This window comes from Nomascus leucogenys, chromosome 22a, assembly GCF_006542625.1.
Source record: "Nomascus leucogenys isolate Asia chromosome 22a, Asia_NLE_v1, whole genome shotgun sequence".
Taxonomy (NCBI): Eukaryota; Metazoa; Chordata; class Mammalia; order Primates; family Hylobatidae; genus Nomascus; species Nomascus leucogenys.
In genome coordinates, this window is record NC_044402.1 from 28,611,549 (window position 1) to 28,682,635 (window position 71,087).

The 71,087-nt window shown below is 51.8% G+C and overlaps 1 pseudogene; it reads right to left on the reverse strand.

Annotated features, from left to right (window-relative positions):
- Positions 1–11,954: 11,954 nt before the first annotated feature.
- LOC115832271 lies at positions 11,955–46,569 on the reverse strand (annotated as a pseudogene).
- Between the last annotated feature and the right edge of the window lie 24,518 nt (positions 46,570–71,087).

Below are 71,087 nucleotides of genomic sequence, written 5' to 3' on the forward strand. Positions count from 1 at the left end.
TGGGGCTGTAGAAGGTCAAAAGAGCTCTTCCAGTAAGCACAAAATAACATTTCTAAGGTTAATTGGCTGAGTTTTTGTCTCAGTGTTATCTAAAATAATAGTGTGGATGCTCAATAGTGTCTTAGATTTGATGAAATAGATTGCAACCAGTTATCCTTCAAAACTGAGCTTACACCACTACTCCTGAGTACTTTTCCTCTGTATCACTCACACAATCAGTAACATGGGTTTGGGGGGTCACTGTTGGTCCATATCTCTCTGAGTGCCTTGCAAGTGGACTCCCCTCTGTGTCTATCATGTATTCATATCTGTATCCTCAATGTGAGGTGCAGTTAGGCACTCAATAAGGATTTGTGGAATAAATGGCTGGATTAATTTAATCTTCTCAACAAGCCTGCAAGCACAGATGACGCTTTCTACTTTACGGGTGGAGGAACTGAGGCTCCTAGAGCCAAAGTTTGTTCAATATCACTCCACCAGTAAATGGTAGACTCCGGATGCAAACCCAGGTGTGTCAGATTCCTATGTCTGTGCAAAGTGTGTCAGTGGAGGAAATGATTTTCATGAAGAATTGAATTTTTATTCCCATGATGAGCTTGGTTCCCAGAGTGTATAAATTGCTAGAAATTGGGGCAGCACAAATAAGGCCGGGTGCGTTGGCTCATGCCTGTAATCCCAGCACTTTGGGAGACTGAGGCGGGTGGATCACTTGAGGTCAGGAGTTTGAGACCAGCCTGACCAACATGGTGAAACCTCGTCTCTACTAAATACAAAAAATTAGGCGGGCATGGTGGCGCATGCCTGTAATCCCAGCTACTCAGGAGGCTGAGGCAGCAGCATCGCTTGAACCTGGGAGGTGGAGGTTGCAGTGAGCCGAGATCACGTCATTGCACACCAGCCTGGGCAACAAGAGCAAAACTCCTTCTAAAAAAAAAAAAGATGCAAGAAAGGACACAGAAGAGGGGCTGGTGCTGCAAAACCAGTTTCCACAGGTGGCCACTGTCACTCAGCTCATACTGCCACTAGGTTGGCCTGGGCTGCCCTGCCCCGCTATGGGAGGGCCAGGCCAGGCAGGGGCATGGGTAAAGGGCAAGCAACCTGGCTGGGCCTGCCTGACCCCAGGCATGGGCCTTGGCCCCTTGTGCTGCCTGACTAGCCCTGGCCTGTGAAGGGAACTTCCACACAGACAGCGCTTTTCTTGAGGACTTCACCATCCCCGCCTCGCTGCCCCTGCACATGCCCAGCAGCGGGGCAGACTGCTGGTTACAACTTCTGCTTTGCAGATATGGAAACTGAGTCTCAGAGGGCGTAAGTACTCACTAGAGGGTACAGCCCTTGGTTTCTCCATCTGTAGGTTGGGAAGGTTGGACTTGGTGATGGCACAGGTTTCTCTAGCTCTGCAGGTAATGGTTCCAGGACCAGTGGCCACCTCCTCTGTGTCTCTCTCCAACTCAACCTCAGGGCTTTCCTAACCACTTCCCAGGGGAAAGGGTGCTTCCCAATGCTTCCCATTGAACAGACTGAATCAAAACACAATCGTCATTTACATTTCAAAAGCCCTGCTCAGTCACCCTAATCCAGACAGGACTCACCGGTCCACCTGGTCTATGAACGTCCAATCTTGACCTGGGTGGGCTTTCATGAGATGAGGAGAGCGCTTTTGGAAATAATTTGGGAGGCATTAAGAAGATCATCTCGATTTCTTGATCATATGCTAAATAAGGGGTGGATAGTTCATGAGTGGGGATTTCCTGGGACTGAGGGTCCCTCCCCTGTTTAGACCATACAGGGTAACTTCCTGACATTGCCATGGCATTTGTAAACTGTTACAGGACTGGTGGAAGTGTCTTTTAGCATGCTAACACATTATAATTAGTGTATAATGAGCAGTGAGGATGGCCAGAGGTCACTTTGGTCACCATCTTGGTTTTGGTGAGTTTTAGCCAGCTTCTTTGCCACATCGGGTTTTATCAGGAGGGTCTTTGTGAACTGTTTCTTGTTCTGACCTCCTATCTCATCCTGTGACTAAGAATGCCTAACCTGGGCCGGACGTGGTGGCTCATGCCTGTAATCCCAGCACTTTGGGAGGCTGAGGCGTTGGATCACCTGAGGTCAGCCTGACCAACATGGTGAAACCCCGTCTCTACTAAATACAAAACATTAGCCGGGTGTGGTGGCACATGCCTGTAATCCCAGCTATTTGGGAGGCCGAGGCAGGAGAATCGCTTGAACCCAGGAGGCAGAGGTTGCAGTGAGCCAACATTGCACCATTGCACTCCAGCCTGGGTGACAAGAGTGAAACGCCATCTCAGAAAAGGAAGGAAGGAAAGAAAAGAAAAGAAAAGAAAAAAGAAAGAAAGAAAGAGAGAGAAAGAAAGAAAGAAAGAAAGAGAGAGAAAGAAAGAAAAGAAAGAAAGAAAGAGAGAGAGAGAGAAAGAAAGAAAAGAAAGAAAGAAAGATGGGATGGCTTTAGGCCAGGCATGTTGGCTCATGGCTGTAATCCCAGCAATTTGGGAGGCAGAGGTGGGAGGATCACTTGAGGCCAGGAGTTTGAGACCACCTTGGGCAACATAGGGAGAGCTCGTCTCTACAAAAAAATAGATAAAACAAAACAAAACAAAACAAAAAAACTAGCTGTGGCAGCATGTGCCCCTAGTCCCAGCTACTCGGGAGGCTGAAGAAGGAGGATTGCTTAAGCCTGGGAGGTCGAGGCTGCAGTGAACCATGATTGTGCCATTGCACTCCAGCCTGAGCAACAGAGTGAGACCTCGTTTCAAAAAAAAACAAAAACAAACAAAAAAAACAGATGGCTTCAGAGGAAGCTGATCATTACCAGACACTGAATCTGCCAACATCTTGACTGTGGACTTCCCGGAACCATGAGAAATCTATTTCTGTTGTTTATAAGCCAGCCATTTTATAAAATACCATTTTATGGTATTTTATTATAGCAGCCCAAATGAACTAAGACCGGGCATCATTATCACCTGGCCATCTATCTCTTATTGGGATGGAGACACCAGTAGCATTGTCCAGTGCTACTCAGTGGAGAGTGATAGTTTGCTTTCCTTCCATGTGTCCTGTCTACACATCCACAGGAGGTGTGGCTGCTAGAGTGGTGAGGGTGAGCTGAGGGGCTGAGGCTGGCTCCTAGCAGGAAAGGGCTGACCTGCTTGTTGAGTCTGAGCCTCTGACATCAGAGCCCTGCCTCCCTCCCACCTCCATCCACACGACTTACACAAGCTCCTCTCCCTGGGCCACCCCAGACCTAAGCTCAGTGTGATGACGACGCAGTCATGGGTTTGCCTCTGAAATTCCCCTCCAGGAGAGCAGTGGCGGGCCGCTGCATGGCCCACCCCTTACATGGCTGCTGATGGAGGAAGCTGATGAGGGTGGGGAGCGGACGGGCAGTGAAGGAAGGGGGAGGTTCTAGGAGAAAGAGAAAGAGGAAGAGGAGGAGGAGGCGTGGGCTGGTGGAGATAGGGTAGGGTGGTTGAACTGGATACACTGTCTGTGGGAGTCCAGATTTGGGCTCAGCCTTCAGGCAGGACTGGGGTGTTGGCACTGGCTAAGGGAGATTAGAACTCAGGCCTCCAGCCATGTGTGATCCAAAAGGACACCCCCCTCCAGGTTCCCTCCTCTCCAAACATCACTCTAGGATCCAGGCTCCTTGTGACACTCCTATTTGGGGTCAGGGACCTCTTCCAGGAATTTATAAGAGTTGGGGCCCCCATCCTAGGAAAATCTTCCTCCACACAATCTTGAGCTACTACTACCCAGGCCATCTGTGGACCCTCCTAGAACTCTCATCAGGAACCTCAAAGCAAAGGGGGAAACTGTATTTCCCCAAGAGCTGGCAAGGATGCTTGCAAAAATAGACTCCCAGGCCTGACCTCAGCTATACTGAGGCAGACCCTGAAGGAGTGGTCTGGGGCCTACATTTTTTTTTTTTTTTGAGATGGAGTCTTGCTCTGTTGCCCAGGCTGGAGTGCAGTGTCACGATCTCGGCTCACTGCAACCTCTGCCTCCCGGGTTCAAGCGATTCTCCTGCTTCAGCCTCCTGAGTAGCTGGGACTACCAGTGCATGCCACCACGCTCAGCTAAGTTTTGTATTTTTAGTAGAGATGGAGTTTTGCATTGTTGGCCAAGCTGGTCTCAAACTCCTGACCTCAAGTGATCCACCTGCCTCGGCCTCCCAAAGTGCTGGGATTACAGGTGTGAGCCACTGTGCCCAGCCTGGGACCTACATTTTAAACAGGACACCAGATAAGTCTGGGAAGCTGGCTGAAGGTAGTTGTAGAGAGGGTTAGAGGAGAGGATATTAGATAAAAAGGTAGATTCCTGGCTCCGTCTCCAGAGATTTGGATTTGGAAGGGTAGGCTGGGTTCAGGAATCTGCATTTTAATCAAACAGCCCAGTGATTTTGATGCTGAGAGACCTTGATGGAGGCCTGGGAGAGCTGAGAGCCAGCCCTAAGTGATCAGACTAGGTGGGGGCACAGGAAGGCCTGCGATGGATTCATGTGGTTTTCCAGAAAACCGCTCTAGCAACAGATGTGCCAGGCCAGGAAGCTGGCTCTCCCCAGCGTTCCCGGTGAAAGGCTCTAAGGTGGGCTGGCCCAGGAGATCTTCTTTCCAGTTAGGCAGCAGGGTGTGAGTCCCAATTTTGTATTCACCACCTGTGGGGCCTTGGCCAAGTCTCCTGGGGCCTCAGTTTCTCTGCCAGTGAAATGAGAGGCCTTTCCAACTCCAACAGTCTGTGACCATGTCATGGTGGCCCTGGCCACATGTCAGGGCAGCGTGCAATCTTCATCCAGCCAGCCCTCCCCACTGGCACCCTGCCCCTCCCTGGGAGAGGGCCTGGGCCCAAGAGGCTATCAGCTCAAGTCCTTCTCCACACTAGCTTTCCTTGAGGTGGGCAGCTGGAAGGGCCACTCTCTCATCTGGAGTTGTCCCCATCCCCTGGGGCACCACGAGTGTTTGGCCTGAGTGGTTGCTGGTGTGTGTGGGAGGTGGGAGGAGCAGGGCTGGGCTGGAGACTGGAGATCAGGTGTGTGGGAATGTCAGGCCCCTGAGGCTGACACCAGCATGGCCCTATCCTCCTGCCTTCTCTGGGGGAAGCGTTTCCAGGCCTGAGTAGACATATCTAGGGTCCCGCCTGGGTATAGTACACAGAAGGGCAATGCCTTGGGCCTCTCCACCAAGGCTCTGGAGAGAAGATTCCTGGGAACGCGGTAACCGTGCAGGTGGCTTCCCCAGCCTACCGCTTTCTCTCTGGGCAGATCATGTACCTTTCAGCCACTGTGCGCTCCTGCATGCTCCTCCCTTCTCTGCTTGCTTCTCTCCCCACCCCAGCTTTCTGATTTGGAAGGACGGCTGTGGACAGCTGGCTACAACAACCCTCGCTCCCCCAGCTCATATATCCAGATTCCAAAATCCTTAGGAAGTAGAGTTGGAGGGAGGATGAGAGAGGGAACCCAAACTAAACATTTGGCTTCCTCCCTACTCAAAGTTCTCAGCACCACTGTTTTGTATAAGAAACCCACAGACTGAGAAAACCATAAGGGTGTCCAGGCGCAGTGGCTCACGCCTGTAATCCCAGCACTTTGGGAGGCCAAGGCGGGTGGGTCACGAGGTCAAGAGATCGAGACCATCCTGGCCAACATGGTGAAACTTGTATTTCTACTAAATATACACAAAATTTAGTAGAAATTTTGTATTTCTACTAAAAATACAAAAAAAAAAAATTAGCTGGGCATTGTGGCGTGCACCTGTAGTCCCAGTTACTCGGAAGGCTAAGGCAGGAGAATCGCTTGAGCCTGGGAGGCGGAGGTTGCAGTGAGCTGAGATTGTGCCACTGCACTCCAGCCTGGTGACAGAGCGAGACTCCATTTCAAAAAAAAAAAAAAAAAAAAAAAGAAAAAGAAAACCATAAGAGCTATAAGAGAGGAAAAGCTCATTCAGTCCATTCATTCAACGGGTATTTATTGAGCATCTACTATGTGCCAGGCTCCAGGGAGACAACAGTGAGCAGATGACATAGTGTTTGCTCTCATGGAGGCACCAACTTGAGGGGAGTGGAGGCCCTCTCTGGGGGCCTTTTATGGCTTCCTGCCTTGGTTGGTGGTGAACAGTTGTCCCTGGTCCCAGTCTTCCGTACCGGGGAATAGAGCAGAATCCAGCAGCTGTTCTGAACCTTTGCTTTCCATGGAGCCACTACTCCCTGAGGCCTCGCTTTCCACTTGTCCCCAAGCCTCTGGGCATTTACCCCCGGGGAAGCTGTCCCTCCCCATTCCTTCTTGCCTCCCTCTCTCTCTCCCCTGATTTTGGCCCTGGCTGGTGGTTCTCAGTCCTGGCCCATCAAGCCCATCAGCATCCCTGTTGGAGCTTTCACTGAGCAAGGCCCTGCCCCAGGATGGTCTCCCTCTGGAGGTGCAGGGGCGGGACCTGGACTCTGGATATTTTAAAGCTCTCCAGGTCTTTCTGAGACAATTACAGATTGAGAGCTTGACCCCAAAGGCCTAAGGAAAAAGCCCGTGGGCATTTCCCCCTGGTATGACCTGAAGCTGTGACATACAGAGGGGTGGGCCCAACAGGTTCAGAGGTGGACCAGCTGTGGGGCTGATCTCACTCAGGTGGGGCAGTGAGAGGCAGGGACCCTCTGCCTGCTCCTCAAGCCACTCCTACAGCCCTTTGTTCCCTGAAGGCTGCAGAGGGATCTGGGGCAGAGCCTGGCCCCCTGAGTTCAAGGAGGAGAAGGTGGAAGAGAATAGACATAGAGCAGCCCTTGGCTTCTTTCTCTCCTTTCCCTCTTTAGTCTTCCTTATCTTTCAGGGCACTGTTCAAATTTCATCTCCTCCAGGAAGCCTTCCCTGATTGCCCAGATCAAAACCAACCAGTCAGTTCCTCATAGGGCTTCCACGAGTATTTCCTTTTAATTCACTATTTTTTTTTTTTTTTGAGACAGAGTCTCACTCTGTCGCCGAGGCTGGAGTTCAGTGCCGCGATCTAAGTTTACTGCAACCTCCACCTCCTAGGTTCAAGTGATTCTCCTGCCTCAGCCTCCCGAGTAGCTGGGATTACAGGCGTCCACAACCGCGCCTGGCTAATTTTTATATTTTTAGTAGCGACGCGGTTTCACCATGTTGGCCAGGCTGGTCTTGAACTCCTGACCTCAGGTGATCCACCCGCCTTGGCCTCCCAAAGTGCTGGTATTACAGGCGTGAGCCACTGCGCCTGGCCTCATTTTGTATACTTGATTCATTAAATTTGGATTCGGAAATGACTTTGAAGTTGATCGACTCTCATTCTGCTTCAGGCAGGCCCATAGTACATGCCATAGATGTGCACACCTCACCCCAAAGCCAGAGCCCCAGGTACCTGAGGCCACCTACAGCTGGCCTAGAGCTCCTGAAGGACTGGGATCTTGGCAGCTCTCTTGAACCCCTCTGACTGCAGCCCAGTGCCAGGGCTCCGGCTGCTGAAGCCTTTCACCTGTGGGAACCAGGCGACGCATTGCCTCATCCCTCCTTTAGAAGCTGCAGCCAGAAAACCTGCAGCAAGATTCTAGGCAAAGAGCCCTTCCTAGGCCAGGAACAGTGGCTCACGCCTGTAATCCCAGCACTTTGGGAGGCCGAGGTGGGGGTGGATCACCTGAGGTCAAGAGTTCAAGACCAGCCTGACCAACATGGTGGAACCCTGTCTCTACTAAAAATAAAAAAATAAAAAAAAAAAATAGCCAGGTGTAGTGGTGGGTGCCTGTAATCTCAGCTACTTGGGAGGCTGAGGCAGGAGAATTGCCTGAACCTGGGGGGCGGAGCTTGCAGTGAGCCGAGATCATGCCACTGCACTCCAGCCTGGGCGACAGAGTGAGACTCCGCCTCAAAAAAAAAAAAAAAAAAAAGCCCTTCCTGTAGATGTGCAGGGCCAGATCAGGGCCCCGCCTGGAAAAAATTATGAAGCCCCTCCCCTCAAATGTAATACAAGAAAAACCATATCAAAAAATAAAAAGCCCAGGCTGGGCATGGTGGCTCACGCCTGTAATTCCAGCACTTTGGGAGGCCGAGGCGGGCGGATCACCAGAGGTCAGGAGTCCGAGACCAGCCTGGCCAATATAGTGAAAACTCTACCTCTACTAAAAGTATAAAAATTAGCTGGGCTTGGTGGTGGGCACCTGTAATCCCAGCTACTCGGGAGGCTGAGGCAGGAGAATTGCTTGAACCCAGGAGATGGAGGCTGTAGTGAGCTGATACGGTGCCATTGGACTCCAGCCTGGGAGACAGAGTGAGACTCCGTCTCAAAAAAAATAAATAAATAAAATAAACACAATAATAAATAAAATAAAAAGCCCAATAAAGAATGTGATTTTCAGCCGGGCACAGTGGCTCACACCTGTAATCCCAACATTTGGGAGGCTGAGGCAGGTGGATCACTTGAAGTCAGCAGTTTGAGACCAGCCTGGCCAACATGGTGAAACCCCATCTACTGAAAATACAAAAATTAGCTAGGCATGGTGGCGTGTGCCTGTAATCCCAGCTACTTGAGAGGCTAAGGCAGGAGAATCACTTGAACACGGGAGGCAGAGGTTGCAGTGAGCCGAGATCACGCCACTGCACTCCAGCCTGGGCAACAGAGTGAGACTCTGTCTCAAAAAAAAAAATGTTATTTTCTCCATGATGACTTTTTTGTTTCTTTTTTTTGAGACGGAGTCTTGCTCTGTCGCCCAGGCTGGAGTGCAGTGGCGTGATCTCTGCTCACTGCAATCTCTGCCTCCTGGGTTCATGCCACTCTCCTGCCTTAGCCTCCCGAGTAGCTGGGACTACAGGCGCCCACCACGCCTGGCTAATTTTTTGTATTTTTAGTAGAGACGGGGTTTCACTGCGTTAGCCAGGATGGTCTCGATCTCCTGACCTTGTGACCCGCCCACCTCGGCCTCCCAAAGTGCTGGGATTACAGGCGTGAGCCACCGCGCCTGGCCTTTTTGTTTCTTAAATATCATGTTCTAAAAACTTTTTCTTTGTTTTATTTTTTTCCTTTTTGTGGAGAACGGGGTCTCGCTATATCGCCCAGGCAGATCTTGAACTCCTGGGATCAAGCTATCTTCCTGCCTCTGCCTCCCTCAAAGCTGGGATTACAGGCATGAGCCACCGTGTCCGGCTCTCAAAATTTTTTCTCACTTTCTTTATTGTCCTGCTTTGCTGGTGACCTCAGCATGTATTACTCTGTGTATTGGGAAGTCCAGATTTCCATGTGTGTATGTGTCTATGTGCACAGATACATGCTGCATGCAAGTATCACCCATACCTAGAAATGTACACACACACACACACACACACACTCCATATTGACTAGTGGTTCTCGATTATGGCTGCATATTGGGAATACCTGGGGAGTAAAAAAAATCCCAGTGCTCGCGCTGCACCCTAATTAAAATAAATCAGTAGCCTTGGTGCGGTGGCTCATGCCTGTAATCCTAGCACTTTGGGAAGCTCAGGCGGGTAGATCACTTGAGTTCAGGAGTTCGAGACCGGCCTGCCCAGCCAGGCCAACATGGTGAAACCCTGTCTCTACTAAAAATACAAAAACTTAGCCAGGTGTGATGGCAGGCGCCTGTAATCCCAGCTACTCGGGAGGCTGAGGCAGGAGAATCGCTTGAACCCGGGAGGCGGAGGTTGCAGTGAGCCAAGATGGCACCATTGCACTCCAGCCTGGGCAACAAGAATGAAACTCCAAAAACAAACAAACAAACAAAAAATAAATCAGAACCGCTAGGAGCAGGACCCAGGTGTCAGTAGCTTGTAAATCTCCCCAGGTGATTTCAATGTGTCATCAAGGCTGAGAACCACTGATGTAAACTGCAGCTTTTCTGATAGAATTCCTTTACTGAGCAGTTAACAAGAGTTGCATTCACACTTAGAAACTGTTAAGAGACTGCACTTGGAGAGTAGCGGGCAGTAAAATGAAAAAACGCTTGGCCTGGATGCAATGTTCTCACCTGCAAAGTGAGGCTCTTGGACTCTTAGACCATCTGTGGAGTCCCACCCGACTCTTAGAAAATGCTTTGATTGCAGTGTGTCCAGGAAGGAGAGAAAGAAATACACTGTTCAGGCAGAGGCCAGGCCCCTCTCTAGAGGCTGACGTGTGCTGGAGTTCTGAGCATCTACAGCACCGTAGCTGCTTCTCTTTTTATCATGGGCATAAACAAAGGGCACCCTTGCCCACCTCCTCACTGGACAAACAGCAGCCAATCTGAGCTGCTGGGAACCAGCGATTAGGGAGGGATTATTGAGTGTGGTTCACAGGGGACCTGGAGTCTTGCAGCCAGCTCAAGAGTCTGAAGTCCAGAACCGGCGCAGTGGCTCACGCCTGCAATCCCAACACTTGGGAGGCTGACGGGGGCGGATCACCTGAGGTCAGGAGTTTGAGACCAGCCTGGCCAACATGGTGAAACCCTGTCTCCATTAAAAATACAAAAATTAGCCAGCTGTGGTGATGGGCGTCTGTAATCCCAGCTACTCGGGAGGCTGAGACATGAGAATTGCTTGAACCTGGGGGCAGAGGTTGAGCTGAGATCGCGCCACTGCACTCCAGCCTGGGCAACAGAGCGAGACTTTGTCTTAAAAAAATAAAAGAGTCTGAAGTCCAAACACAATGAAGGGTAGAAGGAGCAGACAAGACTGTGCATGGAAGGGAGCATGAGCTGAGGGAACAGGGACAGTGGGCCTTTTGGCTGCTTGGACTGTGAAAAGTTTATTTGTTCATTACAGCTTGAGTATTCCTTATCTGAAATGTGTGAAAGCAGGTTGAATTTCAAAATATTTGCATATACATAATGAGAGATCTTGGGAATGCAACCGAAGTCTAGCCATGAAATTCACTTAGGTTTCATATACACATAGTCTGAAGGTGATTTTATACAATGTTTTAAATAATTTTGTACATGAAACAAAGTTTTTGACTGCATTTTGACTTCAACCCATCACATGCAGCCAGCTGTGGAATTTTCCACTTGTGGCATCATGTCGCCATTCTCGCCACTCAAAATCTTTTGCAATTTAGGCTGGGTGCAGTGGCTCACACCTGTAATCCCAGCATTTTGGGAGGCCGAGGTGGGTGGATTACCTGAGGTCGGGAGTTCGAGACCAGTCTGGCCAATATGGCGAAACCTCTTCACTAATAAAAAATATATATAAGGCTGGGTGCGGTGGCTCATGCCTGTAATCCCAGCACTTTGGGAGGCCGAGGTGGGCGGATCACGAGGTCAGGAGATCGAGACCATCCTGGCTAACACAGTGAAACCCCATCTCTACTAAAAATACAAAAAATTAGCCGGGCGTCATGCGGGCGCCTGTAGTCCCAGCTACTCAGGAGGCTGAGGCAGGAGAATGGCGTGAACCTGGGAGGCGGAGCTTGCAGTGAGCCGAGATTGCGCCACTGCACTCCAGTCTGGGTGACAGAGCAAGACTCCATCTCAAAAAAAAAAAAAAATCTGTTGTATTTTAGAATTTTTTTTTTTAGATTTTTTTTTTAAATGTAGAGACAGGGTTTCTCCATGTTGGTCAGGCTGGTCTCAAACTCCTGACCTCAGGTGATCTGCCCACCTTGGCCTCCCAAAGTGCTGGGATTACAGGCGTGAGCCACCATGCCTGGCAAAAGTAAGGTCTTCTTAAAGTAAAAATTTGAACAATATTGATGTATGCAGATAATAAATGAAAATTCTCCCTCTCACCAGGTCCTCCCTAATTCTACTTCCCTCTGTCACCATTTTGGTGTTTATCCTTTCAGGCAATTTTCTTTCTTTCCCTTTTTTTTTTAAGTTCAGCTTTTTTTTTTTGTTGTTTAAGTAGCTGGGATTACAGGCATGGGCCACCATGCCTGGCTAATTTTTTAATTTTTAGTAGAGACATCGTTTCACCACTAAATTCAGCTTTTTATCGAACATATTATAAAAGAGGTTTAGTCAAAAAGACCAAAGCCCATGTCATCATCAGAGTCCTCAAATTCTTCTTTCTTTGCTTCCACTTTCTTCTCCTCAGCTGGAGCAGCAGCAGTGGAGGGGGCAGGACCTCATGCTGGTGCAGCACCAGCTGCTGGAGCACGTCCACCAGCCCCTACATTGCAGATGAGGCTCCTAATGTTGACGTTGGCTGGGGCCTTTGCAAACAAGCCAGGCCAAAAAGGTTCAACATTTACACCAGCTGCTTTAATGAGGGCCTTGATCTTACACTCCGTGACAGTCACCTCAATGTCACGCAGAATGAAGGCCGAGTAGATGCAGGCAAGCTTGGAGATGGAGGCCACGGTGCGGGCGAGTGTGGGACTGGCACTGCCGGACGCGGTGCTAGTCACTGGATGAAGTGAGGGCCTCACCTCAACGTGTCCTTAGCTTCCTTGGAAGGACCGAACACCTTGGCAGCAGCTGAGGAAAGCTCAGGCAAAACTTGGGTCGTATTCTACAAATTATTCTGCAAATTGTTTTATCAACAGTGTACCATGATCTCCTCTGTGCCTGTTCCTAAGTCAGAGTTACTTTTGTTTTTGAGTCAGGGTCTCACTCGGTCGCCCAGGCTGGAGTGCAGTGATGCTATCATAGCTCACTGTAACCTCAAACTCCTGGGCTCAAGTGATCCTCCCACCTCAGCCTCCCAAGTAGCTGGGACTATAGGCACACACCACACTTGGCTAATTTTTAAATTTTCTTTGCACAGACAGGTTCTCAATATGTTGCCCAGACTGGTCTCGAACTCCTAGCCTCAAGCAATTCTCCCGCCTTGGCCTTCCAAAGCTCTGGGATTACAAGTATGAGCCGCCACGCCTGGCCCAGAACTACTTTTTTCCTTCATGGCAGCTGTTGGAGTTCCATGGCCTCTGACCATCTACAGGAATGCTGTAGCCAGGGAACTTGTTGAGCTATTTCTGTAGAATACTTTCCTAAAAGTGGAATGGTTAGTTCTGGATTGTGGTCAGAGGTGGGCAACCAAGGCAGAAATGGGCGTGAGCACGGAGGAAGAATGGAAAGAGTATGTGCATTCTTGGCTGACCACGGTGGCTCATGCCTATTATCCCAGCACTTAGGGAGGTTGATGCGGGTGGATCACCTGAGGTCAGGAGTTTGAGACCAGGCTGGACAACATAATGAAACCCCATCTCTACTAAACATACAAAAATTAGCCGGGCGTGGTGGCATGTGCCTGTAATCACAGCTACTCGGGAGGCTGGGGCACAAGAATTGCTTGAACCTGGGAGGCTGAGGTTGCAGTGAGCCAAGATCCTCACCACTGCACTCCAGCCTGGGTGAAAGAGAGAAACTCATCTCAAAAAAAAAGAGTCTTACTGTATCCCCCAGGCTGGAGTGCAGTGGCACGATCTCCGTTCACTGCAACCTCCGCCTCCCGGGTTCAAGCGATTCTCATGCCTCAGCCTCCTGAGTAGCTGGGATTACAGGCGCCCGCCACCACACCCAACTAATTTTTGTGTTTTTAGTAGAGATGGGGTTTTGTCATGTTGGCCAGGCTGGTTTCCAACTCCTGACCTCAAGCAATCCGTCTGCCTCAGCCTCACAAAGTGCTGGGATTACAGGCATGAGCCACCGCGCCCGGCAATGGGATGGATTTTATCTGAATGTCTCCCCAAAAGCACTGCAGTCCCACCTGCGTACCCTCTGCCTTAGAACCTCATCAATGCTGGGGATACTGACCCTTTATATTTTTCCCAATCTGAATGGAGAATGTGAACAGGGCTTAAAGAAAATGTAAACAGTACCTAAAATGCAACCCTGGGGGGCTCTGAGTTGGCCGGCAGGGTCCTGTTTTCCCAGGTGGGATGAAGTGGGGAGTGAAAGCGGAGTGATTCTGGTCCTCAACATGCCAAGTAGGAGGAAAAGGAAACACTGGCAGGGGCTCCAGGTGATTGTATGTTGGCGGGTGGGGTGGGGGGGAGTTCCGTGACAAGAGGGGCATGAAGGGATTATCCATGCCAGCCCAAGGCCTGGGACCCAGCAGCCCACTGAGGGAGCCAGAGAGGCAGGAGAATGCAGTGGGAAGGACGAGGCCACCTGAAGCTAGACTGTCTCAGTTCAAATCCCAGTGTCACCACTCACTTGCAGCATAATTTTGAGCAGGTGATGCAACCCCTATATCTTCCATTTCCTCATCTCTTTTTTTTTGTTTGTTTTTGGTTTTTTTTTTGAGACTATGTCTCTCTCTGTCACCCAGGCTGGAGTACAATGGTGCAATCTCACTGCACTCTCTGCCTCCTGGGCTCTAGCGATAAGCGATTCTCCTGTCTCAGCCTCCCGAGTAGCTGGGACTTGGGACTACAGGCGCACACCACCATGCCTAGCTAATTTTTCTTTCTTTCTTTCTTTCTTTCTTTCTTTCTTTCTTTCTTTCTTTCTTTCTTTCTTTTTCTTTTCTTTCTTTCTTTTTTTTTTTTTTGAGACAGAGTCTTGCTCTGTCGCCCAGGCTGGAGTGCAGTGGTGTGATCTCGGCTCACTGCAAGCTCCGCCTCCCGGGTTCACGCCATTCTCCTGCCTCAGCCTCCCGAGTAGCTGGGACTACAGGTGTGCGCCACCGAGCCCGGCTAATTTTTTGTATTTTTAGTAGAGACGAGGTTTCACTGTGTTAGTCAGGATGGTCTTGATCTCCTGACCTCGTGATCTGCCCACCTCGGCCTCTCAAAGTGCTGGGATTACAGGCGTGAGCCACCGCACCTGGCCTAATTTTTTTGTATTTTTAGTAGAGAGGATTTCTCTATGTTGGTCAGGCTGGTCTTGAACTCCCGACCTCAGGTGATGCGCCTGCCTCGGCCTCCCAAAGTGCTGGGATTACAGGCATGAGCCACTGCGCCCGGCCAGAACCATGTAAATCTTACATGTATTGACTGATGTATTATATCTCCCTAAAATGTGTAAAAGCAAGCTGTACCTTGACCACCTTGGGCACCTGTCTTCAGGACCCCCTAAGGCTTTGTCACCTGGCGTGTCCTTAACCTTAGCAAAAATAAACTTTCTAAAGGGACTGAGCCTGTCTCAGATATTTGGGGCTCACAGCTCTCCATCACCCTCAGGACAAAATCCAAATGGCTGAGCAGACTTTCAAGGTCCTTTTGGGCCTGGCTTCTTTCCACCTTTGGGGACCCGAGCTCCCTGCACTCCCTCTCACCCTGTAAGCTCCAGCCAGCCTCACCCAAATGGCACCACTCACAGGCTGTTCGCTTGGCCTGGAAAATCTCTTCCTTGCTCATGGCTGACTCCAAGTCATCTTTCAGGCCTGGATCCAGCTTCTCTCCCTCCAGGGAACCCTCCCTGGCTCCCCAGGGCTGGCTTAGCTGTGCCTCTCTGTGGGCTTGTCAAGAACCATGTGTTCAACGGCAGAGCCTTCATCCGTGTGTTTTATCACTTGATTGCATCTCTGTATCCCAGGGTTCTAGAAGCTCTGTATGAGCAGGAACCTTGCCTGTCTTGCACTGCATTCCTAGAACCTGGAACAGAATGCATTTGATAAATATTTTTGACTATTGATGAATCGATACTTTTGACGAATCGGGTGCAGCCCAGGACTTTGGCAATAGCCCCTGCCTTAAGAAAGAACCAGGGCTCAAGCTCTAGGGTGAGAAGCTGAAGCTGACAGAGAAGTGAGAGTGACTAGAAAGTGAAAGTAAAGCTGAACAGGGAGGAAAGAACCCCACGGTGTGAAGTCTCTGGGGGAGGGACAGGGCCAAGAGTTCATTCAACACAGTTGAGTGAGGCTCCTGAGGAAGCCGACGGGTGCCGGGATAGGCGGGGGGATGTGTGGGCGGGACAGTGAGCTTGACGAAAATGAGAGAAAATGTGTTTTGTAATTAGTCATTGCCCCCTGGGGTGAGGTTGGGAGTTTTCACCGGAGGTGGGTTGACCAGATTTGCAAAATGACAAACAGGGGCTAACCGCGGGCTGGGGCCGCAGCGGGGCTTCCGGCCCCGGAGGCATAAGTCGAGCTTTCTAGTTTTTTCTCTGTCCCGCTCCCCTACATTCAAGGTTCCGCCAAATAGTGGAAACTGGGAGGAGAAAGGCTCTCAGGAGACTGCCCAGGGGCCAAACTGCCCTTTCTGACGCCGGCTCCTGCGCTCTGCGTGGTCTCCTGGCCAGGGGAAAGGGGACAGGGTGGCCCTTGCTACTTGTAAGGGTCCATCCAAGGACTTTGACTGACTTACCCTGTGGAGGTTCTGGGGAAAGGTGAAAACATTCTGGAGATGGAGAATCTGGATGAAAGCTACCATCCCTCTTTTCCTGCTAATGAAAATAACAGGCTGGGTGAGGTGGCTCACGCCTGTAATCCCAGCACTTTGGGAGGCTGAAGTGGGCAGGTCACCTAAGGTCAGGAGTTCGAGACCAGCCTGGCCAACATGGTGAAACCCCGTTTCTACTAAAAATACAAAAATTAGCCAGGCATGGTGATGCGTGCCTGTAGTCCCAGCTACTCAGGAAGCTGAGGCAGGAGAATCGCTCGAACCCAGGAGGCAGAGGTTGTAGTGAGCCGAGATTGTGCCACTGCACTCCAGCCTGGGCAACAGAGCTAGTCTCAAAAAGAAAAAGAAAAAGAAAATAGCAAAGGGAATGGAGCACATTTCGGTGGGAAGGTGTGAAGCGTATGGGAAAGTGGATGTCAGTGGTTCCCCCACAGACACTCCTGGGGTGCTGCAACCAAACGCTAGGACAAAGAGACCCCCATCCCCACCCCACTGCCGACACATACACAAAGGGCACACTTTGGTCTCCACTCCTCTATTTTCCAGGGCAGTGGCTTTCCAACATTTAAAATAAAGACCTGCACTAAGAAATGCGTTCCTATCTCAACCCATTACTCAGACAAGCATACTACCCTGAGGCAAAAACTTTACGAAGTTAAACGTTCCTTTTAACCCGCACTTCTGTTCTTACATTCTATTTCCTTTTTTTAAAAAAAATTCTGGCTGGGTGCGGTGGCTCACGCCTGTAATTCCAGCACTTTGGGAGGCCAAGGCAGGCGGATCACTTGAGGCCAGGAGTTCAAGACCAGCCTGGCCAACATGGCAAAACCCCATCTCTACTAAAAATACAAAAAATTAGCCAGATGTGGTGGCAGGTGCCTGTAACGCCAGCTACTTGAGAGGCTGAGGCTGGAGAATCACTTGAACCCAGGAGGTGGAGGTCACAGTAAGCCGAGATTGTGCCACTGCACTCTAGCCTGGGCAGAGTAGCAGAATGAGACTGTCTCAAAAACAAACAAAAAAATTCTGAGTATGACTATGATCCCTTAACTTGATTTCATGACCCACGAATGGATCTCAACCTAGAATTGGAAAAACCCACTGCTCTGGAGGAGTTGACTCCATACTCTGCTGGATCTTCAATCCCTGACCACTGGAGATTGGCTGCAATTTTCCTGGTGAGTTCCTCCCTCCAGGTTCTCCTCACTAATACACCCTACACCAGACCTCCGGTCCTGAAAGCCACCACCTGCTTCAGGTCACCACACCTGTGCCAATCAGATTTCCTCTGTTTCCTCTTGGACCTTCAGGGACCTCCAGGATAAATTCAAGGATTCCGGTTACTGACAGACTGAGATAAGGATGACAGCCCCAAAAGGCCACGAGGTTCCTATCTGTCCATATTTGGTGGACTGCTTTTGTCTGCAAGAACAAAATACAAGCCAGGTGAGGTGGCTCGCATCTGTAATGCCAATACTTTGGGAGGCCGAGGCAGGCGAATCACCTGATGTCAGCAGTTTGAGACCAGCCTGACCAACATGGCGAAACCCCATCTCTACTAAAAATACAAAATTAGCCAGGAGTAGTGGTGCATGCCGGTAATCCCAGCTACTTGAGAGGCTGAGGCAGGAGAATCACTTGAACCCGGGAGGCGGAGGTTGCAGTGAGCCAGGATCGCACCACTGCACTCCAGCCTGGGCGACAGAGAGAGACTCCGTCTCCAAAAAAAAAAAAAAAAAAAAAAAAGAACAAAATACATAACTCAAGCAATTTAAACAGTGAGGGGTAAAACTGAAATCACACACCAGGAAGCCCAGAGGTCTGCGGTTCCAGGGTTGGTAAATGAAGTGACCACTCTATGTCTATCTCTCTGTTGTCATTGACACCCTTTGGGAGTGTCTTTTTCTACCTTAGTCTCAGTATGACAAGAGTGCTATGTCAGGGGGCTTCTGTGGGTAGCAGAAGGGAAAGGCGGGGCCAGGGTTCCAGCTGGCTGGGCAAGTGGATGAGTCACTAAGTGGCTGGGCCCCTTTAGCCCCATGTAAGGACAGGCTGCAGCCACCCACTGCCCGCCCCAACTGTGTCTGGACAGAAATGGACATGTCTGCTTTGCAGCAGCCACGCCTCATGCTGGGATAAACCTATGAATCAGGAAGGCCACAGATGCTATCACCCCTTTCTCTCCACCAGTCACAGGCCCTGAAAGCAGATATGGCTGTGGCCTCCCCTTACGAATCCTGAATGGCGAACCCAGCATCCTGTCTCTAGCTGAGTGCTGGATTCCCTGGAGCAGGAATGCCAAATGTGGCAGTGAGGGAAACTCTTTGGTTCTCCCTTCCACTTTGGGCTCATTCTAAGTCCATTCTCTAGGCACCCAGACCCCTCATGTTGATTTCTTCTGCCCACATGGGCCCGTTGTCTGTCGGTTTTCCCAGGGAGAGCAGGGAACTTGAGGGTTGGGGTGGGTGGGTATAATGGTGGCAGAGTCTCCCCTGGTTTCTGTGTCTATGGTAGTACCTGATAGCACAGACCTTGCCTTAACCTAGGTCTAGTAGCATGTGGGACTGTGTGTGAGCTGGAAGGAACTTGAGTGCCGCCTCCCTTACTATGTAGATGTGGAGCCCCAGGCTCAGAAGGGGATAGTGACTTGCCCAAGGCCACACAGCTCCTTAGCAGCAGAGGCATACACTGCGGTTTCCTGGACTTCAAGCCTCCACTCTTTTGCCACTCCCACCTGTGGGGATCCCTGGTTTACCCCCTAATTGGCTCCACCCCCCAAAGTTATCATAAATGGCCCAGGTGAGACTGGTGCCCTGTTGCTAGGGGCTACCGGGTCCAGGCAGTAACTCAGATGCCTACCCCAGGAAACTCTGACAGTGAAGGAAACACCTGTGTTTCTGTCCCAAGCTGGTTTGCCTCGCTCCTGCTGAACACAGTGAAAAGAAGGGAGTGAGAATCCACACTGCAGGCCCCGAGACAACAAATGCTCACCCTTCTGAGGAAAGCTGCCTTTAACAAAGAGGAGTAGGGCTTCGCTGGCCCTGGAAAAAATTTGCTACAGGTGCTGATGTTAGGGAGGGTATAGTACCAGCCAGTGTGTAGGAGTTCTGCTCATGGGAGGGTGTACCGGGTGTGTGCTGATTCCTCTGTGTGTGCCCAGGAAGACAGCAGCTAGTGTTGACAACCAGGGAGTGCCTGACTGGCAGCTGGAATGCCAGGGTTCTCTCGGCCACCTGTCAGTCCTGACCTTGGGACTTAACCACCCAGAGTCTCAGTTTTTCTCAGCTGCAAAATGGGGATGCTAAGAATCTCCTTCGCAAGATTGTTGAAGAGGTAAAACGAGTGGATGTGCATATTCTCCCAGAGGCTAGACAAAGTGGCTTATGCCTATAATTCCAGGACTTCAGTAGGCAGATGCAGGAGGACCACTTGAACCCAGGAGTTCAAGACCAGCCTGGGCAACATAGCAAGACCCTGTCCCTTCAAAAAAAATTTAAAAATTAACTGGGCATGGTGGCGTGCACCTGTAGTCCCAGTTAGGAGGCTGAAGGGGGAGAATCTTTTGAGCCCGCGAAGTCGAAGCTGCAGTGAGCTATGATCGCGCCACTGTACTCCAGCCTATGTGGCAGAGAGAGACCCTGTCTCAAAAAAAAAAAAAAAGTTGTTCACCCAGGGACACAGCATAAGGGCTGCTCTGGAGGTAGGGGCTGGCATGGAGATGTGCTCCTCCCCGCTGGGCCCTCACTCTGCCTGCGGGTGTCAGGCAGTGTGTGGTCTGGGGAAGGGCAGGGCAGGGCAGAGCAGCTCCCGAGCCCCTCGTCTGTGATTTCCTTCCTGACTTCCTTGGCTGCCCAAGGCAGCACTAAATCAGGTCACCACTTGTCTCTCCTCACAGTAGCTGTCATGCAAACAGCTCCTGCCCACCTCCCAATCCAGGTCACCATCTCCCCACCCGCTCCCTTTTCTGGCAGCCAAGGAAAGGGCTTCTTGGTGCTTTTGTTCTTAAGTGGCCGTTTATTAGACCCTGGCTATGTGCCTGATACTGGGCCTATTGCTTTAAGTAGAAATAACAGGCACCATTTGCTGCATGTGATATACCAGACCCCATCATGAAATTATCCTCTTTTAGGGAGATATGATCACCTCTATTTTACACGTGCAGAAACAGGCTCAGGAAAGGTATCTCATTTAAGGTCGCTGTGGCAAGTGCAGAGCCTAGGCTGAGACCTAGATGTGGAGATGTGGCTGATCCCAGAGCCTGTGTTTTCAGCCCCTGAGGTCCCATGTTAGGGGACTGGTGGCAGAGGGTGGGGTGGGAGCTGCGGGTGCCAGGAGAGGGAAGTTGTGCCACTTTGGCCTCAGAAACCCCAGGGTCACTCCAGGAGACAAGGTGAAGTCTGAGGGGAGGAGGCTGGGGCTGAGGGAGGGGGGTGGGGGGGAACACACACACACTCACCCAGACACACGTATGACACACACCATGACAGGCCCACAGGCCAACACAGACGCCCACAGACAGGGACAAAGACCCACCAGACAGGCGCAGGGATCAACATGCACTAAGACACACACACACAAACTCAGCCATACACAAAAGACAGGCACAGCCGCGAAAATATACACCAGTGATGGACAGGCAGCAGACATACAGACAGACCCTGCCACACCCGCACACACCCACACCACACACCCCTGCTGGAGGGAAGGGAAGGAAGAGCCGCTGCCTCATTTCCGGGCCTCCTCCTCCAAAGCGGAGGGAAAAGCCTTCTGCAGAATTGCTGAGTCAGCAGCGGGTGACAAATGAGCCTCCGGGCGGCGGCAACGGGCTCGAGCACTTAGCATGCAGAGCGCGTTCGTGCCAGCGCCAGCCCCGGCCCGCGGCGGGCGAGGGGGCAGGGAGCGGCGGCCGGCTGCCCGCTCAGGGGAGGCCTGGGGGAGGAAGTGACTCGCTTTGACTTTGCAAACGCCCGACTTTGCAGCCCAAGGTCACGCAGCAGGCGCCGCCAGCCGGCTTCCTGCAGGGAGGCGGGGTGGGCTTTGGCTGGCGCTGGGCGGCAGCCGGGCCAGGCCGGGGAGGGGCTGGACGCGGGGAGGGGAGGGGAGCAAGAGGAGGGGATGGCCCTCCCAGTGTGGCAGGACTCCGCAAGAACAGACAATGGAACTGCGAGGAGAGGTCCCTGAGCGCGAGGGCCGTCTCAGAAATGCCCAGGGCCGGCCCAGGGGGCTGAGCGTGGCTGGAGCTGATCCCTGGGGTTCTTCTTCTGCTCGCCCGAAAGCCCCCACTGGAATCTAGTCAAAGGGCACCTCGCAGCACGCCTGGGTTGCTGCAGCCGCCCCAGGCAGACTTCTTCCCTCCTGCCCCTCTAATTTATTCTTCACGGAGCAGCCAGCGAGGTCTTTTCAAAACATCAATCACATCATTTCCTGTGATGGCTTCCCTCTGCCCTTAGAATAAATCCAGCCCCTCATTGCGGGTAACTCATCTCCGGCCTGAGCCGCTCTTGATTGTGAAAGGATGAGCTATTAAAAACGACACCAGGAGGACATGCCTAAACTGGGACTGTCCCAGCACCAGGCCCCACTTCTAGCCTGTCCCCACTGCAGCACTTCTGCCTACACCCCCCTTCTTTGCATGGCTGGCCCAGGTCTCAGCATGAATGTCAATGTCGCCTCTGCAGAGAGACCTTCCCTTGCCATCCACCTGCAGAAGTCCCTGCTCCTTAAGCAGTTATACTGCTCTATTTCCTTCATAGCATTTACCACCCTCTGATTTTACCTTTTTTGTTTGCTTGCTTCTCTTTTGTCTACTTCCCTCCTTCAATAAAAGCTTGAGGGCAGAGACTTTCTCGGTTTTGTTTGGCTCTGCTGTATCCCCAGTGCCTGGAAGAGTGTGTGGGACATAGTTGGTGCTCAATACAGGAATGAATGCACCAAAGGGTGGCAGGCCTGAAAGTGAACCAAGTCCTGGGAGGACAGCCTCAGGAACACACCACAAGGAGAGGGCCAGGGCCTGCATGGGGGTGTTCATGTGCAGGATCTATGGATAACAGCTGCAGGGGCTTTGGGAGGCCGAGTGGGCAGATCACCTTAGGTCAGGAGTTCGAGACCAGCCTGGCCAACATGGTGAAACCTCGTCTCTAGTAAAAATACAAAATTTAGCCAGGCATGGTGGCGGGTGCCTGTAATCCTAGCTACTCAGGAGTTTGAGGAAGAGAATCACTTGAACCTGGGAGGTGGAGGTTGCAGTCAGCTGAGATCATGCCATTGTACTGCAGCCTGGGCGACAGAAGGAGACTCAGCCTCAAAAAAAAAAAAAAAAAAAAAAAAAAAAGCTGCAGGGGCTCCTGACCCCTGAAAGCAACAGGAGGAAGGCTTTAGAGAAATCCCGATCAGGCTTGAGAATCTCTGCTAGCTCTGTCTTTAGGCAATATTTACTATCTGGAAAGTAAGAATGAACACAACTTCTCCAGGGTTGTCGACGGCTCCTGGTCCTCTCCCAGATGTCACCTCCCATCCTTGCCAGCTCCTAAGACACACTTGGCTCTGCTGGGAAATCCAGGAGTGAATTCCTTTGCTTTGTTTGTGAGTGTTGGACTGTTACAGGGGGCCGTGATGGAGGCATCAGCTGTGTTTCCACTCTGGGTCCTGCCAGGGTTGCCTCAGTTTCTTCCTGGATGGGCAGAGATTGAGCAGGGCTCTGCTGCTCTGAGGTGAACCTCCGGGAACAGGGAGGAAATCTGGCAAAATACAAAACCTACAAAATGTTCTTGCCCTGGCTCTCTGGCTTCAGTTGACTCCCAGCCTGGAGGACATTTTTTTTGCATTTGTTTTTTAATTCCTGTCTTCCCTATCCCCGCCCCAGAGTGAGGATCTGGTAAGATAATAATCATGATAGTGCTTTGAAAGTATCCCTGGCAGGCTGAGTAAGTGGCGAGTCACACCTGTAATCCCAGCACTTTGGGAGTCTGAGGCAGGAGGGTCGCTTGAGACCAGGAGTGTGAGACTAGACTGGGCAATATAGTGAGACCATCTCTACTAAAAATTTTAAAAATTAGCTACTCGGGAGGCTAAGGTGGGAGGATTGCTTGAGTCTGGGAGGTGGAGGTTGCAGTGAGCTGAGATTGCACCACTGCACTCCAACCTGGGTGATAGAGTGAGACCCTCTCTCAAAAACAAAAAATAAAATAAAAATAAATAAATAAGGCCGGGCGCGGTGGCTCACACTTGTAATCCCAGCACTTTGGGAGGCTGAAGCAGGCGGATCACGAGGTCAGGAGATCGAGACCACGGTGAAACCCTGTCTCTACTAAAAATACAAAAAAAATTAGCCGGGCGTGGTGGCGGGCGCCTGTAGTCCCAGCTACTCGGAGAGGCTGAGGCAGGAGAATGGCGTGAACCCAGGAGGCGGAGCTAGCAGTGAGCCGAGATCGCGCCACTGCACTCCAGCCTGGGTGACAGAGCGAGACTCCGTCTCAAAATAAATAAATAAATAAATAAATAAATAAATGTATTCCTGGCTGAGGAATATAAGGGACTGTCATTATTACTATTTCTTTGCTGAGATTTACTCACATGGATATGGGGCACAGAGGCTGTTGAGCCGCTTTTCTCCCCCATGTTCAGGAGGTCCCCCAGGAGCCAGTTTTTCTTTTTCTTTTTTCTTTTTTTTGAGATGGAGTTTTGCTCTTGTTGCCCAGGCTGGAGTACAATGGCGTGATCTCGGCTCACTGCAGCCTCCTCCTCCTGAGTTCAAGCGATTCTCCTGCCTCTGTCTCCTGAAAGTAGCTGTGATTACAGGTGCCCCCCAGCATGCCCAGCTAATTTTTGTATTTTTAGGAGAGACAGGGTTTCACCATGTTGGCTAGGCTGGTCTCAAACTCCTGACCTCTGGTGATCCACTCGTCCTGGCCTCCCAAAGTGCTGCGATTACAGGTTTGAGCCACTGCGCCCGGCCAAGCCAGTTTTTCTGACTCCTAACTCCCACCCAACCTCTGTGAGCTGGGCCTGCTGGTTCTGCTTCTGTGGAGAAAAGAGAAAGTGAAAGTGGCCTGGTGGAAGAGGCTACCCTTGGAGCTCAGGGCCTGCTGGCGGCCTGTGGAGAGATCCCAGCAAGAAAGGGCAGCTCCTCCGCCCCACCCCAGGCCTCTGCCCTGAGCTGCCCGCACAGCCTTGGCCTGCCTTGTGGCTTGGCTCCTTCCTGCCACAGCCCTGGGCAGAACAGGCTGCCTGGGCAGCGGGAGAGTGGCCTGAGGCCACTGTTCCTGGTCTTCTGTCCTGACTCACCCTTCCAAAGTGGGTGAGAGGAGGGAAGGGAGGGTGTGGCAGCCAGAAGCTGTCCCCTGTGGGATGGGTTAGAAGCTGGAATGGCTGGTCCCTTGGGTCAGGATGCCACAGGGCTTCCCAGTGATGTCAATGGGAGGCCCAAGGTATGGGTGTGGGCTGAGGAAAGTTAAAGGAACAAGATAATGCCATCAGCCGGCCTCTAGCATTAAGCTAACCTCAGGCCAGGTGCCCTGCCAAGTGCTTTATCCACCTAGAAAACTTAGGGGTGCCTCAAAATCACAAGCCTCTGAAAAATACCTGTGCCACTGGCCCTACCCCGTTACTCCATTTATTCAATTATATATGTCTTTTTAAGAAACAGGGTCTCCTGGCTGGGCGCGGTGGCTCACACCTGTAATTGCAGCACTTTGGGAGGCTGAGGTGGGCAGATCACGAGGTCAGGAGATCGAGACCATCCTGGCTAACACGGTGAAACCCCGTCTCTACTAAAAATACAAAAAATTAGCTGGGCGTGGTGGCGGGTGCCTGTAGTCCCAGCTACTCAGGAGGCTGAGGCAGGAGAATGGTGTGAACTTGGAAGGCAGAGCTTGCAGTGAGCCGAGATTGCATCACTGCACTCCAGCCTGGGCAACAGAGTAAGACTCTGCCTCAAAAAAAAAAAAAAAAAAAAAGAAACAGGGTCTCCTTTGGTCACTGCCCTACAGGCTGGAGTGCAGTGGCACAATCATAGCTCACTATAACCTCACACTACTGGGCTCAAGTGATCCTCCCGCTGCAGCCTCATGAGTAGCTGGGACTGCAGGCATGATATCCAGCCAGTTTTTTTTTTTTTTTTCTTTTGAAGGGGTCTCACCATGTTGCCCAGGCTAGTCTCAAACTCCTGGCCTCAAGCAATTCTCCCACCTCAGCCTCCCAAAGTGTTGGAATTACAAGCATAAGCCACCACACCCAGTCTCAACAAATATTTTTTGAGTGCCCACAGTGCATCAGGCCCTGTCTAGACACAGGGACATAGCCATGAAAACAGTTTGTTTGTTTTTTAGTCGGAGTCTTGCTCTGGTGCTCAGGCTGGAGTGCAATAGCGAGATCTCAGCTCACTGTAATCTCCACCTTGCAGGTTCAAGTGATTCTCCTGCCTCAGCCTCCCAAGTAGCTGGGACTATAGGCGTGTACCACCATGCCCAGCTAATTTTTTTGTATCTTCAGTAGAGACGGGGTTTTACCTTGTTGGCCAGGCTGGTCTTGAACTCCTGACCTCAAGTGATCCCCCCGTCTTGGCCTCCCAAAGTGTCGGGATTACAGGCGTGAGCCACCGCATCCAGTCGGAAACAGATTTTTAAAATCCCTGTCCTCACAGAGCTTACATTCCATTGGAGGGAGAGTAAATAACCAAAATACGTGAAAGTTTTAGTACATAAGATGGTGACATGTGCTATGGAGAAAAATACAGAAGGGAAGGAAGATAAGGATGCTGGAGTCGGGATGGGCTTGTAATTTTAAGAAGAAAGGTTGGAAAAAGCTTGCTGAGAAGGTAGCGCTGATTCTAATTTATTATCTCTTCAATACTCATAAAAAGCCAAGGCACGATGGCTCATGCCTATAATCCCAACATTTTGGGAGGCCGAGGTGGGAGGATTGCGTGAGCCCAGGAGTCTGAGACTGGCTTGGGCAACATAGTGAGACCCCGTCTCTACCAAGAAATACTAAAATTAGCCAGGAGTGTTGGCATGTGCCTATAGTCCCAGCTACTGGGGAGGCTGAGGTGAGAGGATCGCTTGAACCCAGCAGGTCAAGGCTGCGGTAAGCTCTGATCGTGCCACTGCACTCCAGCCTGGGTGACACAGCCAGACCCTGTCTCAAAAAAAAAAAAAAAAAAAGCCAAGAATGCAGAATACAGTCACAATTATTAAGGAAGACGACACCAAGGCCCGAGTAAGGAGTCCAAGGTCAGAAGGCTGAGAAGGGGCAGATCTGAAATTCAAGTTCAGGCTATGTCTGTGCTTGTAACAACCACAGCATGCTATTGGACACAGAGAGAAAATGGAATGAAAGAGAAAAAGGAAGTAAGAGGGTGTATGGCCAGCCTTGCAATGGTGGCCATCTGTTTTCCAACTGAAAATCAGGACACGATCTAAAAGGATTTTCCTGTTGCTCGCAATGAGAGAGGCCGTCTGGGAGAGGCGATTTGGATGTAGGCCTGAAGGGTGGGATTTCTGAGACATTCCAGTGGCTTGTGGGGCCCACAAGGGAGTCCAAGGGTAGGGCATTTTCATGGCAACCTCAGTCTGGCCAACAGCCCAGTGCAGAGCCACCTGGCAGAAAAACCATGCTGGGCGTGGACCTGAGACTCGGAGGGCCAGGGGGCATGGGGAGCCACTGAGCAGCCAACACCGAGGGGACGAGGGGGCATGGTAGGGGGAGAGGGGAGTGTGTGGCTGGCAGCCCATGCTCTAGGCCAATCTGGAGGATGCGCTGGCTGGTTCCAGGATGCCCCCTGGAAGGAGTCTGAAGGGCAGCTGAGGAAAGAACCCAACCTTTCCTGTTAGCCCAGCCTGGGTTTGAAAGTTCTCTCTGCCACTTCCTGCTCTATGGCCCTGGGCAAGTCACACAACTTCCATGAGCTTGTTTCCTCATGTGTGAAATGGGGAGAGCAACACACTCATAGGGTAATTGCAAGGATTCTCATGCATTGAGATAAGGCATGAACTGTGTTTGGCAGACTGCAGACTCCATAAATGAGTATTGCTGTTTCCCTCCACCAAGTGGGGCATTGGGGGCATGCCAAGATGGTGAGCCGGGTGGAATGGAAAGAATTGTGGGGCTTGGGAAACAGATGACCCAGTCACCCAGGGTAGTTTCAGCCTCCCAGCCAAGTCCTGCACGTGGGCTGGGGCTTCGTCAGCAACAGAACAATACTCTTCCCCAAAGGCCAGGCCCACAGTACAAGCCCTCCCCCCAGTCCCACCACTCTGCAGCTTTGGTGCCCTGGTGGATGGGCCTTGCCACCCACCCACCCCTTCAGGCATCCTGAGCAGCACCAGGGCCCATAGTGCCCTCTGCTCTGGTTAACAGCCAAGGTGCCTTCAGAAGGAACAGAGGGGCTCCCATAGCTTCTTCTGGGTGATCCCTTCCTTTCTGCCCAGCTGCCCAGGCACCTTCCAGTAAACTCCATTGCTGCCCGCACTGTTGCTTCCGGAAGATTGTCCTTAAAGAAAGGAAAGAGAACCAGAAAGAACTTTTGCATCCCCCCACCACCCGCCCCCTACACACCCTTCCATGGGCTGAGCTGCATTCCTCCAGCCCTGGAAGAGCCAAGGAGAGCTGGAAACCAGCCCAGCTTTTACCAATAATTCACTGTGTGACCTTAAACATCCTTTCTAGGTCTCCTTGCCTTCATTTGTAAAATGAGGTGTTCAGATTAGATCATCTCTAAAGTCTAGTCATAACCTCTAAATGATGGCATTCATTGATTCTTTTTTCTCTTCATTCATTCATAGCACTTATACTTCCTGACATAGTATATCAGTGTATTTCTTATTTGTTTATGTCTTAGTCCTCTCCAGCTCCCTGAGGGCACAAGTTTTTCTTTTTTTTTTTTTTTCACTGTTATATCCCTGCCACTTATGAAAAAGACAGTAGGAACTTATAACTGTCTGTGTACTGGAAGGAAACAGAAGATTGAACACTCAAATAGAGTGATCAAGGGTTCAAGTAAGAACAGAAGGCGGGGCACGGTGGCTCACGCCTGTAATCTCAGCACTTTGGGAGGGTGAGGCGGATGGATCATGAGGTCAGGAGATCGAGACCCTCCTGGCTAAAACGGTGAATACCCGTCTCTATTAAAAATACAAAAAATTAGCCGAGTGTGGTGGCACACACCTGTAGTCCCAGCTACTTAGAAGGCTGAGGCAGGAGAATTGCTTGAACCCGGGAGGCAGAGGTTGCAGTGAGCCAAATTGCGCCACTGCACTCCAGCCTGGGCGACAGAGCGAGACTCCGTCTCAAAAAAAAAAAAAAAAACAGAACAGAAAGAACTGGCCGGGTGCGGTGGCTCATGCCTGTAATCCCAGCACTTTGGGAGGCTGAGGCAGGCAGATCATTTGAGGCCAGGAGTTCAAAACCAGCCTGGCCAACATGGTGAAACCCTGTCTCCACTAAGAAGTACAAAAACTAGCCAGGCGTGGTGGTGGGCACCTGTAATCCAAGCTACTCAGGAGGCTGGAGCAGGAAAATCACTTGAACCCAGCAGGCAGAGGTTGCAGTGAGCTGAGATCACGTCAGTGCATTCCAGCCTGGGGGACAGAGGAAAGACTGTCTCACGGAAAAATAAAATAAAATAATATAAAAAGCTATATATATATATTTTTGTTTGTTTGAGATATAGTCTCATTAGTGCAGTGGTGCGATCTCGGTTCACTGTAACCTCTGCCTCCTGGTTCAAGCGATTCTCCTGCCTCAGCCTCCCAAGCAGCTGGGACCACAGACATGCGCCACCATGCTCGGCTAATTTTTTTTGTATTTTTTAATGGAGATGGGGTTTTATCATGTTGGCCAGGCTGGTCTTGAACCCCTGACCTCAGGTGATCCTCCCACCTCGGCCACCCAAAGTGCTGGGATTACAGGTGTGAGCCACTGCGCCCCCCGGCTGTAAAGAACTATTTCTAAAGTTGTAGACGAAGTAAGGAGACCAATAAGGAAGGGAGATGCATCCCAGGGCTAACAGCAGAGTAGGGGGTGGGGCTGAGGGGGCGAGGCCAGGGAACCCTCCAGAGCTGTGGCTGAGCTAAGCTGCAGGAGAGGACCAGAGGACAGGAGCTGCAGGCGTGGGTAGAGGAAAGCAGCCACTGGCACCCCATGCCCAGCAAGGAAGGGAGTGTGGGGTAAATACCCTGACCTCTTTCTCCTTCTGCCCTCCAGTCACCTGCTGCCTTATTCCATTGGCTGAATCTAACCAGAAGCCAAAGGGTAAGAGCGCTCTGTGGCACAGTCCTAAGAGGTCAGGGTAAGGAAAAGGTGGAGGAGGGTGGACTATGGATCTAGAGAGGAAGTGTGGATTCAGGGCAGCACCTGATCAACATTGCTGAGCACCGGCTCGGTGCCGGAGTGCCTGTGCTGTAGCTAGACATGTGACAAGCAAGTTTAAAATCAAGGTCTCTGCCCACCAGGCAGCGCAAACAGGATGCCTTGGCTGGGTCTTGGGGAGCCCAGCTTTCCCTCTGCCCCGAGGACTCCTATCCATATCTGATTTTTGGAAAAGCCTGCTTTGCAAAATTACACTGACAAATGGAAATTACAGGAGCACCATTGAAGGAAGGCTGTGGGTGAGGGGAGGTGAGGGTAGGAAAAGGATTTGGAGGGCCTAGGCGGTGAGAACTGGCTGTGGAGCTCTGAACCAGCTCGGGAAGGTGACCTTGACATTAGTTGAGGCTCCAGAATCTGAAAGGTTCAAATCCCACTCTATCACTCATTTGCTGTGTGATGTTGGGCCTGTTCCTTGACACCTCTGATTTTCAGTTTTGGCATCTATGAAAATGGGGGGATGAATAGGACGTAGGAATTTTGTGCGGATTAAACGAGAATCTGTGCAAAGGGCTTAGCATAGTGCCTGAGCACAGGGCAAACACTTTATTATGATAATTAGAGGCCAAGGGCCAAACTCCCCCCTTCCCATTTCTCACCCGACATGGGATCTCCACCCCCTCTCCAGCTCCATTTAGCTCTGAGTGTTTTAGGTCATTCTATGCCTGGCATTCTGCCAAGGCTCTGACAAAGACAGGAGTTTCTGCTCATTCATCCTAATGCAAGTTCCTGCGTTTATGATAATAGGGAAAAAATGCATGAAAGGGCTTGCTGCCTGCAGAGGGGAAATCAGCTTAGAATTGAAAATCGGAGTCCTTCCTTGGCCCAGCTTTCCCCTCCCTGAGCTTTGGCAAAAGCTGCAGCAGGGAGGGCAGCGGGGAAGAGAGGAGAGGAGAGGAAGGGGAGGGGGAGGGGGAGGGGGGAAGAGCTGGCCAGTGAGGCAGACGGGCAGGGTGGGGGCAGGGGCGAGGGCCCGGCGCACCCGGGTGAATGGGTTTCAGGGTGGCTGAGGAAGCCTGCCAAAAAGGCCAAGTGAAAAGGCCGCCCCGGGAGGCGCTGCGAGCGGTTTCCATGGCGACACCAGCTGCTGCCTGGGCCCCGCGCTTGCCGGCTCTTTAGTCCCGGCGGGGCCTCGCCTGCCACCACATGGTTACTCAGCGCGGTAGGGAAGAAAAATCCCACGGGTTGCCTTGGCCCAGGTGTCACCAGCCAGTGCCACCGTGTTCTAGACACCATGCTGCCCCCTGCGTGGGGAGACGAGCATCTGGGAGGTACCCGTTGGTGCCTCCTGGAAGCACAGACTTCACCTGGTCCAGTGTGGAAAGAGGGGCTGCCTTGCAGGGGCACGACAGGCTCTCCAAGGCCTACGGGCTTTTTCAGTGGGACATGGCAAGGCCAATGTGTGTTTGTTAAAGATGGCTGTGCCTACGGAGGACTCCTAGAGGATGGGTGGGGTGTGTGCCCCGAGAGGCTAGGCCAGGCTTCTGTGGCTTGACCTAGGGCAACGGTAGGAGGTGAGTGATTTCAGATCAGAGTGATTTAAGATGTACACATGACCAGGCCTGGTGCTTGGTTGGAAGAAGGGATGCCAGGGCTTTGGCTTGGGCAGCAGGCAGGTGGAGGCTGTGTCCCCCAGACAGAAAATAGGGGTTGAGGCCGGTCGGTGAACTGTCTGAAGAGAGGACCCTCTTGTTCCATTCTTTTCTGTTCCACTCCTCCCAATTCTCCCCCATCCCAGAGACTGCAAGGACTTGGATCAGGGTGGGGATGCCCAGGTTTGGTGAATGAATACGTGAAATGAGGACAGATAAAAAAGTGTGTGAGGCCGGGCGTGGTGGCTCATGCCTGTAATCCCAGCACTTTGGGAGGCCGAGGTGGGCGGATCACCTGAGGTCAGAAGTTCAAGAGCAGCCTGACCAACATGGAGAAACCCCATGTCTATTAAAAATACAAAATTAGCTGGGTGTGGTGGAGCATGCCTGTAATCCCAGCTACTCGGGAGGCTGAGGCAGGAGAATCGCTTGAACCCAGGAGGCGGAGGTTGCAGTGAGCCGAGATCATGCCATTGCACTCCAGCCTGGGCAACAAGAGCAAAACTCCGTCTCAAAAAAAAAAAAAAGTGTGTGAAACAGCACTGGGTGCGGTGGCTCATACCTGTAATCCCAACACTTTGGGAGGCTGAAGTGGCAGGATCCCTTGAGCCCAGGAGTTCAAGGCTGCCGTGAGTCATGATTGTGCCTCTGCACTCCAGCCTGGTCAACAAGCAAGACCCCGATTCTAAAAAAAAAAAAAAAGAGTGCGTGAAACAGGGTGGGCGTGGGGAGGGAGAGCATCAGGATAAAGAGCTAATGCATGCGGGGCTTAATACCTAGGTGATGGATTGATAGGAGCAGCAAACCACCATGGCACACGTTTACCTATGTAACAAACCTGCATGTCCTGCACATGTATCCCAGAACTTAAAATAAAAAAATATATATATTTTTTGAGACGGAGTCTCACTCTGTTGCCCAGGCTGGAGTGCAGTGGCACGATCTCAGCTCACTGCGAGCTCCGCCTCCCGGGTTCATGCCATTCTCCTGCCTCAGCCTCCCGAGTAGCTGGGACTACAGGCGCCCGCCACCACGCCCAGCTAATTTTTTGTATTTTTAGTAGAGACAGGGTTTCACTGTGTTAGCCAGGATGGTCTCGATCTTCTGACCTCATGATCTGCCCGCCTTGGCCTCCCAAAGTGCTGGGATTACAGGCGTGAGCCACCAAGCCCGGCCCAAAATAAAATATTTTTTTAAAAAGAAAGAAAGTGTGTGAAACCAACAAGAGATAGAGATGCACTCTCTCTAGATATTTACATACCAACTCCCTAGATGCCCTACCCAAGACTGCCGTGAACGAGGGAAAGTCACACCAACCTCTCACATGCTCACACATACTCTGATTGAACTTTGTCCCTTAAATGTGTCATTTTGGTTTTTTGGTCGTCTTAGCATTCAAATTGGCTTTCACAATTTTTTTTTGTTTTTGAGATGGAGTCTTGCTCTGTCGCCCAGGCTGGAGTGCAGTGGCGTGATCTTGGCTCACTGCAACCTCTGCCTCTTGGGTTCAAGCGATCCTCCTGCCTCAGCCTCCCGAGTAGCTGGAATTACAGGCACCCACCACCACACCCAGCTAATTTTTATATTTTTAGTAGAGAGGGGGGTTTCACTATATTGGCCAGGCTGATCTCGAACTCCCGACCTCAGGTGATCCACCTGCCTTGGCCTCCCAAAGTGCTGGGATTACAGGCATGAGCCACTGCGCCCAGGTGGCTTTCACAAATTGATTGCAGTTCTATCTGGCTTTTACTCACTGTAGAGTTTCTTTCACAAGCCATTCAAGGGTGGAGTCCTTTCTCCTGCGCCATAAAGCACATCTGTCTACCTGTGAGTGTGTGGGTTGCAGGTGCCCCTTGTTCTAAGTAAGCGGATCCAGCAGGTAGGCATTTAACCCAGAGAACCAGTTAGTGTTGACCTCGTGCTCTACGGAAGAAATCTCTGCAGCTTTCCTGCAAGGCTGTGGAGTGACGGCAGGGCTCAGTGGACGCAGAGCTTTACAGGGACACCACTACCTGTGTCATTTTTAGGGGGACTAGCTGGCCAAATGTACACTTTATCGGAATCCTCCCATCTACGCTTATCTTCCTACCTATAACATGCCTGCTACTTGGTGATGAAATAGGGGCTGGGGGCAGGGGCGAGGGGGTGGGCTGTGCACATCCAGGCCTGCCCTGTGTCCGTAATCCTCAGACTTTACCTGATGCCCTTCGTAACAGACTTCCTCACCCAAACTCCTCTCCCGAGACCAGTTTTAGTGTTTGCAGCACCCTTACTTACCACCATCTGTAATTGTTTTGTTGTTTACTTGTTTATGATGAAGTGTTTATTGCTCACCTTTAAAGTTTCAGTCCCTAGAAAAGTTTCTGGCAATCAGGAGGACTCAGTTTTGTGTTTTTTGTTTTGTTTTGTTTTTGAGATGGAGTCTAGCTCTGTCACCCAGGCTGGAGTGCAGTGGTGCGATCTTGGCTCATTACAACCTCTGCCTCCCAGGTTCAAATGATTTCTCCTGCCCCAGCCTCTCGAGTGGCTGGGACTACAGGAGCGCACCACCACACCCAACTAATTTTTGTATTTTTAGTAGAGATGGGGTTTCACCATGTTGGTCAGGCTGGTCTCAAACTCCTGACCTTAAGTGATCCACCCGCCTCGGCCTCCCAAAGTGCTGGAATTACAGGCGTGAACCACCCTGCCCAGCCCAAAAGGCACAGTTTTTGATAGAGGAATTAACAAGTGAATGAGTGAATGGGAAAACTAGGAGAAGTGGCCAGTTTTCTTACATGCACTCCTCCTCTGATTGGGTTCAGGAGGCCCTTAGGCAGTTTTCATGTCTATCTTTCTGTTTCCAAGGAGGACTGGATTCCAAATACCCCTGTAGGGGCCGGGTGCAGTGGCTCACACCTGTAATCCCAGCACTTTGGGAGGCCCAGGTGGGCAGATCACTTGATGTCAAGAGTTCAAGACCAGCCTGGACAACATGGTGAAACCCCTGTCTCTACTAAAAATACAAAAATTAGCTGGGTGTGGTGGCATGCACCTGTAATTCCAGCTACTCCGGAGGCTAAAGCAGAAGAATTGCTTGAACCCTGGAGGCGGAGGTTGCAGTAAGCTGAGATCAAGTCATTGCACTCCAGCCTAGGTGACTGAGTGAGACTCTGTCTCAAAAAAATAAAAATAAAAAGATAAAAAACAAAAAACAAATACCCCTGTAGACTAGACAAGGGCAAGGCTGTTATTTATCACCCACAGATATTCCTCGTATCCCTATAAGTGCCAGACCCTCTGTGGGATGCAGCAAAGACAGCAGTGAGCAAGACAGCCAGGGTCCCTGTTCTTCTGCAGCTCCTGTTTTAGTGTGGTAGACAGACAATATGTTGTAAGTGATACACACAAATGAAAAAAGGCCTGTAACAGAGAGTTAAAAAGGGCATCTAATTTAGATAGGGCAGCCAAGGGAGGTCTTTCTGAGAAGGTGACATTCTAGCTGAGCCCTGAAGGTTGAGAAGGAACCAAACATGGGAAGAGCTAATGGGATGATGTTCCAGGGAGTGGGGCCAGAAAGTGCAAAGGCCCTGTGGCAGGAAACAGCTTGGGATGTTCCTGGAAGGCCAGAGGTCAGGGAAACGGGCAGAGTCCAGCGTGGAAGACCCATATAGCCCATGGCGAGGAGTTTGGGTTTTACTCAAAGTGCACTGGACAATCATTGTAAGGGTTGCCTAGGAGAATTACATAATCGGACCATGCCCTGGCTTCTAGGAGCCAGTACTGGGTGGATTGGGGATGGGGTGGGAAGCAGGATACATCTCTGGAAGTACAGAGCAGTTGGAAGGTGGGAGGGAGGGGAGGTTTAGACAGGTTAGGGTGGTGGCCATAAGGGTGGAGAAAAGTGGGAGAAACGAGACCTGCATGGAGGTGGGGGTGGGTTGGAGCTGGGGAAGGAAAAGGATGAGTCTCCAGGGCTTCTGGGTTTCTGATTGGAGAAACGCAGCAAACCTGGTAAACAGTGCAATGTCCAGCTGCTGTCAAAGAAAGACCCGATGTTTGTTGGGCCTGTGAGAACTTTCCTGAGAGTCTTATAGATTGGGCAATAAAAGCTTCCATTCCTGCTAAATAAAGAGCCCCGTGTGAATGGCGCCCTAACCATAGGTGTCTTTGAGGCACAGTGTCACAGGAGCAGAGCTTGGGCAGCAGTGATCATCAACCATTCAGCATGGTTTTGAATCATCTCATTCTTTCTGTGACTGTCCCCAATTCTAACATTTGAAAGCCGGTCGACTGAGAGAGCGCTTTACCTTTGAAAGGCCTTCCCGCAGAAAGGGGAGCAGCTTTGTGGCCCCAGAGGGCAGAATCAGACAGTGAGAGGCATGGGGGTAGAGACTGCAGCTCAGCACCAACAGGAAGAGCTTGAATAATGAGAGCTTTCTCCTGGGATGAGCCTCCCATCAGTAGGTGTACTCAAGCAGAGGTTGACGGTATGCTGGGGCATCTCCAACCTGGCAGCCAGTCAACCAGGAGACGCAATTCCTGTGGTTGTGAACACCCTTTTCATCTTGCTTCCCTGCATCTCAGGGAGATAATGGCTGCCTCCTATCCCCTGCACTAAAACCCCTCTGCTGGCTAAGGACAGCAGTTAAGTCACATCTAAGCCTGCCCTGCTTGTTCTGGGTTTAACAATCTCAGTGTTTCCTCCCACCCACTTGCTCGCCCATGGCCAGGAGAAGAACAAACCCCAGCGTGGGCGGAGCAGTGGGGGCAGGGTTGATGCTGTGCAGGCCTGTCCAAGGCCTCCTGGCTTTTCAGGAAAGGGTGTCCTCATGTCTCAGGGACTACCGGAGCCAGGCATGGTTCTGTGAAACTCCTCTGCCCACAGGTCAGACTCCTGCGGGGACAACCAAGGGTGTCATGGGTGTGAGATGCGGGCTTTCCTGATCAAGCCTTCTGGACACCCCCCTCTGCTCATCCCAGCTGCACTCCCCAGAACAGCAGCAGCTGCCACTAGATAGGAAGGATTCTGCCTCTGGTGTCCTTGGGGAAAGGGGCCTTGCATAGACGGTGACACAAGCCACTTGGTCCCAGCTGCGGGTGAGGGGAGGGGCTAACACTTCCAGAAGACCCTGAACTCTGGCAGGCCTGATTGCTTTGCTCCAGGGCTGGTCTCAGCTGCTATCATGGATCCCTAGGAGCAGCTGGAGGGAAGAGAGATGGCATCCAGCACCGATAGAGGGGAGAAGCTGGCCCCTTTGGGAGGTAGCCCTGGGGCATGGCAGCACCACTTCTATCTAGGCTACCTCTGATGATTTTGGTTCTTTGTTTGCATTTCTGAGTCTAAGTTTTCATATCTGGAAAATGGGGATAGAACAATATCTACGTTCTGTGAGAATGGAGTGAAACGATGGACAAGACAAGCCTAGCACAGTTCTGGCACACAGTAGGTGCTGGATGAGTTTTCTCCTAGAATTTTCTGTTTTCTCCATACTCTCCCCTCTGTTACCATCTGTAGAAGAGAAATTGCTTACCAGTGGTAGGGATGCTCTTGTAGGGAGAACGAGATCCTTCTGGTTCTGAAATATCCCTGCCTTTGCTGACAAGGTTACAAGCCTGTATTGTTTCTTGCCTTTTTTTTTTTTTTTTAAATTGAGACGGAGTCTCACTCTGTTGCCCAGGCTGGACTGCAGTGGCTTACCACAACCTCTGCCTCCTGGGTTCAAGCAATTCTCCCACCTCAGCCTCTAGAGTAGCTGGGATTACAGGTGGGCTAATTGTGTGTGTGTGTGTGTGTGTTTAGTAGAGATGGGGTTTCACCATGTTGGCCAGGCTGGTCTTGAACTCCTGACCTCAAGTGATCCGCCTGCCTCAGCCTCCCAAAGTGCTGGAATTATAGGCGTGAACCACCAGGCCCAGCTGTTTTTTTGTTTGTTTTTTAGAGACAGGGGTCTCACTTTGCCACCCAGGCTGGAGTGCAGTGGTGCAATCATATCTCACTGCAGCCTCGATCTCCTGGGCCCAGGTGATCCTCTCACCTCAGCTTCCCAAGTAGCTGGGACCACAGGTGTGTGCCACCACACATTGCTAACTCATTATTTTTATTTTTATTTTTATTTTTTGTAGAGCCAGGGTCTTGCTATGTTGCCTAGGCTGGTCTCAAACTCCTGGGCTCAAGCAGTCCTGTCTTGGCTTCCCAAAGTGTTGGGATTGCAGGCATGAGCCACTGCACGCGGCCCAAACTTGTATTTTGTTAACATAAATAAATGATCGAGAAGGGTAGCTGCCAAGCTGTGGGCCCACTGTAGCTGCCCACGCTTTCCAGTGGGTGCTGTGGAAGGGGAGGGGCTAGCTGGGGTGGGCTCCCCACCTCCCCTGGCTGTGGCCCCACAGCTGGGGAGGGGTCTGGAAAGGGGATCATGGGCATGGTGATAGGAGACTGGTATTCCAGACTTCCCAGGTTGAGAGCTCAGTTGAGAGAGGAGGGGAGCTGGCTGGGAGCCGGCCCTGGGGGAGATGGGGAGGGGCTAGGGGCCATTTGCTCTTCCAGCCAGCTGACCCTGTTATTTTTAGCCCTGGAATGCTCCTCCCAAGCCCCTTCACTTCTATTTATCTTGCTTTGGAGTCTTGGTTCTTTCCCAAAAATTCCACATGAGGGGAGGCAGAGGGGATTGAGGGTGCCAGAAAGAATGGGACACACTGGCTGGGGCTGGGCTGAGGAAGAGGAGGAAGCTGCTCTCTTCCTTCTCCCCACCCCAGCTCGGAGGCTGCCTTTTCCTCCTTTCTCCATTTTGGCTGGAAAATGGAAAAAACCTGGCTCAGAGAACACTCAGCTGCCACCAAGTTATCCTTCCTTCTTCTCAACCACCCAGATAAGACCTCCATTGTCCCCAGCCCAGGCCTTGGCCGCCCATCCTCTCACTTTTCCTTCAGGGAGCTTAGGGGAGGGTTGGGGTGGTCAGGAAGGGTTTGCCTTGGAACCCATAACTGTGCATCAGGACACACTGGGGGTCCCTGGAAGGAGTTCCTGTGTGAAAATGAAAGAAGAGCCAGGTGTGGTGGCTGACGTCTATAATCCCAGCACTTTGGAAGGCCGAGGCGAGTGGATCACTTGATCCCAGCAGTTTGAGATCAGCCTGGGCAACATAGTGACACCTCATCTCTACCAAAAATTAAAAAAATTAGTTGGGCATGTTAGCATGTGCCCTGGGAGGCTGAGGTGGGAGGATTGCTTAAACCTGGGAGGTCGAGGCTGCAGTGAGCTGTGACTGTGCCACTGCACTGCAGCCTGGGCAATACAGTGAGACCCTGTTTCAAAAAAAGAAAAAGAAAAAAAACAAGAAAAAAGAGAAAATGAACAGAATGAACAGGAGCAGTTGGAAAAGAATTGGTATGAATGCTGGAGGTTTTTTCAGCACTCCCTGAGCTTCAGTTGCATGCTCTGTAAAATGGGAATGACAACAGTTCCCTCTCTCTGAGGGATCTGCTGGGAGAGGCATGAGCTGGTGAATAGATAGCACCACTGACACACGGAAACCACTCCATCAATGTCGCCAGTGCTGGCAGGATGGGCCAGTCCCAAGGCGGGTGTGCTTTTGGGTACTGATGGGCCTGAGCCGCCTGAAGGTCACACCCCTCCCCAGCCTACTTTAGTTGCTGTCAGGCTGCAGAGTGCTCTGCTCTGGGCTCTTGGTGTTTCTTTTTTTTTTTTTTTTGAGACGGAGTTTTTGCTCTTGTTGCCCAGGCTGGAGTGCGATGGTGTGATCTCAGCTCACCGAAACCTCTGCCTCCTGGGTTCAAGCGATTCTCCTACCTCAGCCTCCCGAGTGCTGGGATTACAGGCATGTGCCACCACGCCCTGCTAATTTGTTTTTAGTAGAGACGGGGTTTCTCCATGTTGGTCAGTTGGTCTTGAATTCCCGACCTCAGGTGATCTGCCCGCCTCAGCCTCCCAAAGTGTTGAGATTACAGGCGTGTGCCACCGCACCCAGCCTGCTCTGGACTCTTGTTACAGGTGAATGTCATTCACCGGCTCCTCTCCCCGCTCCCCCCAGCACAGGGGTGCAGGTGGGCAGTAATTCTGGGATAAGGGACACTTTGAGGCAAGGTAATCCTCTCCTGCCAGTCCCTGGAGGAGAGGAGGGGAGCGTGCCTCTGAGGCTCCCCAGCGGGGCAGGCACACTGTCTCTTCCTGTCCTGTTCTCCAAGCCTCCTTGTGGGAAAAGTCCATCAGCCCTTAGGGAGGGCTGGGCATCGCCTGGAGCTGGCGCTAGGGAGAGAGGCCAAGGCAGTCAATGAAGAGCCCTGGTGGTCCCAGTGCTGAAGGAACGGTGGAATATTCTGGTCATGAGTCAGTCAAAAATGGCCATGCTCCAGGCCTGGCAGTAGCCTTTGGGGGCCATGTGTAGAAGAGAGGGTGGACATGCCTGGGCCAGTTCCGGATAAAGGCAGGGGATGGGGAAAGCCATCTGGGGCAACCACTGTTCCCCTGACATGGGATTAATGCCACTTAGAGGTGGAAAAGAGGCAGCAGCTGCCATATCCCAGGAAAGGTACTGACCTTTAGAACAGGAGACAGAAATAGCCCCGGAGAGTTCAGAATCCTGTGTGAGAGAGATGGCCAGGCGGGGCAGGCCCCAACACGAGGAGGGGAGGAGAACCACATTAGTACCCACTGTGTCAGACATGATGCCCGACATTTCACAGGCCTTCCTCACTTACTTTCCACCTCCAGCCAGCAGGGTATGTATGATTATCTCCATTTTACGGATGAGGAAACTGAGGCTCAGAGAGGCGTGGCCAAACTTATCATCAGCAGAGTTGGGGCTGAGCCAGACCTTGCTTGTCTGACAGTCCACGTGTCCACATGGCTTCCTTCACCCCTGGCCCAGTTGCTGCTGCCATCATGGGTGTTGGATGGGGTTATCCAGCTGAACCTGTACTCAGCTGGCCTGGTATAGGGGGGTGGAAAACCTCTCAGTGAGGCCTGGAGGCTCCAAAAGGTGAAACTCAACTACTTCTGCTTATCAAGTCACCCCAGAACCTCTTAATCTTGGCAGCCTTTGGCCAACTTTCCTTTTCTCCCTTGCTCACGGAAAGAGGGACCGCCAACATTTCTCCCCTTACGCCCCCTCAATTGTGCCAGGCTCAGGGCTAGGTGGAGCCCCTGGAGACCCCTCCCCTGTGGCAGTGGCAAGGATAAGCTTGGGGGAAAGGCCCCAGTCAAGCCAAGGTCTGAGAGGATAAGAATAACAACGTGTCAAAATAACACGCTGACTGGCTGGTGGGCTCCTCCTCCCTTCCCTGATGGTGTTCCAGCCTCAGCAGCTCCCAGCTGTTTCTGCTTATCTGAAGCCAGGGAGGCTGGTTGCCTGGATACCAGGCTGCTGATTCGCAGTTGGGTCCTTCAGGGGCAGGCAGAGCTGCTGCATCTCCAGCCAGCTGGGCGTGGCACCCTCAGCCCCCTGCACCGGCCCTGGGAAAGATGGCAGGGAGGACTGGGGGTCAGGTGGGGAGCGCTGATGGAAGAGACCCCTTGTGCCAGGAGTTGTCAGAGAATCTGAGCCCTGCCGTTTGCTGGCTGTGTGACCTTGCTCGTGCTAACCTCTCTGAGCTTCTGTTTCTTTACCTGTGAAGAGGGGATAAATATCCCCTGCCTCGAAGAGCTGTTGAAAGAATAAATGTGGGCTGGGCACGGTGGCTCACGCCTGTAATCCCAGCACTTTAAGAGGCCAAGGCTGGTGGATCACTTGAAGTCAGGAGTTCGAGACCATCCTGGCCAACATGGCAAAACCCCGTCTCTACTAAAAATACAAAAATTAGCCAGGTGTGGTGGCACACACCTGTAATCCCAGCTACTCAGGAGGCTGAGGCACAAGAATCGCTGGAATCCGGGAGGTGGAGGTTGCAGTGAGCCGAGATTTTGTTGCTGCACTCCAGTCTGGGCGAAAGAGCCAGAGTCTGCCTCAGAAGAAAAATAAAAAAGAATAAATATGATGAGTAAGTGACTGCACAACAGAACACTACAGCTCAGTAATCCTGACAGCCTACCCAGCATCGTTGGGCTCCATCCAGAACCTTTGGTCTGCATCCCACAGGGAAGCCATGTGGGGTCACTGAAGCAGGCAGCTGGGGAGCCTCAGAGGAGGTGGCCCTGAGCCTGCTTCCTTCCTCTAGGGATGGAGGCTATGACCCAACCTGGGGCCCTCAGAGCTTAGCTGGGGCAGAAGGGCCGGCCTGGGGATGGGTTGGGGAAGACTAGGCCAGACAGCAGGCTGCTGGCGGCATCTTAGGTGATGAAAGGAAAGCAGCTTTGTGTCCAACCAATGGCAAATGTTCCCGTTCAGCATCCTTTCTTGGCAAAGGGAGAAGTTGCCGGAATGCAGGTGGAAGACTAGGGAAGGAGGCAAGAAAGCCCAGCATCGTGAGCTGTCTAAGGTCCTTGTCACCTGCCCTGGTTGAGTACAGAAGACAGCAAGACTGGGCCAGGCGCAGTGGCTCACACCTGTAATACCAACACTTTGGGAGGCCGAGGCGGGCAGATCACCTGAGGTCGGGAGTTCAAGACCAGCCTGGCCAACACGGAGAAACCCCATCTCTACTAAAAATACAAAATTAGCCAGGCGTGGTGGCTGGTGCCTGTAATCCCAGCTACTCAGGAGGTTGAGGCAGGAGAATCACTTGAACCCGGGAGGCGGAGGTTGCGGTGAGCTGAGATTGCACCATTGCACTCCAGCCTGGGCAACAAGAGCAAAACTCCATCTCAAAAAAAAAAAAAAAAAAAAAAAAAAGGAAAGAAAGAAAGACAGCAAGGCCAAGGGAGCAGGAACGAGACCAAGAGGACGTGTTCTTCTGGTCTGCTTAGATCTGGTGGTCCCCATGTGACCTTTTTCACTTAAGAGATGAGTGAGGCAAGCTCAGGGCTGTGGGCTGGGGGCTGGCAGAGCTGGGTGGGAGAAACCTGAATCTACTCTGCAGGAAGTGCTGTTCGCAAGCTCATCTGCTGGCTCTCCAGAAACCTCTCCAGAGCCAGGCCCATGGAGCAGGCATTCGGTCCAGATGAGAAGCAGCAAATAACCATGGGCCGTCAGTGACCCAGAGGGGCGTGCGGGGCCATCACAGACCCTCTTCTTCACCCTCCTGACTTAGGAAAAGGGCAGCAAAGAAAAGGGCAAGTGGGAGGGGAAGGGAGGGGGTGCTGTTTCACCAGGGCCTGTACCTTTTTACCCCCTTAATGCAGCAGGAGAGCAGCCTGTGCCTGCTGGTAGCGAAGAGACCTGAGCCCATGAATAATGCAGAGAAGAGCATGGGGCAGCTAGAAAATGGTTACTGTTTCATCGAAGCGGGGAATGGGCCTGGAATGCAAAACAGAGGGGAGACGGGGGCTGGAGTGGAGGCGAGGGCTTGGTGCTGCCCTTGGGCCACTGGGCTGAGGGACTTGCCATCCTTGTGCTGAGCCCAGGTCCTGGCTCTGGCCTCTCTGTGGCATGGGTAGCAGCCCGGGGCATGCAGACTGGGCAGAAGGGTTGGGCCCTGCCCCAGGCCTGGCCTTCTGTTAGGGCGATGGGAGGCAATGGCCACCCATCATATCTTCACAGAGGTGCTGGCACTGGCAAGCAAGGTAGAAGGGAGGCTTGGAGGGAAACTGAGGGAGCTTCCAGAGATGTCTTAGCAGGGTGAGTGGGGCACTTCCAGCTGCTTGGAAGTTTGAGAATTGGGGAAAACTTAGGGGTCAAGGAGTATCATTTAAGAGTCAAAAGAAGGTACACTTTGGGAGGCTGAGGCAGGCGGATCACCTGAGGTCAGGAGTTTGAGACCAGCCTGGCCAACATGGCGAAAACCCATCTCTATTAAAAAATACAAAGAAATTAGCTGGGCGTGGTGGCACATGCCTGTAGTCCCAGCTACTCGGGAGGCTGAGGCAGGAGAATCATTTGAACCCGGGAGGCGGAGGTTGCAGTGAGTCGAGATCATGCCACTGCACTCCAGCCTGGGTGACAGAGCGAGACTCTGTCTCAAAAAAAAAAAGAAGAAGAAAGTAAATCTATAAGGCTATAAGGATGGATCTGGAGTAGGTCTGAGTGGAAAACGTACTGCCTGTCCTCACTGCCTTGTCCCCGGTGGGCAGGAGAATGCCTGGTTACAAAAGGCCTGAAAGTTATACATCTGTACTTTTTTCCTGAGTTCCATGAGAATCCGTGGAAGGAGAGAGACAAGATCGGATTTAAGCGTGAGCAAATCATAGATAGTTTTATTGTATTGTCATGGGAGATCAACAAACCATTTATTATGTATTTGCCTCCTTTTTTTTGACGTAGTCTCGCTCTGTTGCCCAGGCTGGAATGCAGCTAATTTATTTTTGTATCTCTCTCTTTTGTTTTTTTTTTTTTTTTTTTGAGACGGTGTTTCGCCCTGTCGCCCAGGCTGGAGTGCAATGGCATGATCTCGGCTCATTGCAACCTCTGCCTCCCGGGTTCAAATGATTCCCCTGCCTCAGCCTCCCGAGTAGCTGGGATTACAAGCACCCACCACCATGCCCAGCTAATTTTTGTATTTGTTTTTAGTAGAGATGGGATTTCACCATGTTGGCCAGGCTGGTCTTGAACTCCTGACTTCATGATCCGCCCACCTCAGCCTCCCAAAGTGCTGGGATTACAGGTGTGAGCCACTGCGCCTGGCCCGTACCTTTTTTTTTTTTTTTTTGAGTACTGTTCCCACTTGATGGACGCTCTGCTTCTAAAGCTTGTTGGTCACCGTGTGATTTGGGAAGGAAGGGACACGGGGTGAGTTAAGGGGACGAGTTAGGGGACTGGCAGAGTAGTGCAGGTGCAAGAGGCTGGGCGACCAGAGGGCCTGGGTAGGGGCAGGAGGCAGGAGAGCTGTTCAGAAGGTAGAAACAATCACTGTTGGTGATGTTCTGTGTGGGTGGTCACCAACAGAGAAAGAGGCATCAAAGGAGACTCCCGAGTTTCTGGTGTGGATGTGGCTACTGGATACCAGGCAAATAGGGTGCCTCCAATCCAGAAGAGAGGCCTTGGAAGCTTTGGTGCAGGAGGATGGTGGGAAAGGTGCTGAGTTTGAGATTCCTGGGTGACAACCAGATGGCAGGTGGAAATAGGGCCAGGAGTTTGAGGCTGGGCCTTGCTGCTAACATGGGCACTGTAGGTACAGACAGGCCTTTGCTGGTTCTGGGCTCGCCTCCCCACAGCCCATAGGAGAAAAGGGGCCAGGTGAGGAATACAGATTATATTAAAGTCCCTCCAGCTGGGCCCTGGGGCTACAGGTAATTCTGTCACCCAGCGCTGCCTAGAGCGGACCCTCTCTGCTTTTGCTCCCCAGCCCTCTGAAGGCCAAGGCATCCCAGGACTTTCTTCTTTCTGCCTGCAGCTGGGCCTCAAGCAGCCTCAAAAGGAGTCTTTCCCATGGCAGGACTCCCCAGGAGAGAGGCTTCTGTCCTCTGGCAGCAACAAGTCTCAGGGGCTGAGGTATCCCCTTCCCTTGCAAATCCCAAGGGGGCGCCCTGAGGTGTTGCTTTTGGGTGGAGAGGGAGCACAGGCTCTCAGGCTGTTGAAAATCCCCTGGGGGTGAGCATTTACTGCTCTCCACAGCTGCCTCCCAGCCCTCTGGGGGCCACTCTCCTGCTGTCACCCAGCTTGGCACAACTGTTCCACCAAGAGGGTGTCCACAAATGCATCCCCAAACGACAAGTGCACAAATCACCCAGTTACAGAAGCAAATAGCAGCCCAGAGGGAAGAATAGCCGGTGAGTGGCCCAAGCTAGGGACGAAAGGAAACAAGCTGAGATTGCAGGTAGGGGGAGAGGGGGCTCTTTGGAGAGGCCCAGAGGCAGGAGGAGGCTAAAGAACAGTGAGGAGGTGGAGAGGAGGAGGCTCTGGGGGCTGCCGGGAGACAGAGGGTCCCAATGACCTGGCAAAGGTAGGCTGGTGTCAAGTGGAATGGGAAGTAGAGGGATGCACATCAAAGGGGCCCCAGCAGGGTCTAGAAGACTAAGTATCATTTCCTCCTGCACACTTCACTCCTCCCTGTACCTACTGTGTTCCAGGGGCTGGTCTGAAATGCAGAGAAGGGATACAGTCCTGTTCCTGGAGTAGTTCACAGCTGTGAAGGGCAGAGACAGGGCAGGACCCCAGAATATGGACCCCTGGCACAGGCTGGAAGGTGCAGGAGTAGTGGTCGGTGACCTGGAGACGGTAGGACCCAGCTGAATGTATCCAGAGGGAGAAGTGGCAGACATCCAAGTAGAGAAGGGGTTGGGGAGACCCAGGGAGCAGAGCAGCCATTCAAAGGTGGAGAGGCAGGAGAGAGCCAGAGGGCTTGCTAGAGCTGCGGTGTGTACACATGTGTGTATCAAAATGCACAGAATAGCAAGAAGTGAGACAAGGCTGTCTAGGCAGGTATAAGGCATTTGCCTTGCCAAATGCCCTGTGTGCTCTGCTGCGAATACTTGGATGCAGTGGAGCACATTCAGATGACAGAGAGTGACAAGGTAAGATTTGTGTTTTGAAGACAGTGTGGTGTGCTGGAAGACTGAAGCTAGAGGGCAGCTGGTTAGGAAGCCTTTGCAGTATTTCATGCTAGGCGTGATGGAGGCCTGACAAGATACTAATAACAGCCAGGTTTCCATGTCAGGCATTGTTCTCTGCCTCTTTACAGAGTAGTTCACTTGATCATCACAATAGTACTGTAAAGTAGGCACTGTACTACTATTATGTCCACTTTGCAGGTCAGGAAACTCAGGCCCAGAGAAATGAAGCAACATGTTCAAGTTTCCTTATTAAAGCCCCAGAGTTGGCCAGGCGCAGTGGCTCACACCTGTAATCCCAGCACTTTGGGAGGCCGAGGCAGGTGGATCACTTGAGGTCAGGAGTTCAAGACCAGCCTGACCAACATGGTGAAACCCTGTCTGTACTAAAAATACAAAATTAGCTGGGCATGGTGGTGCACGCCTGTAATCCCAGCTACTTGGGAGGCTGAGGCAGGAGAATTGCTTGAACCCAGGAGGCGGAGGTTGCAGTGAGCCGAGATCACGTCATTGCACTCCAGCCTGGGCAACAAGAGCGAAACTCTGTCGCCAAAAAAAAAGAGAGAGAAAGAAGAAAGAAAGAAAGGAAAGAAAGAAAGAAAGAAAGAAAGAAAGAAAGAAAGAAAGAAAGAAAGAAAAGAAAGAAAGAAAGAAAGAAAGAAAGAAAAGCCAAGCCCCAGAGTCTGTGCTAAATGGGAAGGCCCTGGCTGTCAGCATGGTGAAGAGGAGACAGACAGGCAGATGTCAAGGAGGAGCAGTCAGGCTGACCTGAAAGCTTCTTGGGAGTGATGGGGGTAAGAGAGAGGGAAAAATCAAAGATGAGGGTAAGGGAGCATCCTGGGTCAAATAGCTCCCCCGCCAAATTCATGTCCAGTTGGAATCCATGAATGTGACCTTATTTGGAAATAGGGTCTTTGCAGATGTAATCAAGTAAAGATGAGGGCATACTTGACTAAGGTGGGCCCTAAATCCAAACACTGGTGTCCTTTTTTTTGTTTTTTTGAGATGCAGTCTCACTCCACTGTCCAGGCTGGAGTGTAGTGGCATGATCTTGGCTCACTGTAACCTCCACTTCCCAGTTTCAAGTGATCCTTCCACCTCAGCCTCCCGAGTAGCTGAGACTACAGGTGCACGCCACCATGCCCACCTAAATTTTTTGTATTTTTAGGAGAAATGGGGTTTCACTATGTTGCCCAGGTTGGTCTCAAACTTCTGACCTCAGGTGATCTGCCCCCACCTTGGCTTCCCAAAGTACTGGGATTATAGCCGTGAGCCACCGTGCCCAGCCAAGACTGGTATCCTTATATGCAGAAGGAAACTTGGACACAAACACATGGGGAAGGCTTTGTGAAGATGGAGGCAGAGGTGGGGTGATGGAACACCCAAGATTGCCAGCAAACAGCAGAAGCCAGGAGAGGCAAGGAAGGATTTTTCCCCAGAGCCTTCAGAGAGAGAGGGCTCTGCCAACACCTTGATTTCAGACTTCTGGCTTCCAGAACTGTGAGAGAATCAATGTCTGTTGTTTTAAGACACCCGGTTTGTGGTCATTTGTTACGGCAGCCCAGGAAACCAATACACTCTCCCCATCTTCAAAGAAACCAGGCCTCTGCAAGGGAGGCCAGCACATCCACCTGAGTCAGGTAACATTCAAAACACGAGGGGTCAGCCACAGTGGCTCACGCCTGTAATCCCAGCACTTTGGGAGGCTGAGGCAGGCGGATCACCTGAGGTCAGGAGTTCAAGACCAGCCTGGCCAACATGGCGAAAACCCGTCTCTAATAAAAATACAAAAATTAGCCCGGCATGGTGGCGGGCGCCTGTAATCCCAGCTACTAGGGAGGCTGAGGCAGGAGAATCGTTTGAACCCAGGAGGCAGAGGTTGCAGTGAGCCGAGATCACGCCATTGCACTCCAGCCTGGGCAACAGAGCAAGACTCTGTCTCAAAAACAACAACAACAACAACAAAAAAACACGGAGGGAAAGGGCAGGCAGATCCTACAGGTGAGGCTTGAAAGAAGGAGTGGAGCTGACCTGGGAGGCCCTTGAAAATGAGCTTCTAAGAGTGTAATCACGAAAGGTCTTGATGCAAAGGAGAGAGGGAGGAGCCTGAGAGACAAAGTGGATCATCACAGGCTGGCAGATGAGCTCAGACTGGGGAAGGACACATTCAAAGCTGGAGGAAGGGCACAGAACCAAGGGCGGGAATAAAGGAGCAGCAGAGACAGCAAGAATAGAACCCGGCACGCTGCAGCCTGCACAGAGCTGAGGCTTGCAGAAAGGGCCAACCGCAAAACAATTTTTTTGAAGGCGGGGGGAAGGGCAAGTAGGGAGCTTGAAAAGTTTTCTAGAAACAGGAAGACCTGCTTGGGGAGTAAGGGCTAATTTGGCACTCAAGAATGACAGATATACCCAGATGCTATTTGTCATTGATCTTCTCTATAAAGATAATGGGGGAGGGGGGGCACACTTTTTTTTTTTTTTTAATGAAAAGGGTAGCACAAATATTAGCAAAATGTGAAGGAAATTCAAACCCAATTGCTTTTTTTTGTTTTGTTTTGTTTTTGTTTTTGAAACAGAGTCTTGCTGTGTCTCCCAGGCTAGAGTGCAGTGGCGCAATCTCAGCTCACTGCAACCTCCGCCTCCTAGGTTCCAGTGATTCTCCTGCCTCAGCCTCCCGAGTAGCTGGGATTGCAGGCATGCGCCACCACACCCGGCTAATTTTTTGTATTTTTAGTAGAGAGGGGGTTTCACCGTGTTAGCCAGGATGGTCTGGATCTCCTGACCTCGTGATCTACCCACCTTGGCCTCCCAAAGTGCTGGGATTACAGGCGTGAGTCACCGAGCCTGGCCCTGATTGGGTTTTAATGGGATACTTGTAAGGTGATGAGATCCCTGTCATAGGAGGTATTCACGCAGAGACTGGATGAGCCTTTCATCAGAGGTGTTGTAGAAGAAAGTCCTCTGAGACTTTACAGTGGACACAACTCCTTGCTCATTGCCAGGCCATCTGACCCTTAGTTATGCTCCAACATAGGGAAGACAAGTGGGGTGGTTGCCTAGAGCTATGCCTGCTCTGCATTGGTGAGGAGGCAGCAAAAAGACAGTCTTGCTGCAGGGCCACGGCTCAGACTAGGTAGTACCAGGGAAATCATAACCCTGTGAGTATGATGGTTTTCTTGCTGTGAAGGTTTTGTAATGGTAAAAGTACTAACTTAAGTTTTCAGCTTTGTTTTTGTTGCCAAGCACTGAATGCAACACTGCATCACCAAATCACCCAACCCTCCCCATTCCATGCCCACCATCCCATCTTCGGCCTCCCTCCCTCCTTGACCTTCTGCCCATCCCTGCCTATTCGCAGTGGCCTTGTGGCTGAGGAGCACAGAGGAGCAAGGCAAGCCCCTCTCCCTGGTGGCAGGGGGAGTCAGGAGCGGTTCCCTCCTTTCTCCTTTCCTTCCCTCCTGTATCTCCCTCTTTGTTCTCCATTTTTCCCTCTGCCTCTATAGCTGGCAGGATGAGCTGGCCGGGGATGAGCCAGGGCGAGCCCTTGCCACCCCTGTTGTCTGTCTGTCCATCAAAGGGGGGGATGGTGGTATCATTAGGAGGATCTCGAAAGCCCCTTTGCTCCCACAGTGCAGGATGCACACTCCTCCCAGCCATGCCAGACCTGGCTCTCCTTCACTCAGGTTTCCCCAGGAGGCTGGGTCTACTCCTTGTGTGTTGGCTGCAGGTGGGGGAAGAAAACAGAGAAGCGTGCCCTTGGCTGAGGACAAGAATCTGCGTGATGTTTTCTTTGACCTTGAGAATGCCTTTTGCTTGCCCTGCAGAGCAGGAGAGGAGCTGGAACTTTCCTGTTTGGCTCTGTCAGCCAAGTGCAGCTTTCAAGTTCTCTAGGGACTGCCGTATTTTCTCATGAGTGAGTCAAATGCTCAATCTGAGGCCTGGGAGACAGGGTGGAGGAGGGGAGTGGGGAAGGGGACACCAGCATCTACCTTCGGGTGGGAGAATTAGGCTGAAGCCTGCCTGGGCTACTGGTATGTGTCCTTAGGCCACCAACACCATTGTCATCTCAATAAACAGCATATGCGGTGTACTGGGTTGATAGCGTTTCTCTCGGGTTCCGACTTCAGATCTCCGGCTCCTCTTTCACTTGACAGATTCCAAATACTACAACTCCCTGTGTGACAGCTGGAGAATCACCGCACCTTTCTGGGCCCCACTGAGTGACAGAAGATCGGAATGGATAGTCACATGCCTGCCCCAGCGTGGAAGGAGAAGAGCCTATGCTTCCATCCATTCTGGCCTCTTCCAAGTTCCCCTCATTTTTCTAAGATCAAATAAATAAACATGTTGTTATTATTTTTATACATTTAATATATGCTCATGAAAGAAAAGTAGCAAGGGCCAGTGTGGTGGCGTACACCTGTAATCCCAGCACTTTAGAAGGTGGAGGCGAGTGGATCGCTTGAGGCCAGGAGTTCCAGACCAGCCTGGCCAACATGGTGAAACTCTGTCTCTAATAAAAATACAAAAATTAGCCAGGTGTGGTGGCACATGCCTGTAGTCCCAGCTACTCGGGAGGCTGAGGTGGGAGGGTCACCTGAACCCAGGAGGTTGAGGCTGCAGTGAGCTGAGATCGCACCACTGCACTCCAGCCTGGGCAACAGAGTGAGACTCTGTCCCAGAAAGAAAAGAAGCAAAAAGCCTATAACAAGAGTCACCACCTAGAAAACAATCACTGTTCACATTTTGGAATGTATTATTTTTTTTTCTCTCTCCCCATTCATTCCTCTGGGAGACACTGAGGACTCCTCCATGACAAGACAGGCAGGGTTCCTCCCTTTCTAGTGCCTACATGTCAGTGGGAAAAATTATACGTAAATCTATATAACATCTACAGACAAACAAGACAGGGCTCTCTACGGAAGTCCCTTCTCCTCCCTCTCCGTCTCTATTGCCATTGATTTCCTCCCCAAGAATCCTTCCTTTTCTTCTACACATCTATGCTTCAGCAGAAAAGTTCTTAGTATACCATGGGAGGGTGCCAGGGCCCAGGCCTGGGTGGGCTGCATGCTGGGACTGTGCCCCTGGGCAGGGGAGAAGCAGCCCGGCCCTTGGCAGGAGCGAGATTCATTTGGGTCCTTGTCTAGAGTGCTCAAGGCTGTTAGTGCCCCTGCCTCATGTCAGCAAAGCCTCACTCTGGTGGGTGGAAGGAGAGCCTCTGCAGAAGTCGGGCCCACAGAAGGGTCTGGTCACCCGGCCAGGTCACAGGAGCCAGGACCTGGTTTGTTCCCATGAGGCTTGAGACCTCTCATGGCCCTTTCTTTGCACCCCAAGTAGTGTGAAGGAGGAGGGGGTGCTGAGGCAGCTGAGGAAGGAAGGGAGAGGGAGAGGAGGGAGGAGAACCAGCCTCGTTTCCAAAGCAACCACACATGTGAGCCAGCTGCTGTCACCATGGAAACAAGGGGAGCCTGCTCAGAGGCTGCACTGTCTCAGGGGAGACACAATTTTTGACCAAAAAAAAATATTTTATATATATATTATTTGATAAAAATAAAGAAAAAATAATGAAAGCCACACTCTCTGGGATTCGAGGGCACTGCAGAGTGAGGTGACAGAGAGGAAGGGGCTGGGCTTTGCAGAGGATGCTGTGGCTTCTGCTGCTGCAGAGAATTGCCGAGTCAGTGTTTTAGAGCCAAAAGGGGCCTCAGAGACCACCCGCCCCCTTGATGGATGAGAGTGGGTGCTGGGGAGGGAGGCTGGCGGCCCCTGGAGGTCCCAGGGTAGGAAGAATCAGCACAGGGAAACCCAAGGCCCCTGAGAGAAAGGCAGGGTCACGCTGGTTCTGTGGGGCTTTTCTTTTCTTTTTTGAGATGGAGTCTCTCACTCTGTTGCCAGGCTGAAGTACAGTGGCGGGATCTCAGCTCACTGCAACCTCTGCCTCCCGGGTTCAAGCGATTCTCTTGCCTCAGCCTCCCGAGTAGCTGGGACTACAGACACCTGCCACCATGCCCGGCTAATTTTTGTATTTTTAGTAGAGACAGGGTTTCACCATGTTGGCCAGGATGGTCTTGATCTCCTGACCTCGTGATACACCCGCCTTGGCCTCCCAAAGTGCTGGGATTACAGGGGTGAACCACTGCGCCTGGCCTGGGGGCTGTGCTTTTCATGAGCTGGTGTGTGGAGCCAGGAGGGAGAGAGAGGCAGGCGGGCAGGTGCAAGCCCCTTTAGCTGGGACAGGAGGTCCCGCAGATGTCCTGGCCTCTTTCTTCCTCTCCCTTTGCCCCACCCTTCTGCTAAGCTCAGCCTGCAAGGTTCTGGCTGCCTCCCTGGGGACAAAGCTGGGTGAGCCCCCACCAGTTGGGCAGGCCTCAAACTCAGTTTGGTGGGGATGGGACAGCAAGAAGTGCTCCTGGTGCACTGGTCCTTGACTAGATATTTGGCCATAAGGAGATGCTCTTGGTAGGAGTCAAGTCAGGAAAGATCAGGAAATACAAAGGACAGGAAGGTGGGGACCTTAACAAATCTTTTTTTTTTTTTTTTTTTTTTTGAAGGAGTCTCGCTCTGTCGCCCAGGCTGGAGTGCAGTGGCATGATCTTGGCTCACCGCAACCTCCGCTTCCCAGGTTCAAGCGATTCTCTCCTCAGCCTCCTGAGTAGATTGGAACTGCAGGCATGCACCACCATGCCCGGCTAATTTTTGTATTTTTAGTAGAGACAGGGTTCTACCATGCTGGCCAGGCTGGTTTCGAACTCCTAACCTTATGATCCACCCGCCTTGTTCTCTCAAAGTGCTGGGATTACAGGCGTGAGCCACCATGCCCGCCCCCATTTTTTTTTTTTTTAAATCACAAGTCTTTCTGAACTGCGGGGTTCTATGCAGTAGAGCTGGGCCTGGACCAGACAGGGGAGGCCAAGGGTGGACGCCATCCGAGTGTCCTCCGATTTCACTAGAAGAGTCTCTGCTTTTATCTCTTTTATATGCTTTTTTTTTTTCCTTTCATAAAGCACTTTCCTGAATGTCATCTCATTTGCTTCTCTTATCACCCGTGAGAGGAGATGTGCCCATCCCTTTTGTGAGGATGAAGACACAGCCTCAGAAAGGTTAAGTTCCATGCCCGAGGTCACAGAGCTCCCAATCAGCCAGAAGAAGAATCCCAACCCCTGTTCCGGGTGCCGACCCCATTTCACAGGTGGGGGAGACTAGACACGCCCAAAAGTGTGCTTCCCGGGCAGGCAGGATGTTCCTTGGCCTCTCCAAGAAGAGCCCAGAGCTACAAGGAGACCCTGCCCCAGGACAGTGACACAGACTGGCCCAGGTCAAGGGCACATCTGGGGGCAGTGGTCTTGCCACCTCTTTGTCCTGGAGCTCCACCTACTCTTTCCCTAGGGCTTTGTGCAGCCTCAGCTGAGAGCCCAGGAGATGAGGGCGAAGGGCGGGTGGCAGCCACAGGGGGCTGGGCGGGTGGGACTCTGCCAGGGCAATGGGGGGCGGGCAGTGGAGGGGGCGGGCTCCAGCTTGACTCTGCCCTCACCTCTGGGAGGCTGGTGCCTCTTGTCAGCTGCCCTTCACTCCCCCCATCCCCCAGCTTCTAAGGCAGCAACCACGTGGGTGAGTTGCCATGGAAACTGTGGAGTTCTATTTGAAAGCAATACACGGTGTAATGTGAGATGGCTTGTCGGGGGGTGATGGGGGGTGTGATAGACAGGTGGGGCGTCTACACCTGTTTGGCTAAAGTCCTCCCAGCTCATCTCTTACCACCAAAAACTGTTTGGGGGCCAGGCCACCTTCTTTCCCACAAGATACTCGCCTCCCACAGTCCCACTGCCAACCACCCACTTTCCCCAACCCTGTTTGTAATCTCAGGCAAGAATCCCTAGGCACTGTCTTGACTACCCCCCACCCCAGAGAAGGAGCCATTATCCCTGTGACGTAACACTAGGTGGCAAGAAACCAAGGAGGTCATTTTTGTCATACAAGGGACAGGACGGAGCTGCAGGGATTGTCTGGATTACAGGGTGCCTGTGTGGGAAGGGGGTGGGCAGCATTGGGGTCCCAGTGCTCCAGAGATGAACACGTGAATCCCCCTTCTCCCCCTCCCCACCGAGGTTTAACAGCAAGGCCGGCCAGAGTCTGAGGGCTCGCAGGAAGCAGGAAAGCTGAGTCTAAGGAGAGATGGGCTTGCCATGGCCTCAGAATTTCCCTGAGGCCCACACCCAGTCCCTTGCTGTTCCTGGCTCACGCCTGGTTTAGGCCCTGCTCTTGGTCTTGCCTGCTGTCACTTTTGCTGTGTCCTCCACTCCCACTCCCACCCCCAGTCCAAGTGATAGCAGAAGAGTTCTGAATTTTCTCCTCCATTTGGCTGTGTGACTTGGGGTAAATTGCCTAGCCTTTCTGAACTTCACCAGCTTATTCCGTGAAACAGGGACAAGGAAAAAAAAGAAACCTGCCTCATAGAGTTGCTGGGGGATTAAATGAAACAATGTATTCAAAGTGCTTAGCATAGCGCCTGGTGTCAACAAAAATAGAAGTATGATTACTATTATTATCCATCCTTCAACACTCAGAACAAACCCCATCTCCTGCAAGAAGCCTTCCTTTCTCTGAGGGAGGAACTAGGGCTTAGGCGCAGCTGCTGTGTGCCAAGAGCTTCGATGCGTTTTCTTACTGTGTCCTCACAACAGCCCCAGGAGGGCGGTGCTGTTTTCATTATCCCCATTTTACAGAGGTGGACACGGCAGCACAGCGAGCGTCTTGCTCAAGGTCGTTGGCTAGTAAGAAGCAGGTTCAAGGTTCAAACTCAGCCTGTCTGGTTTCAAAGCTGTGTTGTTTCTACCACGATGTGCACCTCATAGATGGTACAACTCCTCCCCCAGCCATTTTCCTTCCAGTTCAAAGCAGGTCATCATTGCTTCTGATTTCTTTCTTGCCTTCTTTTTGCCTTGATTCCCTGCACCAGGGCAAAGAGTAAGCAGGTAAGCCGAATGCTCAGGGAGGGTCAGGAACTCAGACATCTCCTGGCTTACTGGAAGCTTATGCAGCAGGGAGCTAGAAGCCAAGCTCGGGTGTTTGTGAGAAGCAGGTGACCCAGGTGGGGAAAGGGTTCCAGGTGCTGGTTGAGGTGGGCTGGACTTCAACAAACTCTTCCCAAGCCCACTCTGATTTTCTGCTTAGCTCTGGCCTTGGTCTCTAGACCCCAACTTCCCAGACCAGGCCTGGTGAGGATCTTAACCTGGTTTTGTCTTTTGAGGGGCTTGAACTGTCTCCTTTAAGGAAGAGGAGAGAGATTGAGGGAGAGAGAGTGAGAAGGTTGGGGGAGAAAGGAGAAACAGGAGGGAAGAAGGAGGAGGGAGGAAATGGAGAAGGGGGAGGGAAAGACAGCCGGATGGAGAGGGGAGGACAGGGAGGAGGGGAGGGAAGCCAGCCCTGTGTGGTTGTGAGCTCCGAGGCAGAAGAAAGGATGAGAAAGCAAGAAATCAGTTTCAAGGGAAGGACGAAGGGGGAGGGAGCCGAGGTTGGTGGAAGAGTGCGAGAAAGAGGAGGAGGGTGAGAGAAAGAGAGCGAGGGAAGGAGAGCGAGCTGGGGGAAGGGAGATGGGAGGGTGGGGAGAGGTCTGGGGAGAGAGAGGAGAACAAAGGCAGAGATTGAGTGCTGCTTTCTCCCGCCACACGCAGAGGCCTCAGTGGGCTCTGAGGGGCTGAATGAACCTGGAGCCAGTCATGACTCAGCCTTGGGGCTGTCCTGCCCCACAGACAAATCCTTTCTGGCTCAGCAGTTTCTACTCTATCGAGTGGGGGGTACCATCCTCCATTGTCCATCCTCTGCTGTCCTCCATCTTCCTCCACTGTCCATCCTCTACCACCCTCCACCCTCCATCCTCCACCCTCCATCCTCCATCGTCCTCCACCCTACATCCTCTACCCTCCACCTTCCACCCTCCAACATCCTCCCTTCATCCTCCACCCTCCATCCTCCACCATCCCCCACCCTCCATCCTTCACCATCCTTCACCATCCTCCACCCTCCATCCTCCATCCTCCACCCTTCATCCTCCACCCTCCATCCTCCACCATCCCCCACCCTCATCCTCCACCATCCCCCACCCTCCATCCTCCACCATTCTCCACCCTCCACCCTCCTCCACCCTCCACCCTCCACCATCCTCCACCCTCCATCCTCCACCCTCCATCCTCCGCTGTCCTCAACCGTCCATCTTCCGTCACCCTCTGCCATCCATCCTCCACCGTCCTCTACTGTCCACTCCTTTCCTGGGAGGGAGTCTTCCCTGAGGCCCTGATGAAAGGCCCGTCCCCACCTCCCAGGACTTTGTGGCTGGTACCTGCCCTGAGTTCTTCCAGTTGCACTGTCCTGGACAACCCTTCTGGAATCTTCCAAAGAGGCAGAAACTGGTCGCTGTGCTGGAGGATCGAGGAGTGGGTGTGCATGCAGCCTGAACAATCTCCTCCTCTCCCAGCTGCTGAAGCCTGTCACCTTTCTAAGGAGGTTGTGGCCAGGAACCAGCTCTTCCTTAATAAAAGAACTCAAATGTATTGAGAGCTTAGCAGGAGCTAAGGAAGTTTTATGTTGTATCTCATTTAATCCTCACAGCAACCCTAATAGGTCATGGCATTTCAGTTTCCAGAAGGATAAATGAGAGTTAAGGAGGTTTGGCTATTTGCCCAAGCTAACATAGCTAATAAGAGGAGGAACCCTGGTGTCTAGCTCTCATTTCCCAGGGACAGAGGTCGTGGTCCTCCTGGGGTTTGAACCCAAGGCAAGGGCTGAGGCAGGAGAGTATGGGATTAGCTAATGGTTTATGATGGCTTGGGCGAGTCTTGGAAGTCTCTGTACCTCGATTTCCCCATCCAGCATCTCAGTTGCTGTAGGAATGGTGGGAGGGAGAGTTGACCCGAGGAGTCAGGACACAAGGTCAGTAAGGCAGTGTTTGCGGGTGGTGTCCTCTTGCAGGGAAGAAGGCCCCAGGTACCTGGGAAGAAAGTTCTGAAATGGTGTTCCCCTGCCAGCAGCCTTATCAGCATCTTCTGGGAAGACCGGATGGATGGTAATAAGGCCCCGTTTCATGGGGCTTCCAAGAACCTTTCTCCAAAGCACTTTCATATACGGGTAAACACATACACATGCACAGACACACATGCACACACACACACACATGCACACACACATACACACATGCACAGACACACATGCACAGACACACACACACATGCACAGACACACATGAACACACGACAGACACATGCACACACGACACACACATGCACACACGACAGACACACACACATGCACAGACATGCACACACAACAGACACACACACATGCACAGACACACATGCACACACACGACACACACATGCACAGACACATGCACACACACACGACAGACACACACACATGCACAGACACACATGCACACATACACACACACGACAGACACAGACACATGCACACATACACACACACGACAGACACACACACATGCAGACACACATGCACAGACACACATGCACACATACACACACGACAGACACACATGCACAGACACATGCACACATACACACACGACAGACACACACACATGCACAGACACACATGCACACATACACACACATGCACAGACACACATGCACACACGACAGACACACACATGCACACACGACAGACACACACACATGCACAGACACACATGCACACACGACAGACACACACATGCACAGACACACATGCACACACACGACACACATGCACAGACACACATGCACACACACGACACACACATGCACAGACACACATGCACACATACACACACGACAGACACACACACATGCACAGACACACATGCACACATACACACACGACAGACACACACACGACAGACACACACACATACACACACACACGACAGACACACATACACATGCCCAGACACACATGCACACATACACACACACGACAGACACACACACATGCACAGACACACATGCACACATACACACACACGACAGACACACACACATACACATGCACAGACACACATGCACACATACACACACGACAGACACATACACATGCACACACATGCACACATACACACACACGACAGACACACACATGCACAGACACACATGCACACACACACACACGACAGACACACACACATACACATGCACAGACACACATGCACACATACACACACACGACAGACACACACACACATGCACAGACACACACACACACACACCCCATTCTTATCTTTCAAGCCACTTCCCATGCACGTAAAGTCCACCTGACTTCATTTTATATGGCTGGGCTCCTCAGCTGCAGAAGGCCAAGGTCACATAGTTAGCAACAGGGAGAGTAGATACCACCTGGATGCATGGGTAGTGACAAAGTTTCTGTCCTCAAAGCACCCTGTGAGCTCTCAGGGACTCAGTAGGCACATAGCACCTGCTCCACACCTGGCCGCAGCCTACCCTCCCCCACCCCACGGTACCTGGGGGTCATCCTGAAGACGCTATGCATGCCATGGCCTCCCCTGGCACCACCCTGCAGCCTGCCCATGCCCCTCTCCAGCCGGAGCTGCTTCCCTCCCAGCCCGGAGCCCTGGTGAATTCCCCCGTCACCTTCCATCAGGGTTCATGTTAGAGTTCCAGTTTGGAAAAGGGCTTCCCCCTCCTCCTCCCCCACCCCCCTGCCCAGATGGCAGCTCCCATTCCCCAGGGACCAGTGATGCAGCAGCTCTTGTAGCCTGCAGTTGCCATGGTGATAGCCCTCCTTTGGGTTTCCATGGGGTGGGGGATGACAGGGAGGATGTGAGTGTGGTGAGTGTGTCCCATTTTCCGCTCCAGGTGATGAGAGCTTATGGAGTGGAATCCCACCCTCCTCGAGTGGGGTCTGGTCCTCCTCCCAGCTGGGACCCAGCCAGCTCAGTGGCATCACAGCAACTGGGAAGACTGGAAGACAGACAGGGACACTGGACTGAAGAAAGATGTCCCAGAAGGAGTACTGGAGGTGGGGGGTGGACATGGCCATGGGCACAGTTGCCAAAGGATGGAGGCCGGAACCTGGGGTGGGAGCCAAGGCATCGGGGAGCTGGGAGGAGGGACAGGCTGGAGCCTCAGAGCCTCGGAAGAGACCCAGAAAGGGTGGGCCCCTTATTTCTGCCATCCACCCAAGGAGTCTCCCGCTGCGCTTCCCCAGTCAAGAGAAGGCCCCTCTGCTCTTCCAACATGATCTGTAATTTCCGGCAGACATTTGAGGCCCCTGACATCTGCATAATGTGGGCCAGTCTCTTAGCAACGGGGAACAGCTGTCTGGCATTTCCAAGATTAAACTGTAACTATACGCGGTCCTTGCCAGGGGGAGGGGGTGGGGGAAGGGGATAAACACTGCCTCCTGGCATTTTCAAACTCATTTAGCTTTTATTCATTTCCTGCCTCCAGTAAAGAGGCCAGGGATTCGGGCTGGGCTGTTACTGCCCCTGCCGCCACCGCCTGCCACGCCGCTGCCACCACCTCCGCTGCTGAGGTTGCAGATGGCTCTTCCCCCAGATCTGTTTGCATGTGGGTAGGGGAGAGATAGGAGACAGCACTCGCTCTTTTTTTGTTGTTTTTATTTTATTTTATTTTTTGTAAGTGCTGCGATCCTGGCATACTGTGTAGCTGCAGCCCAGGAAGAAACGCCAGTGTGGCCCATCAGTTAAAGCCCCCAAGTCAGCTCAAAGCTGGGTTAATTCCATCAAGCTCCATGGCTAATAGCTAGCTGCGTGACCTTGTGCCAAATTCCTTCACCTGCCCACACCTTCACCTCCCCCTCTGTACAAGGACATAATTCTACCCTGAGGTGGCTCTGAAGACTGTGTATGCACTCAGGCAATGGATTCATGATTAATAATCGTGGCTCTCTGCTCCTTTGGTCACCTTCCAGCCGCCTTCCTCTGCTAGTGACCTCGGGCTCTGCTACTGGGGCAGAGAGACACAGGCCATTTCTCTGGGAGCTGCCACCTTGAACTCCGGTTCCCTGGGGCCCCGGGCGATGACATTTTTGCCCTGCAGGAATTAACCAGGGCTCAGCAAGCCCTAGCAGGGCCCTCTCTTGGCTGGCCAGAGGTGTCCTCATCCCCTGGCCTGCTTGGGCCAGGCAGCTCCTGTTCCCAATTCCTCCGCCAGCTCCTGCCACTTGGCTACAGCGCCTGAACTCGTGAACGCGGTGTTTTGGTTTTGCAGCAAGAAGGAAAAATAAAAGGGCGGGTGTGGGGCCCGGACAGGAGGGTGAGAGGGAGAGAGAGGAGGAGGGAAAAACCCTCCAGCCGCCTTTGCTGGCCAGTTCCAGGAGTGTGTTCTCGGACATCAGTGCCAAAGCAGTGACCCAGGCGTGGCGGCCAGGCCGGGTCTGGAGGCCTTCCCAGGAGAAGGGAGAGGCCGGCTCAGGCTCCAGGGCCCAGAGGCTGCCTCGCCTCCTGCCTCCCCCACGACGCCTCTGCTGACTCATCGCTGCCCCAGCTGGCAGGAGCCTTTTCTGGGGATGGCTGTTGCTAAGATTCCTTGGAGATGACTGATTGCTTCTCCCTGAGCTTTGTGAAAACATGTTTGTAGACTGCACGCAAACACACGCATGCACTCCTGGGGGCTTACACGCCTGGCCTGGACACCTGTGCATGCGCGTTTGTGTGTCCAAATGTGTGTGCACATGGAAGACCAGAACATGCTTCCTGTTCCCATCAGCTCCGAGCGCACGTGTATGGACCAGCGCACCCCCTACTCCACCCAAAAAGGGGCTGAGACACGCCAGGCTTTCCTGGCAGTAGGGGAAGCTGCCGCTGTACGGGCCGCTCTCATCTGAAGGAGTTTCAGGTTGCCTTGAAACATTCTTGGCCTCTGTCCCTCCTGCCCTCTCTGGGTTTTTGGTTTGCTTCATTCTGCTGTAATGATCTAATCTTCCCTTCTCCCCAGGCCTGCCAGGTTTTTGATGTCTGGTGTTTCAGGCACTCAGCTGGGAGCTGCTTGAGATCAGGCTGCCTGGCTTGGAAATGACTTGCCAAAGAGGCTCCAGGGAGTCTCAGTGCCTCTGTATCCCCCCTCCCCCCACACCCCCGGGGAGGGAGAGGACCAGCAATAGCATTCATGGCGGGGAAGTGCTGGGCCTTCCTCCGGGCTCTGCTGTTGAATGACGTGGGAGATGTTTGTTCCTCCTCTGTGCCGGGCCAAGCCTTGGCCGGGGTGAGGGTGAGGGTGCTCGGTGCTCAGCCTGCAGCCCTGGATGCCCAGCCTCCAGGGCCTTGTAGCCAGAGCTGTGTGTGACCTTGGTCACATTGGGCTCTTACTGCCTTGGTTTCCCCACCTGCTGGGCTGAAATTGGACTCCTTGCTGAGTCTTCCAGGGTTTTAATATGACAGGGCTTGGCAGGCACTTGGGCACCAGGCAAGGTTGTTTGTCACGGGTTCTTGAAGGGGTGGAGGGACAGGCAGACCCCGTGCCAGCATGGAGCCAACACTCTTCTCTCACTAGCTCTGCTAGGCTCAGGCTCAAGTGTGGCTTCTTTAAATGGACCCACCCTGAGGGCCAGATCCCAGGAGCGCTCTCTGCTGTAATTCTACAGCTGTTGCTAGGAAAGGCTGTGTACCTGGCCTCATGGGATGAGCTGTGGCCAGCCTGAATTCAGTGGGGTTGGCAAAGCTCACAGCAGCCACAAGAAAAATATCCCTCTGTGCTCAGGTCCTCATCCTAAATGAGGACAAGGCTGGCTTCAGAATTCCTGCTGCTTTTAACAGGCAATGATATGGGTGGGAGCAGGGGTTGGGGGTTGGGGGTTGGGAGGTGGAATGGAAATTAAGAGAGTAAAGCAAATGACAAAAATAAAAGTGGCACAAAATAATAGCTCTTTGTGGGAATGTCAGCAGCCTAATGCAAGCTCCCCAAGGCAGGAACGCTCTACTGGATGCATTATTTTGGATAGCACCACTAGAGTCTGGCAAATCATAAACAGTCTCAAGGCAGGAGAGTACACAGCACTGTGTCCCACGGACACCAGCCTCACCACTCAGGAAGCATCAGCCTCTTGCCCAAGGCTCCCAGCCCACCCATGCCCCTTGCTCCAGCCTCAGGACAAAGCAGGGCACCAAGCAATTTGCCCGCAGTCCTTGTTTTCACCAGGAGGTGGCAAGAACTTCCATATGAATTGCCTGCTGGTCAGGTTTGGGAAGTAAGTCAGTAACCACAAAGCCTGTGAGATGGGAATCCCTAAAAGATGGGCTCTGGGCCCTAGCAGAGGTCTCTGAGCTGAGGTGGGCTTGCTGGGATCCACTGGTGAGGATGCAAGCAGAGAATGATCATAAGGATGCATCTTTGTTGAGCTTTTAGTGCGTGCCAGGCACCTTGCTAAGTTGTTGCATGTATCCATCCATTGGATCCTCACAGCCGCCCTCTGAAGGAGGAAGTACCATGACCTGTATTTTCCACGTGGGAAAACTAAGATGCAGCGATGTTAAGAAGGAGCTGGTCAGTAGACATTTGTCTCTGGGCCGGGCGCTGTGGCTCACTCCTGTAATCCCAGCACTTTGGGAGGCCGAGGCGGGAGGATCACGAGGTCAGGAGTTTGAGACCAGCCTGGCCAATATAGTGGAATCCCGTCTCTACTAAAAATACAAAATATTAGCTGGGTGTGGTGGCAGGCGCCTGTAATCCCAGCTGCTTGGGAGGCTGAGGCAAGAGAATCGCTTGAAGCTGGGAGGCGGAGGTTGCAGTGAGCTGAGATTGCGCTACTGCACACCAGCTCGGGCGACAGTGTGAGACTCCATACCAAAAAACAAAAAACAAAAAACAAAAAAAAAAAAGAAAAAGAGAAAGAAATTTGTCTCCAGAGTCTAACCCTTAGACACTTTCCATCATTGCTTCCTGCCGATCGTCATACACGCAGTCATGGCACCAGGTGCCACCATCTTCTCCAGTGCTGCCACAGGCGGAGGAGAAACCTAAGTTCCATGCCGATATTCCATTTCCACGGCGCTTCTGCCTGTGACCTCTGGGAACTCACATATCAGCCAAGACAAGCCTCGTGGCAAATTTTATTAAGGTATTCTCTCACTGAGTGACCAGAGCACATGATTCAACCCCTTGGACCTTATCTTCTCCCTTTCTGTACAGTAAGAGGCCTGTGGGGCCCCTCAGTTCCTTTGCTTTTCTGCCATGCAATAATCCTGAGAAATGGCTTTCTTCCAGGACTCTTAAGCACGTTGTAGAGGCAACTGATTTGCCTGGCACAAGCACATGCACACACACATGAGATTCTGCACCTATGGGTGCAAAATCCTGAACAGAGTCACACAGATGCGCTATGGAAACTGGGCAGGGCTTCCAAAAGACTTGCATTTTTATTTTTATTTTTTTTGAGACGGAGTCTCGCTCTATCGCCCAGGCTGGAGTGCAGTGGCACGATCTCGGCTCACTGCAAACTCCGCCTCCCAGGTTCACGCCGTTCTCCTGCCTCAGCCTCCTGAGTAGTTGGGATTACAGGCGCCCGCCGCCACGCCTGGCTAATTTTTTGTATGTTTAGTAGAGATGGGGTTTCACCATGTTGGTCAGGCTGGTCTCGAACTCCTGACCTCAGGTGATCCATGTGCCTTGGCCTCCCAAAGTGCTGGGATTACAGGTGTGAGTCACCGCGCCTGGCCAGGTCCTGCAGTGTCTACGTTCTCCTGCATCGGGGCTTCAGGATTCAGAGTCTGGAACCAGTGAGGACAAAAACAAGCGCTTTCTCCATGCTCCCTCCCCAGCTTGAGGAGATGAGAAGGAAGCCAGTGTTGGGCGTGGGGTCTGCTGGTTTCTGAATGGCAAGCCTGTAGATTAGGCTGGAAATGGCCAGTTGGAAGCTCCCAGTGCTGCCTGACTTTGAACTAGGTTTGCTTGATCTGGAGCTAATGAGTCACCAAAGTCTCCCTGGTGGCCGTGCAGTCTACCTGGCCCACTAACACCTTCTATGGGTGGGGGCTAAGGAGTGGCCCCCCGGCAGGACCCCAGGAAGCTGGGCTGAGCTCCTGGACAGGGATGTGGGGGTGGGTGGTGAGGGTGGGGGTGCCTCGTGTCCCACCCAGTGGCTTGCTGGGATGAGAAGGTGTGATCTGTCCTTCCACATCACCCTCCACTCATTTCAGGCCTTTGATGGAAGCCGCCTCTGTCCTCAGGCTTGTAGACCAGGACATGCACCTTCTCGGGAGTGGAGTGCTTCTGCTGGCCTTGAGGCTAGGGGGATAGGACCACTGCTCTGCTCCACCGCAGCCTCCCGCCTTTACTTCCCCCGTCCCTAGGGTGGGTGCTGGAGAAGGTCCTTCTGCCATCACCCTTCATCCCGCTGGCTACGCAGCGACACCTGGTGGATCACGGGCGCCATCACAAGAAGACCCCAGAAGCCCCACACTGGCTGAGCCCTCGGTTCTAACCTCTGAGCCTCACTCAATCTCAGTCCATCCCCCCAGGGGGCTAAAACCCACCATTTCCCTCTGAGCCGAGAGTCCCAGGTACTGGGGACTGCTGGAAACAAGGAGCTGAGTCTTGGAAGGAGTCAATGTCCCATCAGACAAGGACTTTGGGGAGCCAGTCCAGGTCATAAAGTCAAGGTATTTGGCCACGAGGGTTGGATGAAGCTACCAGAAAGGTCTGGAAGGGACTGGGCCTGGGGGTGAGCCCTGGGTCAGCTCCTGGGGATGTGTGGGCACAAAGCAGATTCTGCTGCCCTCCTCAGGGCCAAATTGGAATCTGTACCAGGCCCTGAGCCTGGACTACACCCCCACTCCCCCACCCCGGGGACACACTGGGTGAACTGATTCCACACACTACTCCTGACAGCACTGCTCTCACCCAGGAGCTTGCCTGTGTGCCTTTTGTCTGGTTTTTGAGATGGAGTCTCGCTCTGTCACCCAGGCTGGAGTGCAATGGCGCAATCTGGGCTCACTGCAACCTCTGTCTCCTGAGTTCAAATGAGTCTCCTGCCTCAGCTGCCTGAGTAGCTGGGACTACAGGTGTGCACCACCACGCCCAGCTAATTTTCGTATATTTAGTAGAGACGGGGTTTCACCATGTTGGCCAGGGTAGTCTTTTTTTTTTTTTTTTTTTTTTTTTTTTGAGATGGAGTCTTGCTCTGTCACCCAGGTTGGTGTGCAGTGGTTCAATCTTGGCTCACTGTAACTTCTGCTTCCTGGGTTCAAGCGATTCTCGTCCTCAGCCTCCTGAGTAGCTGGGATTACAGGCTGCGGTGGCCCAGCTAATTTTGTGTATTTTTAGTGGAGATGGGGTTTCACCATGTTGGCCAGGCTGGTCGTGAACTCCTGACCTCAAGTGATCTGCCCACCTCGGTCTCCCAAGGTGCTGGGATTACAGGCATGAGTCACTGTGGCCAGCCATTGCCTATGTGTTTTTAGAACTACAGGAGTAATGGGAAGAGTTTGAGCTGGCATGTCATCCACCTATTTTTCATGGTGTGACGTAGGCAGGGTCGCACAGTTACAATGCAAGGGGCATCTCCCTGGAGGGGATATGGGGACAGATCACTTCCTTGTGGACTGTGGTAACCTGAGTCCATTTCACAGTAGAGCATTGCCAGGTGTCTAAATGCAGGGCAAAACAGTCACATCGTTCCTTCCTGCTGATTCTTTTGGGTGATGGGGGGTGGTCTTTTCATTATCGCTTCTCTCAGTTCCTCAGTATTGAGGACTGCTGGGGTTTGAATCTAGTTTTACAGTATTACAGTGTGGCCTTGGTTCCATAACCTCTCTGTGCCTCAGTTTCCTCACCTGTATAAAGATTGTAATGCTACCTGCTTCACAGGGTTGTTATGAGGATTCCATGAGCTAAGGTATGGAAAGTGCTTAGGAGAATGCCAGGTGCATGGTCACTGCTGAGAATCATTGATAAGAATTATTTCCCCACCCCCTCAGAAGGGAGTATATGCGGGGGTGTGTCTTAGCTTGGGCTACCATAACAAAACATCATAGACTGCATGGCTTAAACAACAGAAACTTATTTTCTCACAGTTCCAAAGGATGGAAGTCCAAGAGCAGGGGGCCAGCAGGATTGGGTTCTGGTGAGGGCTCCCTTCCTGGCTTGTGGACGGCTGCCTCCTCACTGTTTGCCCACACTCTTTCCTCTGTGCATGTCGAGAGCAGAGTATCTTTTCCCCTTCTTATTAGGCTACCGATCCTTTTGGATTAGGGCCTCACCCTTACGACTTCATTTTACCTTAATTGCCTCCCAAAGGCCCTATCTCCAAATACAGTCACATTGAGGTTAAAGGCTTCAACACACAAATATTTTGGGAGGACACAATTCAGTTCATAGCAGAGTGGAACATTGATTAAAGATCTCAGGTACTGCATGTGTAGCAACCAGTGACACTAAGACCCAAGTATTCCTTGGCCCTGTGGCTGGGGCTGGTTTCTCCTGTCAGCAGCTTGAGGTAGTAGAAGGATCAACAGGGCGGATGGGCTATTCTAAGCCCCAGGTCCCTGTAATCCCAGTGCCAGGGAATGCAGACCTCCCATCATGGGGGCAAGTATTGAATGCAGAGTCCATGCTATTTCCTGGGGTAATATGTGGCTGGGCACAAAGACATTCTTTTTCAAGGCTGTCAAATTTGAGCTTGAAAAATGTGCATGGTGGCATGGGCCATGGGTTGGGTTAGGTGAGGTTCTTTCTTTCTTTTCTTTTTTTTTTTTTGAGATGGAGTCTCACTCTGTCGCCCAGGCTGGAGTGCAGTGGCGTGATCTCGGCTCACTGCAACCTCTGCCACCCGGGTTTCAAGGGATTCTCCTGCCTCAGCCTCCTGAGTAGCTGGGATTATAGGTGCCTGCCACTGTGCCTGGGTAATTTTTGTAGTTTTTTTTTTTTTTTGAGATGGAGTCTCGCTCTGTCACCCAGGCTGGAGTGCAGTGGCGCAATCTTGCTTCACTGCAAGCTCCGCCTCCTGGGTTCACGCCATTCTCCTGCCTCAGCCTCCCGAGTAGATGGGACTACAGGCACCCACCACCACGCCGGGCTAATTTTTTGTATTTTTTAGTACAGACGGGATTTCACCATGTTAGCCAGGATGGTCTCGATTTCCTGACCTTGTGATCCACCCGCCTCGGCCTCCCAAAGTGCTGGGTTTACAGGCGTGAGCCACCGCGCCCGGCCAATTTTTGTAGTTTTTAGTGGAGATGGTGTTTCACCATCTTGGCCAGGCTGGTCTTGAACTCCTGATCTTGTGATCCACCTACCTCAGACTCCCAGTGTGCTGGGATTACAGGCGTGAGCCACCACACCCGGCCAGGTGAGGTCCCCTCTATAAGACTGAGCTACGAGATTGTCAAAGCACATGGCAGAAGAGATATGCTGGGGCTATGGGTTTCTTTGGCTAGACTATAGGTATAAACTGGCAGATTCTACCTCTCCATGTGCTCAATACTTCTCTCACAGCCCAACTTGGAGAGATGCTGCTGAAAGATTACATTACTTAGGACGGTTTCAGTTTCAAGTTACAGAAACCCAAATCCAACTAGCTTAAGCAAAAAGAGAGTTTATTAACCCTCAACTGGGTACCACCTTCAGGCACAGTTTGATCCAGGGGTTCAAACAATGTCATAAGGGTTTTATCTCCTTAGTCTCTCAGCTTTGTCTCCTTCTATGTACTGGCTTCACTCTGCACATGTGCTTTCTCTTGTGTCAGAAAGATGACAGCTAGTAGCCTTAAATTCACATCTTTCCTTCTAATAAATTCCCAGAAACATAATTTCTGTCTTTCGTATATTAGGGAAGACTTTTTTTTTTTTTTTTGAGACGGAGTCTTGCCCTGTCGCTCAGGCTGGAGTGCAGTGGCGCGATCTCGGCTCACTGCAAACTCTGCCTCCCGGGTTCACGCCATTCCCCTGCCTCAGCCTCCCGAGTAGCTGGGACTACAGGCGCCCGCCACCACACCCGGCTAATTTTTTGTATTTTTAGGAGAGACGGGATTTCACCGTGTTAGCCAGGATGGTCTTGATCTCCTGACCTTGTGATCCGCCCGCCTCGGCTTCCCAAAGTGCTGGGATTACAGGCATGAGCCACGGTGCCTGGCCAGGGAGGACTTTTAACTGGACTTTTTAGAGACTATGTCCACTAGAGGATCAATCAACATAGGGAGGAACCTCTGGCTGGGCAGCCAGGGTCACCTGCCTACCCTTACATTCTTGGAAACAGGTAGGGGCCCCTGCAGAGGGAGAGAAGTTCCCCATAGAAACTAAAGGAAGTTGGAAGGGGAAGCAAGTTGGCTATTTTCATGCGCGTCTCTGTGAAGAGACCACCAAACAGGCTTTGTGTGAGCAGCATGGCTGTTTATTTCACCTGGGTGCAGGCGGGCTGAGTCCGAAAAGAGAGTCAGCAAAGGGTGGTGGATTATCATTAGTTCTTATAGGTTTGGGGATAGGCGGTGGAGTGAGGAGCAATGTTTTGGGGGGCAGGGGGTGGATCTCTCAAAGTACATTCTCAAGGGTAGGGAGAATTACAAAGAACCTTCTTAAGGGTGGGGGAGATTACAACAAAGTAACTTCTTAAGGGTGAGGGAGATTACAAAGTACATTGATCAGTTAGGGTGGGGCAGGAACAAATCACAATGGTGGAATGTCATCAGTTAAGGCTATTTTTACTTCTTTTGTGGATCTTCAGTTACTTCAGGCCATCTGGACGTATACGTGCAAGTCACAGGGGATGCAATGGCTTGGCTTGGGCTCAGGGGCCTGACGTTCCTGCCCTCTTATATTAATAAGAAAAATAAAGCAAAATAGTGTTGAAGTCTTGGGGCGGTGAAAATTTTTTGGGGGGTGGCATGGAGAGAGAGAATGGGCGATGTTTCTCAGGGCTGCTTCAAGTGGGATTAGGGGCGGCATGGGAACCTAGAGTGGGAGAGATTAAGCTGAAGGAAGATTTTGTGGTAAGGGGTGATATTGTGGGGTTGTTAGAAGAAACATTTGTCGTGTAGAATTGTTGGTGATGGCCTGGATACGGTTTTGTATGAATTGAAACATTAAATGGAATAAGAGAAGGAGAAAAACAGGTATAAAAGGTCTAAGAATTGGGAGGACCTAGGACATCTGATTAGAGAGTGCCTAAGGAGATTCAGCATAGTCCTGCCAGCAAAGATCATTTATTTACTTCAAGAGCTAAGAGTGGCAGTTTGGGGATAGCACGAGGAGATATCAGCTGTGATGGCTTGGGGAAACAGTGTAAACGGGCAGTGTAAACAAGAGCAGGGCATGTGTGAGTAGTTGAGAACGGAGAATAGGAGTATGACTAGACAGAAGATAGTAGGGATGACAAGTTTTTTTTGGGGCACAGTCTAAGTTGGTCCGGTGTCTGGAATGAGACTGAGGCCTAATAAAAAGGAGCTCAAATGGGCTGTACCTTGTAGCACTCCGAGGACAGGCCTGAATTCTGAGAAGCAAAAGTGGTAAAAGTATTGTCCAGTCCTTTTTAAGTTGGTGGCTGAGCTTGGTGAGGTGTGTTTTTAAAAGACCTTTAGTCCATTCTACTTTTCCTGAAGACCGAGGACTGTAAGGGATATAAAGGTTTCACTGAATACTAGAGCCTGAAAAACTGCTTGGCTGATTTGACTAATAAAGGCTGATCTGTTATCAGACTGTATAGAGGTGGGAAGGCTAAACTGAGGAATTAAGTCTGACAGAAGGGAAGAAATGACTGCGGTGGCCTTCTCAGACCCTGTAGGGAAGGCCTGTACCTATTTAGTGAAAGTGTCTACTTAGACTAAGAGGTATTTTAGTTTTCTGACTCAGGGCATGTTGAGTAAAGCTAATTTGCCAGTCCTGGGTGGGGGCAAATCCTCGAGCTTGATGTGTAGGGAAGGGAGGGGGCCTGAATAATCCCTGAGGAGTAGTAGAATAGCAGATGGAACACAGAAGTTATTTCCTTGAGGATAGATTTCCACGATGGAAAGGAAATGAGAGGTTCTAAGAGGCAGGCTAGTGGCTTGTACTATAGCATAGCCTGCCTTTGCTGGTGTGTGGCGATTAGGCCTGGTGGAACTGCCATCAATAAACCAAGTGTGATCAGGGTGAGGAACAGGAAAGAAGGAAATATGGGGAAATGGGGTGAATGTCAGGTGGATCAGAGAGATACAGTCATGGGGGTCAGGTGTGGTATCAGGAATAATGTGGGAGGCCAGATTGAAGTCTGCGCCAGGAACAGTGCTAATTGTGGGAGTTAACAAAGAGTACAGCTGAAGGAGCCGGGGAGCAGAAAGTATATGCATCAGGTATGAGGAAAAAAATAGATTTTGGAAGTTATGAGAAATGTAGAGAGTGAGTTGAGCATACTTTGTGATTTTTAGGGCCTCTAAAAGTATTAAAGCAGTGGCAGCCACTGCACGCAGAGATGAGGGTTAGGCTAAAACAGTAAGGTCAAGTTGTTTAGACAGAAAGGCTACAGAGTGCGGTCCTGGCTCTTGTGTAAGAATTCTGACTGCACTAACCATGCCTAGGAAGGAAAGTTGTTGTTTTGTAAGGGATTGAGGTTTGGGAGATTAATCGGACACGATTAGCAGGGAGAGCATGTGTGTTTTTATGAGAATTATGCCGAGATAGGTAACAGATGAGGATGAAATTTGGGCTTGACTGAAGTAATGGGGGCTGTCTGTGAAACCTCGTGGCAGTACAGCCCAGGTAATTTGCTGAGCCTAGTGGGTGTCAGGGTCAGTCTAAGTGAAAGCAAAGAGAGGCTGGGACGAGGGGTGCAGGGGAATAGTGAAAAAAGCATGTTTGAGATCCAGAACAGAATAGCGGGTAGTAGAGGGAGGTATTGAGGATAGGAGAGTATATGGGTTTGGCACCATGGGGTGGATAGGCAAAACAATTTGGTTGATAAGGCATAGATCCTGAACTAACTTGTAAGGCTTGCCTGGTTTTAGGACAGGTAAAATGGGGGAATCGTAAGGAGAGTTTATAGGCTTTAAAAGGCCACGCTATAGCCGGCGAGTGATAACAGGCTTTAATTCTTTCAAAGCATGCTGTGGGATGGGATATTGGCATTAAGCGGGGTAAGGGTGATTAGGTTTTAATGAGATGGTAAGGGGTGCATGATCGGTTGCCAAGGAGAGAGTAGAGGTATTTTATACTTGTGGGTTAAGGTGGGGGAATATGAGAGGAAAACACGAAGGAGGCTTTGGGTTGGGGAGAAGGGCAGCAATGAGATGTGGCTGTAGTCCAGGGATAGTCAGGGAAGCAGATAATTTAGTTAGAGTGTCTTGGCCTAATAAGGGAACTGGGCAGGTGGGGATAACTAAAATGGAGTGCTTAAAAGAGTATTGTCGAAGTTGGCACCAGAGTTGGGGAGTTTTAAGAGGTTTAGAAGCCTGGCT